At 44.2% G+C, this 68,365-nt stretch overlaps 2 protein-coding genes across 5 annotated transcripts in view; one reads left to right on the plus strand and one right to left on the minus strand.

Moving 5' to 3' along the window:
• Nucleotides 1–2,943: 2,943 nt before the first annotated feature.
• mttp (microsomal triglyceride transfer protein) lies at nt 2,944–50,922 on the minus strand. Its single transcript, XM_055641192.1, has 18 exons — nt 50,705–50,922; nt 43,725–43,912; nt 41,549–41,692; nt 27,812–27,919; nt 25,698–25,814; nt 22,824–22,963; nt 21,178–21,328; nt 20,852–21,009; nt 17,257–17,425; nt 14,882–14,989; nt 12,436–12,648; nt 10,019–10,230; nt 8,977–9,074; nt 8,108–8,229; nt 6,990–7,217; nt 6,076–6,200; nt 4,967–5,137; nt 2,944–3,123 (listed from the first exon to the last, which is right to left on the minus strand). The coding sequence occupies exons 1-18, from the start codon at nt 50,778–50,780 to the stop codon at nt 2,958–2,960; spliced, it is 2,694 nt and encodes an 897-aa protein (XP_055497167.1). The 5' UTR covers nt 50,781–50,922; the 3' UTR covers nt 2,944–2,957.
• Nucleotides 50,923–66,513: 15,591 nt separating this feature from the next.
• Nucleotides 66,514–68,365, plus strand: part of LOC129700581 (tRNA methyltransferase 10 homolog A-like) — a 17,740-nt gene continuing 15,888 nt past the window's right edge. For 3 of the 4 annotated variants that reach the window (XM_055641201.1, XM_055641215.1, XM_055641208.1), the window contains exon 1: nt 66,514–66,780. In XM_055641201.1, the coding sequence (XP_055497176.1) occupies nt 66,529–66,780 (252 nt within the window). In that variant the 5' untranslated portion in view covers nt 66,514–66,528. The remainder of the gene's footprint in view (nt 66,781–68,365) is intronic. The other variant, XM_055641220.1, reaches the window with a different exon arrangement.

The raw sequence follows: 68,365 nt of genomic DNA on the forward strand, positions 1-68,365 counted from the left end.
CTTTTTTTGAGCATTATCCACAATGTGGAGAGTTCTTCTAATATTATCCTGTGTTTTACGCCCCCGAATAAATCCAGTTTGGTCTTCATTAATCAGATCTGGTACAAATGTCTCGAGTCTTTTGCAAATGATTGAGGAAAAAAGTTTGTAGTCTAAAGATTTATTTACAGGCCTCCATTGAGACAGAAAACATACAGAGAACAGACAAACATTATTCTTATTTTCATTGATTTATTTTTATTATTCATTATAAAAATATTGATGATGGGCTGCATGATTGAGAATCACCCAAGAGAGCCTGCTGTTTCCCGTTTGGCTGTGGGTGGTGGGTCAGAGGTGAGAGCTTGGAGGTTATGTGAATATACCTGGCCAATATTAACCACATCAAACCAGATGCCCAAATGGCTGGTTGTGTCAGTTCTGTGTCTTCGTGAGGAAATGTTTGCAGGAACCGGCTCAGAAAGCACACACTCACAGCTGTGATCTTTTAAAAAAGGATATTCCACTAAATGTCACAGGACGATTGTAAACAACACTTGTCACATTGCTATGGTACAAGAGCCCAAATATTGCTGTCAAATTACCTCTCTGTACAAACCATGCTCTTTCCCCGACTTATTTTATTTTCAATTACATAATTGGCTATGTCTGAATTTACAACAGTTTTAACCCCTGAACTGGAAGCTGTTCAATTTCCACCTACATAAAATAAAACTTTAAATACACAATAAAAAAGTAAACATCACAAAGGTATTAAATTAACACAATACAGCCTTGAAGGGAAAGTGAAGTCATCCAAATTGAAAAATAATTCTAAACGTCAGCTTGGGGGTTATAAGAAGATTCTCCTCTGAAGAAGGGTCTCGACTTGAAACGTCATCTGTCCACTCACTCCCTGCATAGATGCTGCCTGGCCAGCTGAGTTTCTTCAGCACTTTGTGTCTTGCAGGGAGGTACGTATTTATGGTGAGTTAATTCTCTATTTAAATCTTTGTCTATGTTGGATCCTGATTACCATAGCTCAGAGACCCTTTCCATCCAAAGAGAAACCCAGTCATCATCCATAATGCTATGCTGCACGTGGCTGGAGAGTGTCTGGAAAAGTTCACCCCACTACCCGACTGGTGTTAGTTTTTAGATGTAGAGATACAGCGCGTACAGCCCACCGAGTCCATGCCACCCATCAATCACCATGTACACTAGTTCTACCCAACACATTAGGGACAATTTACAGAAGCAAATTAAACCTGCGTGTGTTTGGAATGTGGGAGGCAACCGGAGTACCCATGTGCGGACACAGGGAGAAAGGACAAACTCTACACAACCAGCACCCGTAGTCAGGATCGAACCCGAGTCTCTGGTGCCATAAGGCAGCAACTCTACCGCTGTGCCAATGTGTCGCCCTGTTGCTGCCCATCGTTCAGTAACACACTCCCTGGATCCCTGGGCATTTGTCCAGATGACTGGCCGTGGCCTCTGGCTGGACACATGTCGGTACTCAACTTCAGGTGGACAGGTGTGGGAGGAGACAGCAGGAACTGCAGGTGCTGGAATCTTGAGCAAAACTCAAAGTGCTGGAGGAACTCAACAGGTTTGTAGAAGGAATGGACACAACTAGTTTCTGTTCGAGACTCTTCTTCAGACTCTTTAGTAGAAGGGGAAGACCTTCCTTTCTTGGCAGTGTTCACCCTTTGCAATAGACTGGATCACGCTACACAGTTCCCAGAGTTGTGAAACCAGCCCTGAAGATGGAATGGAAGCCAGTTGCTCTGGAAGACACATCACTCATTCAGCATGTGTAAGCCGGTGTGTTCCTTCTGTACCATGTGTTCATGATTCCATGTCCAGAAAGGGTTCCACTGAAACTAATTAAACATAATTTCTGGCAAACAAAAGGTTCAGGAGGAACTCAGCAGGCCTGTAGAGGGAATGGACAGACGACATTTTGGGTCGGGATCCTTCCTCAGACGATTCAATCTGAAGTAGGGTCCAGAACAAAAATGGCATCTGAAAATCAGACTGAAGGGTCCCAACCTAAAACGTAGTCCTCCACAGATGCTGCCTGACTCGCTGAGTTCCTCCATCACTTTGTGTTATGCTCAAGGTTCCAGCATCTGCAGTTCTTTGTGTTTCCATGTCCAACATTCTCCTTGTTTCAGCAAGATTTGAACTGCATATTTCAGCTTTTGCCCTTCCCTCACTTGTTTCCTATCTCTCTAGCTGCCTGTAGTAACGTATTGCTGAATGGCTCTGTTCACACTAGGTCTATGTTATTCTATTTTCATCCACTTCTAGAGACAATTTTAGAGGCCAATTAACCTACAAACCCACCCGTCTTTGGGATGAGGGAGGAAACCCAGTCGGTCACAGGGAGAACATGCAATCTCAACACAGATAGCATCCAAGGTAACGATTGACCCGGGTCTTTGGCGCTGTGACCAGCTCTACCAGCTACACCTCGCCTTCAACATTACTAAAGCAGGCTATCATGGTGTTACCTCAGTGCTTGTTTGTGGGAACTTGCTATGGACAAATTGGCTGCTGTGTTACCTACATTACAAGGATTCATTTAGCTGCAAACCTCTTTGGGATTCTGTGAATGAGATACGAAATGCGCAATAAAAATGCAAATGTTTCTTTTTTTGACTTTCCTACCGTCAGCTTTGATTAAAATTATTCATTCATAAGGGCTTAAAAAATCGCAGCAACAGACAGGCAGACAGAGAGACCACTTTTCACATTTAGAATGACTCCCCTAGTTACTGGGCATCTGATGCCAGCTTCCTCTAATCTCTGGTTTAGTTTTATTTCTGCATCTTCCCTCTGCAGCATCTGTGTTGAGTGACAGATTGCTTCCTTTTATCTCCCCCCCCCACCCCCCCCCCCCCCCCCCCCCCCCCCCCCCCCCCCCCCCCCCCCCCCCCCCCCCATCCATCCCCCTTCTCATAAATCACATCTCAGAACCATTCTGACGAGTCCGCCTCCATTGCAAACACCCTTCTGCACATGTCTGAGTTGTCCTGGTGGAGAGGAAATTCTGATCCAGGTACCACCGATTTCCTGCCTTTCCGAGAGGTGTAGGATTTTCCTGATGATAAGCTTTCATACTTGGTCACCAATTGCCTGTAAAAGTCAAAAGTTCATTAGCAGAGTTCCCTGGCGTCCACATTGCAGAAGTCAATACCCGCTTGCTTCAAAACATTCAATCAAGATGTGTATTCTGGAATTCTAAAAGAGCCTTACAGCATTGAAACAGGCCCTTCGGCCCAACTCGTCCATGCCAACCAAGGTACTCCATCTAAGCTGGTCAAATATGCTCATGTTTGGCCCATATCTTCTAAACGTTTCCTAACCATGTACCTGTCCAAATGTCTTAAATATTATTATAATACCTGCCTCAACTACCTCCTCTGGCAACTTGTTCCATATACCCACCCCCCTCTGAATGAAAAATTAAATCTTGCTCATCTCACTTGCACCTATGCTCTCTAGTTCGTTATTCCCCTACTCTGGGGGGGGGGGGGGGGGGGGGGGGGGAGAAAAGAGCCTGTGCAATCACCCTCTCTATTCCCCTCATGATTTTATACACCACTATAAGAACACACCTTAGCCTGCATACCAAGGAATCATCATATCTGTCCAACTTCTCCCTGTAGCTCAAATCTTTGAGTCCTGGCAGCACCCCTATCACCCCTATAAATGTTCTCTGCACTTTTTTCCTGCTTATTTAAATCATTCCAATAGCAGGATGACCAAAACTCACCAAACTTACCATCTTGTACAACTGTAGCATAACCTCCCAACCTCAACCCTGTCAGCGTACCAACAGACCTCTTCACCACCTTATACACCAGACACAGATAATGAAAGATTACCAAACAGAAACTGTAACTCTTTCACCCAGATGCCATCTGACTTACTGACTGCTTTCAGTATTGTCTGTTTTACTCCAAATATCCTGGACTGTTGTATGGTCCTTGAATCGCATTACGATCGAGTTCTACCACTGGCAGTAAATGGCACACAAAGGAGGGCCTTCTCTACAGGTTTCATGGCGAAGTCAATGTAAGTGTGCGTCAACCACTTATAATCACCAAATTAACTCCCTGTCACAACACCATCACCAGCACAGAAGTATGTAATTGAGCCCTACTGCTCCATGCTTGTGTTTATAATCAACCAGGACCAGACTCGGGAACAGCTTCTTCCCCTGTTATCAGGCTTCAGAACCTTTCTGAAGCCTGATAACATAAGCTAGAGTACAGTCCAATTCACCTCTACCCCATTGTGAATATTAGACTTTGTCTATGGAACTGGTGCACTACAATGCTGAGAACTATATTCTGCACTCCATATCTTCCCCTTTGCCATACTTATTGTACTTTACTTTAGATTTGAGAGATATAGTGTGGAAACAGGCCCTTCGGCCCACCGAGTCAGCGCCGACCAACGATGACCCCATACACTTGCACTATCCTACACACTTTACAATTTACAGAAGCCAATTAACCTACAAACTTGTAAGTGTTTGGAGTGTGGGAGGAAACCAGAGCACCCGGAGAAAACCCACGCAGCCCCAGGGAGAACGGACAAACTCCATACAGACAGCACCCATAGCTAGGATCGAACACGGTACTGTACTTTCCTGTACTGTAAGGCAGCAAATCTACCGCCGCGCCACAGTGTCCTCTGAGTTTTTCGTGATTGTTTTTATATACAGTATTGTATTATCTGTTCTCATACAAAAACAAAGCTTTTCACTGCATCTCGGTACACATGACAGGAATAAACCTAAACTGCTGGAAAGGAATTTCTTATGCATTCGTTGTTGGATTTACTTGATTTTAAGTTCATAGCTCCAGTCCCATCAACAAGTTTAAAGACAGTTTTCCCTCAAGCTACCCAACTGAACCTCTTTGTAACTTTAAAACATTCATTGACAAAATGGAATTAACTTGCTTCTCACCTGAAAGGAAACTGATCTTTGACCATCTGCATACAGACAAGGAACGGGTACTCAGAGAACTTCACCGTGGAGACGAAATCGAGCAAAGCCTCCGTTTCGACACTCACTTCCAGCCCGCTCCGCACAAACAATGAGTCCACCGTGACGTTGCCAACTACAACCATTGCACCCCTTGAGAGAAAATAGAAAAATTAAAAGTTACTATGTGAACAATGGAACATTATGCTCATTAACATCTTATTCATTTATACTTTATGTTAAATTCATAATATCATTAGACATGGGTGCCGAATTAGGCCATTCGGCCCATCAATTCTGCTCTACTATTCGGTCATGGCTGATTTATCTTTCTCCCACAACCATGTTCTCCTGCTTTCTTCCCACAATCTTTGATGCCCTTACTAATCAAGAACCTGGCAATCTCCGTTTTAAATATTCCCAATGACAGATTCACAAACCCTCTAGCTAAGGAAATTCCTCCTCATCTCCATTCCAAAATGATGTCTTCTTGTTCTTTATTGTTAACATGGAAGCTTCTCATGTTTCTGATGTATAAAGAATAGCAGGATGGTAGGAAGAGGTAGAACCATGGAGGAGGTTGAAAATGAGCATGGGATGTTGTCCCACTCACCTGATGTCCTCTCATTTTTGATTCCCCTGCCCTGGGTAACAGACTCTGTACATTCATCCTATCTATTCCCCTCATGATTTTATATACCTCTATAAGATCACCCATCAGCCTTCTGTGCTCAAAGGAATAACGCCCAAGCTCTCCCTATAGCTCAGTCCCTCGAGTCCTGGCAACATCCTCGTAAATCTTCTCTGCATTCTTTCCTGCACAATGTCATGCATTTATAGATGACCAAAACTCAACAGCGTACTGCAAGTGTAGCCTTACCACTGTCATGTACAACTGTAACATAATACCCTGGTGGGCCAAAGGCCCTGTTTCCATGCTTTATCGCTAAAGTCTGAAGCTAGATGTGAACTGCTTAAAAGGTGGAACAGATTGTAGGGAGCCACTCAACTGCCTTCTGTTCCTGTACTACCCCAATAAGCACCACCTGATGTAAAGCAGGGCACAGGGAGGAGTGAAGCCTCATTCATACCTGTTACTGACGGTGGTTTTAGACTCTCGGTACCATAGGCTGAACTCCATTCCACCTGAGATATCAATGGCCAAACCCCCTTGGAAATCCACGGCTGCTCTCAGTCCTGACTGTAATGGAATGACCTGAAACAAAAATAAATTGAGACTTTACTTTAGACTTTAGAGATACAGCGTGAAGACAGGCCCTTCGGCCCATCGAGTCCACGCCGACCAGCGATCACCCCGTGCACTACCCTACAAAGTAGGGACAATTTATAATTTTACCAAAGCCAATTAATCTAGAAACCTGCACATCTTAGTACAAACCGGCGCATCCATAATTATATTAAAAAAAAGTAATATGGATATTTCTTGATAATTAAAACAAAACTTTAGTATAGTTTGGACATACAGAATGGAAGAATAAAGAATAAAGAACGAAGAAGATTAGACTTTATTGCCTTCCATCACAGTGAGGAATGTGGGAATCCGCTGTGGGGGATGTTTATGTTGACTTTTATGTGGTTGTGTGTCTTGGTGCTTTTTCTGGTGTGACTGTATGGTAAATTGAGTTGCACTGTACCTTAATTGGTACACGTGACAATAAAATACCTTTGAAGCAGGCCCTTCAGCCCACCAACGATCACCTGTTCACACTAGGTCTACGTTATCCAACTTTCATCCACTCCCTGCACACTTAGAGCAATTTACAGAGGACAATTGACTTCAAAACCCACATATCTTTGAGCTGTGGGAGGAAACTGGGACACCCAAACGAAACCCATGCATTCGCAGGGAGAACATGCAAACTCCACACAGTCAGTGCCTGAGGCGAGGATCGAACCTCAGACTCTGACGCTGCGAGGCAGCGGCTCGACCAGGCGCACCACTGTGTCGCCCTAAAATGAAAGACTTTGTGAGACAAACAGATACCTGGGAATGATCGATGAGCAGAATGAGCCCTTTGACCACATTCATTGGCTCGCTGGTCGTGGTGAACATCTTGGCCATTAAGTCGCTGTAGCCTCGAAAGAAGTTGACAGGCCTGAGCTGGACATCAAACAGCACAGCGGACATACCGGCCAGGGACTCGAGATTCTCCTCCCCTTCATCTGGTGCGGCAGCTATTAAACTCTCCAATCCCTGAGCTTCAATCACAACCTGGGGAAGAAAATCACAGGAAATCGGCACTGGATAACTCACGCCGTTTAAATGGAATGCAGACAAAGTTTATCATCATATAAACTGAGTCTAGCTTGGCATCATGTTCAGCACAGACACTATGGGCCGAAGGGCCTCTTTCCATGCTGTACTGTTCTACGTATAAACAAATAACGGCCGATGCTGCTTAATACACAAAAGGGCACAAAATGCTGGAGAATTCAGCGGCTCAGGCATCCTCCATTGCCAGAGTGAGGCCACACATATACTGAAGGAACAGCACCTCATATTCTGCTTGCGTAGTTGAATTCTCCAATTTTAGAGAACCTCTAACTAACCCTACACCCTCCCCCCCCCGGGCCCCCGTTCTCCCCCCAAACAGCCCCCCCCCCCCTCCTTTCCCTCCCATGTCCCACCTGGACTTCCACTTATTTCTCCCCTCCGCCTCCATCCCTGCCACTTTCCTCTCTGGCATTACAATCTGCAACTCTTCAATCCTGTCTCACACCTTTTCCTGCCCTTTGTTCCAACTTTCTGCTTATCACCCCCCCCGCCCCCCCCACCGTGTGTATATCCACCTATTACTTGACATTCTTTATCCTGCCTCTACACTTTTCCAGCTTTCCTCTCCTCCCCCCCCCCTACAATCAGTCTGCTGAAGGGTCTCAACCTGAAACGTCACCTATCCATGTTCTCCACAGATGCTGCCTGACCTGCTGAGGGACTCCACCGCTTGGTGTCCTGTGCTGTTCTAGGTTCTCTGTGAAGGCTGCCAGTTCCACGGTCACCCCGAGGGAGGGCTGCATTGTCCCTGGTCAACACAAGGGGTTCCAGCCATTGTGGGTGAACAACTCCACCCAGTGAGAATCAGAGCGTGCAGTTCCACGTACCTGGGTAGCGTGCAGTTGTGATTCCTGGCTGAGGACAAAAATGTTCATGTTGCTCTTTCTCAGGATGCCCGAGCCAGAGTACAAGATGTCTAGGCTGTAGGTGGATGTAGAGTCAGTGCCCTCTGAAACACAAGGAATCCCCAGTGAATCATCCCACTGCACAGACAATGTGCAAACTGGCATGGTACAGTTATGTGACATGCAACACAACACCAAACCATGCTCACAGGTACAGGTTCACTCGGTCTTTAGTTTTCTTGCGGTTGCTGACTTATGTTGCTCCAAGGGTGACAGCATAAGGGTCCCACCCTCTCGCCCTCACATCCCAACCTGCCAATACTCTTGTGTGGAATTTAATGCAGCACAGACAGGAGCTGTGATGTTGTCTAGTGCGAGTGAATCACCTCAATTTGCTGATGAATTCTTCTGACCATACATTAACTCGCCTCCAACCCGTGCCCGTCGACTTCTCTCTCCCTCTGCCTGGCCTGGCCAGAAGCCAATTAAAACATTCTCATCCTCCAAACTTGCCCCTCTGTGTCATCACAATATCCTTGATCCCATAACTCAACAAGATCTCCATTCCCCTCTGGCTCGGGCCTCTTTGTATCCTAAATTTAATTGATCCAACTACAATGGACAGGCCTTCAAGTGGCAAAGCCATTGTCTCTAAATTACCCTCTTAAACCCCACCATCTCCATTTATTACTGTCCTCCTATAAGGTGATCTTTGAACCCTTTGAGACAGGCTAAACTTGCATTAATTTCAGTACCAAATGGACAATAATCCCTTCAGGCATCAATGGATGTTTTATTACGTCAAAGATTTAGAAGTTGAAAAAAAGCCAGCAATAGATGGCTTAACATACGTTTCATGTATCCCGAGTAGGCCGATGAGGAACCAATCTTGGCGAAACGGTCGTAGTTGTGGACAGCGGTGTCTTGCAGAACCGTCCACACCATGTCACTGCAAACAATAAAGTAAGTAACAGGTTGTCTTTACATTTAGCCAAATGCAAGATCTCGACCATACTGACCATACTCAAAAATAAACTTTGAGCTAAAGAAACATAAAATTAAACTATGATAAGTTTTAAGGCAACCTGGGTACATGATCCTCATGACATTTTTTTTGTCTGAATGGACTCAAGGAAATGATCACAGCCTAAATCACATGAAGACTCCAGCTTAGCTTCCGCCTTAGATCCTATTTACCGTATAAGGAAGGATCCTGACGTCAACTCTGAGGAGAATTCCACCACTAATGAGAACGAAGGCAGTGGGGTGATACATGATGACGAGGTGTGCTTTAAAGTGTCAAAAGTACCGGCAACTTTAATAGCAGCCTCAGAAAACTGTTACTAAATTAATTTAAATAGGATATTCCTTTGTAGAATCGTTAATATACAAAAGTGTCCCAAGTTGTTCATGGAAATATAATAGTTATATAGGAATGGCACAGTGGCATAGCGGTGGAGTTGCTACCTTACAGCACCAGAGACCTGGGTTCAATCTTGAATGTGGGTGCTGTCGGTATTGAGTTTGCACGTTCTCCCTGTGACTGCGTGGGATTTCTCCGGATGCTGTGATTTCCTCCCACATTCCAATGACGTTCAAATTTGTAGGTTAACTGGCTTCTGTAAAATTGTAACTTGTCCCTGGTGTTTAGGATAGTGCTAGTGTACAGGGTGATCACTGGTCAGCACAGATGCAAAAGGCCTGTTTCCACACTATATCTCTAAAAGAACCAAACGTTGGTCAGTGTCATGTTCCTGTCCTTTGGAGAGTGTGTCAATTAATCCTTTCTACATGTCCCCCCCCGATCCTCTCTTTAAGTGTTGAATCTGTTTCTGGCAGGCTTTCAGATCACATAAACTCACTGCTATGCTAAAACACAAAATTCACATCTACCTGCCCGGAAGTTTAAAGCGGAGAATATCCTGAATCTTTGCGAGTAAATATTTGCTCATCTCAGGCACCAGTTCGCTGATGGAGAGGAGAATGTTTTTAACCTCCATGTATGAGGGGTTGTTGTTAATGATGACATCGGCAGCAGCCACACGCACTGTCTTCTCATGGATTCCCTGGCTTTGATGGTAGATCCTGTTCATCACCTTTTTCACCTGGTCAGAAACAAAACATGACAGAGAGTTCCTCTAACAACACCTCCTAAACACATCACTCCTGATACCAAAAGGTGTATAAAATCATGAGAGGATTTGCGAGGATTTTGCCATTGACCCGAGGGCCTGAGCTATAGGGAGATGCTGGGCAGGCTAGGACTTTATTCCTTGGAGCTCAGACAGCTTATAGTTGATCTTATAGAGATGTACAAAAACACGAGGGGAATAGTCAATGAGAATGCACAGAGTCTTTTATCCATCGCAGGGGAATCAAGAACTTGACGATATAGGTTTAAGGTTAATGGTGGAAAGATTTAACAGGAACCTTAGGGGCAACTTTTTCCACTCAGAAGCTGGTGGGTATGAGCTGCCAGCAGATAGTTGGGGCAGGTACTATAACAACATTTAAAAGACTTGGACAGGTACATGGATAGGAAAGGTTCAGAGGGGTATTCACCTGACATAGGCAAATGAGACTATCTGAGATGGGGCATCTTGGCCAGTATGGATGGGTCAGGCGGAGGGGCCTATTTCCTTGCTGTAGGACTCAGAAAAAGGACAAGAATAGCAACTGTACGGAAGTACCACAAAAGTGCCAATAAATCTTGACTTGGAAATGTATCACTATTCTTTCAATGTCAACAGATCAAAATTTGAGATTGATCTAATTGGCAGATCTTCACTGGAAAGATTCAAGTTGTTCAAGACAATGACAGGCCATCACCCTCCTATGGGTAATTTAGGAATGGCCAATAAATGCTGAGTTAGGATGCGCGCAACTGTATAGATACAAAGTGCTGAAATAACTCTGGAAAACATGGTTAGGTGATGTTTTGCATCAGAACCCTTCTTACACCAGGACTTTGTGTCTTTTTATTAAAAAAACAGCATCTGCAGTTCCTTAGAGTCATAGAGTCATTAGAATCAAACAGGCCCTTCGGCCCAACTCGCCCACACCGGCCAACAATGTCCCAGCTACCCTAGTCCCACTTGCCTTCGCTTGGTCTAGAACCCTCCAAACCTGTCCTATCCATGTACCTGTCCAACTGTTTCTTAAATGATGGGATAGTCCCAGCCTCAACTACATCCTCTGGCAGCTTGTTCCATACACTCACCACCCTCTGTGTGAAAAAGTTACCCATCGGATTCCTATTAAATCTTTTCCCCTTCACCTTGAACCTGTGTCCTCTGGTTCCCCTACTCTGGGTAAAATACTCTTTGCATCTATCCAATCTATTCCTCTCATGATTCTGTATACCCAATAAGATCTCCCCTCATCCTCCTACGCTCCATGGAATAGAGACCCAGCCTACTCAAACTCTCCCTATAGCTCACACCCTCTAGTCTTGACAACATCCTCGTAAATCTTTTCTGAACCCTTTCAAGCTTGACAATATCTTCTATAACATGGTGCCCAGAACTGAACACAATATTCTAAATGCGGTCTCACCGACGTCTTATACAACTGCAACATGACCTCCCAACTTCTATACTCAATACTCTGACTGATGAAGGCCAAAGTGCCAAAAGCCATTTTGACCACCTTATCTACCTCCAAGGAACCATGCACTTGTACTGCTTGATCCCACTGCTCTACAATACTAGCCAGAGGCCTGCCATTTACTGTCTAGATCCTGCCTTGTTCAACGTCCTAAAATGCAACACCTCACACTTCTCTGTATTAAATTCCATCAACCGTTCCTCCACCTACCTGGCCAATCAATTCAGATCCACGTACCTGCCCAAAATGCATGTTAAATGTTATGATAGTACCTGCCTGAACTATCTCCTCCGGCAGCGCATTCCATATAACCATCACCCTTTGTTGCCTTTCCGGTTCGTATTAAATCTTTCCCCCTTACCTTTGACCTATGTCCTCTGATTCTCGATTCTCCTACTCTAGGCATAAGACTGTGCATTTACCCCATCCTTTCCCCTCAAGATTTTATACTCCACATCTTTCAGCCCTCCAAGGAATAAAGTCCGAGTCTGCCCTCTCCCTACAGCTCAGGCCCTCGAGTCCTGGCAACATCCTCGTAAATCTTCTCTGCACCCTTTCCAGCTTAACATCTTTCCTATTACGTGGTGACCAAAACTGAACACAAGATTGTAAATGTGGCCTCACCAGCGTCTGTAACTAATGGTCCACCAATGGTCCTCTGGGTGTTAACATTCTATGAGTGTGATAATGATGTGGAATCTCACCTCCTCTGTGATGAATTGCTGCTCATATTTCTGGATAGCAGAGACTGCAATGTTGCTGTCAGGTCCAGAGCCAGCCTCTGCATGTTTCAGTAAAATGGGAACTGCGTCAGGAAGGAGGGCGTTCTTCAAAGCAAGAAGGTACATCAGAATCTCAGATTCCTTTGTCGCTGCTTTTGCCCCTTCCATTATCATTTCTTTTGCTTTAATCACTATCTGAAATGGAAAAAAAAAACCAACGTCAGAGACTGAAATTTAAAATACATTATTCAATATAAACTCCATCAGCTTAAGAAATGTCATAAGTGATAGGAGCATAATTAGGCCATTTGGCCCATCAAGTCTATTCCGTCATTCAATCATGGTTGAACTATCTCTCCCTCGAAACCCCATTCTCCTGCCTACTCCCCATTACCCTTGACACGTACTAATCAAGAATCTATCTATCTCTGCCTTCAGAGATAGATCCATTGACTTGGCCTTCACAGCCTTCTGTGAATTCCACAGATTCACCACCCTCTGACTAAATACATTTCTCCTCATCTCTTTCTTAAAGGAACTCGCTTAATTCTGAGGCTATTACCTCTGGTCCTAGACTCTCCCACTAGTGGAAACATCCACTCTATCCAATTGAATATTGAATTGAATATTTATTACATGTCATTTGAACCTCAGTGAGGCTCAAACAAAACTTAGTTTCAACAGCCATACAACCAGAGACAATTCTTACAAGACATACAAACAATTCAATTTACACAAACATCCATCACAGTGAATCTCCTCCTCACTGTGATGGAAGGCAAAGTCTTATCTCTCCCCTGCACCATTTTTCTCCCGATGTTGAAGCCCCAGGCGGGCGATGATAAGTCCCACGGCCATTTTAGGCCGCGCCGGGCGATGTACGGCCCTGCTCCAGGCCCAAAAGTCACAAAGTTGCAGCCCCCGTCGGGCGCTGGAATGTCCCACGGCCATTAAACCGCGCCGGGCGATGTACGGCCCCGCTCCGGGTCGTTCCAACCCCGCAACACGGGCTGGAGAAGTCGCGTTGCGGGTGCTCCAAAAAGCGGTCTCCACCCGGACCCGCGAGCTCCCGATGTCCCAGTCCACAGGTTTGCAGCTGGAGCTGGAGCTGGAGCTTCCAAACACCGCGGTCGAGCCGCAGCAACGAGCCACCACCGCTCCCCACGCTCCGAGGCCGGCCAGCCCCACGATGGTGAATAGTTCGCAGCTCCGCAGACTCCGCGACTGGAGCCCCCAGGTCGTTCCGGCTAGAGGCCGCTCCATGGTGCTAGGCCCCAACGACAACGGAGACCCGACAGGGAAAAGTCAAGTCTCCCGTACAGGGAAGAGAGTTTAAAAATGTTCCCCCTTTCCTCCCCCCACCGCCCCCCACATATACACAGTTAAAAACATTATAAAAAAACACAACTACATTTAACTAGACAAAAAAAGAAAAAAAGACAGACAGGCTGAAGGAGCCGCTGCAACACAGTCGCGCCGCCACACCCAAGCCTTTCACTATTCGAAAAATTTCAATTAGGTCCCCTCATCCTTCTAAACTCCAGCGAGTACAGGCCCATCAAACGCTCATCATATATTAACCCACTCATTTCTGGGATCATTCTTGTGAACCTCCTCTGGACCCTCTCCAGAGCCAACACATCCCTCCTCAGATATGGTGCCCAAAATTGCTCACAATACTCCAAATGCGGCCTGACCAGCGCCTTATAGAGCATCAGCATTACATCCCTGTTTTTATATTCTAGTATTCTAGCCCTCTTGAAATCATTGCTAGCATTGTATTTGCCTTCCTTACCACCAATTCGACTTGCAAATTAACTTTTTGAGAGAACTGGTTACCTCCGTAAACTCTCTACTCCTCCCTTCCTACAAGGTGCAACTTCAATCTTACCTCTTAGACAGTCATATTGATCATTTCCCAGTCAATAGTTTAGTTTTTTTGTGTACCGAGGTACAGTGAAAAGCTTCATTGTTGTGTGCTATCCAGTCAGCAGAAAGACCGTACATGATTGCAACAGGTTGACCACAGTGTACAGATACAGGATAAAGGGAATAACGTTTAGTGCAAGACAAAGTCCAGTAAAGTCTGATTCAAGATAGTCCGAGGGTCTCCAAGATGGTAGCCCTTTATGCTGTTCATAGTGCTTCTGTAGAACCACTTGCGATTTTCACTGCTTAAATGCCCTTTGTTGGGTTGTGCTCATCCAGAGAGTGCAGAGATTGTGAAAGGAACAAAGTAAGTAAACATGTGGAAGAAAAGAAAATATATTTTCTCAATGGCTTAAAATGGCTGGGAAAAGATTCACGGGGAACATATACATCAATATCGATTAGTTGATCACATAGATTGGCTTTCTGCTATAGACTTGATGTAATTCTCTCTCTGAAGAAAAACCACAGCCACACCAGAGTAATTCTCTGTACTCACCGGTAGTTCACACTGTCCTTTCTTGCAGAATTTTCTGACAAGGGCCCCGATGATAATAACAACAGTTTCTCGGATATCGTTACTCCCAATTTTTTCATTAAGTATTCCCTGCGATAAAAATAATTGACAGAAAACTCAAATATTAAAAGTGAACACAGTTACTATACATTAGTAGTAGGCCCCTCTCGGTCATGACTGACCATGGGTGATGCATCCTGGTCGGATGCAAGCCTGGGCGATGTCATATGGAGGACAGGCTGTTGCCCATGCAGCACGTCCCCCCTCTCCATGTCGCTGATCAATCCAAAGGAACAGCAGGGCCGTTACAGTTTGGCACCAGCACCGTCGCAGGAGCTGCCAGAGCGAGGTTGTAGACAACGACGAACTGCTTTAGGGGCTCCGACTCTGGATTTTCTTGAGGTTTACTCCAGGAGCCTTTTCCATGACTGGATATGGCCACAAGGCAGTGGAGGTTTTAAATCAGAGTTTTCCCTCATCTAGATGGACTGCCTTCCCAGGCTGACAAGCCCCATCTGCCCGAGACTCGTGGGGGTGGGAGCGTCTACCTTCCCGTGCAGGTCTATAGCACCTGCCCACTATACAATAGTAGAAACAAGGAATTGCAGATACTGGTTATACAAAATAAGACACAAAGTGCTGGGAATAACTCAGCTGGAGAACATGGATAGGTGACGACTCGGGCCTGCACCATCTGACGAAAGGTCGCAACCCAATATGCCACATATTCATGTTCCCCAGGGATGCTGTGTGACCCGCTGACTTATTCTAGCACTTTGTACCTTTATTTGTATATAATAGTGACTGGGTTAGAACAACAGCACATTGACAAGTGAAAGTACAACATTAGAACAATTATTTGACTGAAACAACTAACTTGGACATCAGGAGGGGGGTCCTATTGTTGATAACTTCAAGCTCAATTTGCTTAAATAGTACAATGAACCTCTGCCTCTCAGGTGGAAGTCCCGAGAGTTCACATTTAATCCTCAAATAAAACTTTCACAATGGTTTACCCGATCATTTTCTGGTCGGTGATCACACTACTGGCCGGTGACTCCAGAGCCGTCCTGAGCCCATACCTGCACTCTGACCTGATTGAACAAACCACTGGTGCTTGGGAATGCCTATAAATATCAGGCTTGTCTGCAGCGATCCACGTATCCCATGAACAGATGAAGATCTACATCTGATTTTCTTTTTAACAGTAAACCCTTAATATTTAAAAATCCTCATATTTCTACATTCAAGTGTAAGTAGCTTTAATACCTGATTACGCATAGTGTCATATAGTGCGGTAACAGACCCTTTGGCCCAACTTGCTCATGTTGACCAACATGTCCCATCTACACTAGATACTAGCATTTGGCCTGTATCACACTAAACCTATCCAATCCATGTACCTGTCTAATTGTTTCTGCCACAACTGCCGTCTCTGGCAACTTGTTCCATGTACCTAGCAACATTTGTGTAAAAAAGTTGCCCCTCACGTCCCTACTAAATTTTTATCCCCCCTCACTGTAAAATATGTTGTTTTAAGGTAAAATTGTGAAAAGATTGTTCTTTGGTAACATCAATCATTCAGTTAATAAGAAGAATCAACATTTTATTGTCATATGTCCCAAAAAAAACGATATTTTTTTAACTTGCAGCAGCACAACATAGTACTAACCATGATACTCAGAATGTGCGTTTAGTTTAGTTTAGTTTCTTATTGTCGGGTGTACCAAGGTACAGTGAAAAGTATTTTAGGTGCGACCCAGTCAACGAAAAGACTAAATATGATTACAATCAAGTCCACAGTGTACAGATAAACGATAACGGGTACACCATTTTGCGCTAGATAAAGTCCGATTACAGATAATTTAAAGGTCTCCAATGAGGTAAATGGGAGGTCAGGACCCCTTTCTAGTTGTAGATAGGATGGTTCAGTTGCCTGAACAGCTGGGAAGAAACTGTCCCTGAATCTGGAGGTCTGCGTTTTCAAACTTTTGTACCTCTTGTCTGAAGTGAGAGGGGAGAAGAGGGTGTGCTGAGTGTTCACTGAGGGGAGAGTATGCAATTATGTTGGTGCTTTGTGTTGGTGGGAACGAGATTAGGAGGATCACTTTCTGAGCCTGCAATATCTAATGTACAATCAAAAAAATCAAACTAATCGATGCCAAGATCCTAAACTTTGGTTAGCCTTACTGTTCAGAGGCAGAATGTCCAATTAGACAAAGGACATGACTCAAAGCACCCACATGCCATAAATCTTTGGTTCCAAGCGGAAGGCGATAAGTAAATTTAAAAGACGGTTAGTGCTGATACGTTGACAAATCTGACTGTGAACCAATTGTAGAACTGAAAATACTAACCATTAAGGCTTTGAGCGATTCTTCTGTGGGATGAGGGGCAAAACCAGAGGCATACAGGAACCTCTCCTGCAGGATGAAGCTGCTGTCATTTCGAAAATCCAGGAACTCCAGCATCGCTGCCAAAGAAGCAGCAGTGTGAGCAGAGGTTACAGCATCGACTAATTGGGGGCTGTAAGTGAGAGAAAGCAGGTGAGTGGAAATGTTTATAGACCTTTGCAAGAAGAGGCAAGTACAGTAAGTCTTCCTCGCAAATTATCTTTCTGACAGATTTTAATAAATACTATAATAGGCACCAATTAATTTTTTTAAATACATCATGGAAACAAGCCTTTCGGCTCACCAAGTCCACGCCGACCAGCGATCACCCATACACTACTTCTACCCTACACACTAGGAACAATTTACCGAAGCCAATTAACCTACACGGCTTTGGAATGTAGAAGGAAACCAGAGCTCCTGGGGTAAACCCACATGGTCAAAAGAAGAACATACAAAGTCTGTACAGACAGCACCCGTAATCAGGATCAAACCCGGGTTTCTGGTGGTGTGAGGCAGCAACTCTACCGCTGCGCCACCCTTAAAGGTTCTGAAAGAAAGATAATGCGTTTTCTCCCAAGTGCATGGTAATTAGTACATTGTGGAAACCAAACACAGACTCGGTGACTACTTAATGGAACATCTCCACTCAGTCTGTGAGAGTGACCCTGAGCTCTCAGTTGCCTGTCACTTCAATTCACCAACCTTCATTCACACTTACCCCTGTTTATAATGTCCCAACAAAGTCCAGTGTACACATAAGGAACAGCTCCTCATTCCTTGATGGGGCCTTATGTGGTCAAGAGTGACTTTAACAGTTTCAAATAATCAGCCATTCTAGCCATTTCCAATATTGAAGGGTCTCGACCTGAAGCATCACCTGTCCATTCCCCTCCACAGATGCTGTCTGACCCACTGATTTCCTCCAGCACTTTGTGTTTTGCTCAAGATATCAGTGCCTACCTTTTCTTGTATAGTTTAGAGTTTAGTTTATAAAGATACAGCATGAGATACAAAGATACAGGCCCTTCGACCCACCGAGTCCATGCCCACCATCAATCACCTGTTCACAGTATCCTTTGCTATCCCAGTTTCCCACTCCGTACACACTGGGGACAATTTACAGAAACCAATTAACCTACAAATCCGCACATCTTTTGGAGGTGGGAGGAAATCAGAGCACTCAGAGGAAATCCACAAGGTCAAAGGAAGAATGTGCAAACTCGGCGCAGACAGCAGCTGAGGCCAGGATCGAATCCGGGGTTCTGACACTGAGGCAGCAGCTCTACCAGCTGTACCACACTCATTTAGTTTATTTTTCTCTTTTCTGGTAATTTCAGGTATTATTCATCTCTTCCCATTTATACTTCCCCCAAATGTAACTTTTATTGTTCACTGCTCTGCACGATTCAAACAATTAGAGACAGACTATTAGATAGACACAAAATGCTGGAGTAACTCAGCGGAACAGGCAGCATCTCTGGAGAGAAGGAATGGGTGACATTTCAGGTCGAGACCCTCTTCATGCTCAGTCAGGGGAGAAAAAAATTGAGATATGGAAGGATAAGGGGTGAAAATGACAGATCAACGCAGAAGATTAAATCTCCCCTGGTCTCCACCTATCACAGACCTTCCCTCGTCCTCCCTGCCCTCTGCAATCTCACTTTCGCCACAAGTTTAACCTTTTAATTTCTAACTCCCCCAATCCTGACGATGGTCATGGAACTGAACGGAACCAATTGCTCCACAGATGTTACATAGTCTGCTGGGTATTTCTACACTCTTCTGTTTTTCTATGTGTGGATCCCTCTTTGACTACCAATATCACTCTGTTCCCAGAGATGACCCCCAACTCCATGTTTCATCTTGGCTTCAACTCATTCTTTTACCAAGATAGCAGGCCACTCCCTGCAATAGGGAGAATGGCCAAAATGTATGTTTCAGCAGTGGGGAGCTGGGTTTTGACTGGATTTGGAGGGACGGAAAGATACTGTAAAACATTACTCTGACCTGTCTTTGATAATAGCTTTAAATAACAGTATTGACAAAAAAAATACAATTACATATATCATTGATATGGTAAATTGCTCTGCGGTAGTTTTCAAACAAAATCTGATACAGAATAAGGAGGCACAGTGACAGATGTCTAATAGCTCAGTTGAAAAGAATGAGTGGTGGTAAGGTTTAGGAAACACCAAAGTCTAGAATGTAGAACACAGAACATTTCAGTGTGGGAACAGGCCCTTCCACTCAACAGTATTAGCGCTGAATATGATGCCAAGACCAACTCTTATCCGCCTACACATGATTTAGCACCTACTGAAGTCACAGCAGTAATGGTGCGGTGAGGTAAGTCACTGACTAGTTGGGCAAGTGCGCTGAGGAATGGTTAATGGAGTTTAATGCAGAAAAGTTACATTTTTGGGAAATCAAACCAGGCCAGGTTTGCATTTTGGGAAATCAGACTAGACCACCATTCACAGTGAATGTCAGGACATTGGGGTGTGTTGAAGAGTGGACGGATCTAGGAAAGCAGGTGCGTAGTTCCTTGAAAGTGGAGTCACAGGTAGATAGGGTGGTCAAGAAGGTTTTTGGCTCGTTAGCATTCATCAGTCAGGGTATTAAGTATAGAAGTTGACATGTTATGTTACAGTTGGACAATACAGAATAGAAATTAATAGAATGCCTTTTATTGTCATTCAAACAGACAAAGTTTGAATGAAATTTCATTCCTGCAGTCATGACATTACTAAGAAATACGTTGATGAAGTCACATTTAGAGAATTATGTTCAATTTTGGTCACCCTGCTTTAACAAGGATTTTGTTAAGCTGGAAAGAGTGCAGAGACAATTATAAAGATGTTCCCAGGACTTAAGGGCCTGAGCTCTAGGGAGAGGTTGTGCAGGTTAGGACTTTATTCCTTGGAGCGCAGGGATTGAGGGGTGATCTTATAGAGGCGTATAAAATCATGAGGGGAATAGATGGGATAAGTGTACACAGTATTTTGCCCAGAGTAAGGGAATCAAGCAACTGGGGATATAGGTTTAAGGTGACAGGGGAAAGACTTAATAGGAACCTGAGGGACAACTATTCACAGAGAGGGTGATGGATATATGAAACAAGCTGCCAAAGGAGGTAGTTGAGGTAGGTACTATAATAACATTTAAAATACATTTGGACAAGTACATGGATATCAAAGGTTTTGAGGGATATGGGCAAAACACTGGCAGATGAGACTAGTGGAGATGGGTCATCTTGGTCAGCATGGGCAAGGTTGAGATGAAGGGCCTGTTTCTGTGCTACAGTATATGACTAAATATGTTTCAGTGGTCAAAGGGGAGGTGTGAGGCCTGGAAGGGGTTTGTAAAAAACAATTGCAAACAAACATCTAGGGGTGTCTGCACAATATTCACATTGACCTGTATGCTAAGGATTTATCATCTGAAACGGCATCATTCTGCAAATGAAGCACATGTTCCTCACAAATGTGCTTTGTTCTCATAAGAAGAGTTACACATGCACGTGCATGAATGAGAAGCAGAAATATGTGCAACTCACAGTATGCTATCACTCTCATTTCTCAGGATTTGCAGGATCTCTTCCTTCTTAGCTTTTCTCAGAGCCTGAATCAAAGTTAAGAAGTTCCTTGAGGCAGGTGCTTTGGCGAGTTTCTCAGGCTCCAGCTGAATGCGAATAGACTGCCAGTATTCAGCAAGCTGTAAAGGCAAAGAGAAATTGATTGAACCTTTTCAAGGGATTACTACATGAATTTGACCGGCTGAAAAAGATCGAGAAAATATATCTTTGACAAACTCCATTCCAAACATAACATACTGGTGAAAGCATGAGGAATTTTTAAATATAATAACAGTTTGAGTACTTACTGAAGGACATCCTTTGCATCCTGCTTTGACGACTCCAGAAATCAGAGAGATGGGGACATACTTGGGATTCACCGAATTAATAAGACTGCTAATCAGATCTCCGTGGATTTCTTTCCGTCCGGGTGCTAGCATTAGAAACTCCAACTTCTGTCTAAAAGAAGAAATAAATGGTTTCACTGCAAGTATGACTGCAGTCCATGCTGACTGCAATACATGAATGGAATTCAAAAGAATACTAGAAATACTCATCAGGCCAGATAGTACCTGTGAAGAAAGAAGCTGAAAAATCTTATACTCTTTCTACTTCCACAGATGCTGCCTGACCTGATGACTACCTCCGGCTCTCTGTTTTTATTTCAGATTTCTATCCGCTGCAGGTTTCTGTTTTCGAGATACAGCACGGAAACAGGCCCTTCGGCCCACCGAGTCCATGCTGACCAGCAATCACCCTGTACACCAGCGCTATCCTACATACTAGGGACAATTTACAAATTACAGAAGCCAATTAACCTCCAAACCTGCACGTCTTTGGGATATTGGAGGAAACCAAAGCGATCACAGTCCGTGCAGACAGCACCCGTAGTCAGGATCGATCCTGGGTCTCTGGCACTGTAAAGCAGTAACTCTACAGCTGTGCCATTGTGTTGTAATATCCAATGTTTCACTCTTTCAAGGTATAAAGATGTTTTAGAAATGACTATTTATTTACCATGTGAGAATGTCTACTAATCTGAACCTCATTTTGTAACCATTTTTTACTAAGTTTTGTAAAGTTTCTATGGTGCACGAACCTCTGATCTGTCATTTTGTGAACAACGCAGGAACAACTCTACAGAAGCCATGGCATTGATTGTAGAGCACTTTGCAACATCCCCCCATCATCATAGAAGCTACAGAAATGCAACTCTTTGTTTTTTGCATTACCTATTTTTAGTCTCAGTTCCCTTGATATGGCTGAATTATGTTAAAAATATAAGAAAAGCTTACAGCATATATTTAGTCTCAAATCAGGCTTTTCTCCAGTAGATGAATAGAGAAAGTCTAGGCTTGCCTCAGGTTGCTGTGTATTGAGATAATGAATGACTAACATTTGTCTACCAAGTGACGAGAGAGGAAGCAGAGAAGAAGCTAAATTGTTCTCACTAAGAGGCAATGACAAATGGCTGATGTCTTTGATGTGTAAAATGCCTTGCACCAAATGTCCGATGTTTGTGAGGGAGGAAGTGACGAGAGAGGAAACTAGATTCATCTAAGGGGTATTAACAAATGGCCAATGTCTTTAATATGTAAAATATCTTGTACCATATGACAAAATGTCTTTGATGTGATGCATTCTGTAGAAACTTTGATTTTCCTGTACCTCTGACCATGACTAATGTTTGTGGAATGTGCTAAGGTGACAAAAAAACACTATATAATACGATGTAATTCTGTTATTCGGAGAAGTGGATGAGGACAGTGAAGTGTCTGTATTGCTCACTTGACTAGACTTCTCCCTCCCTTCCATCGGCCGATAATAAATAAAGTTTTGAACTAGTCTACTAAAAGTTTGTGAGTTGTCTATGTATTAAGAAGCGAACCTGTTTAGTTGTTATAAAAGTAACTTTTTCACCCTGTGTTCCCAAATATTAATATTGAGTGCTTACATTGATACAATTTTAACCGCAAGTTCTTGCCGAAGATTGAGAGATATCAGATAATGCTCCTCCGATAATACTGAATGGATTAAATTCTTCTCCATTACGTAAATGCTCGCTGATAGTGACGTGGTATTAACTCCTAAAACCTGAAAAATAAAATCAGTGCAGCATTACACTACATGCAGTAAAAACTTGAAAACTCTTCAGATTAGTGTCAAAGGTTTTCATTTTAAAATAACTGTATAAAAATTCCTCAGCAAGGCTACATAAAACATTTATTTTCCTCCATGGTTTAACAATGTGCTTAAATCTACACACTGTCAAGAATCAAGTCAAGAATCTTCTGGAATTTTTTGAAGATGTAACTCGGAAAATAGACAAGGGAGAGCCAGTGGATGTAGTGTACCTGGACTTTCAGAAAGCATTTGATAAGGTCCCACATAGGAGATTAGTGGGCAAAATTAGGGCACATGGTATTGGGCGTAGAGTGCTGACATGGATGGAGAAGTGGTTGGCAGACAGGAAACAAAGAGTAGGGATTAACGGGTCCTTTTCAGAATGGCAGGCAGTGACTAGTGGGGTACCGCAAGGCTTGGTGCTGGGACCGCAGCTATTTACAATATACATCAATGATTTGGATAAAGTGATTCAAAGTAACATTAGCAAATTTGCAGATGATCCAAAGCTGGGTGGCAGTGTGAACTGTGAGGAGGATGCTATGAGAATGCAGGGTGACTTGGACAGGTTGGTGGAGTGGGCAGATGCATGGCAGATGAAGTTTAATGCAGATAAATGTGAGGTTATCCACTTTGGTAGCAAAAACAGGAAGGCAGATTACTATCTAAATGGCGTCAAGTTGGGAAAAGGAGAAGTACAACGGGATCTGGGGGTCCTTGCTCATCAGTCTATGAAAGTAAGCATGCAGGTACAGCAGGCAGTGAAGAAAGCGAATGGCATGTTGGCCTATATAACAAGAGGAATCGAATATAGGAGCAAAGAGTTCCTTCTGTCGTTGTACAGAACCCTAGTGAGACCACACCTATTGTGCGCAGTTTTGGTCCCCTAATTTGAGGAAGAACATTCCTGCTATTGAGGGAGTGCAGCGTAGGTTTACAAGGTTAATTCCTGGGATGGCGGAACTGTCATATGCTGAGAGATTAGAGCAGCTGGGCTTGTACACTCTGGAGTTTAGAAGGATGAGAGGGTATCTCACTGAAACATATAAGATTGTTAAGGGCTTGGACACACCAGAGGCAGGAAACATGTTCCCGATGTTGGGGGAGTCCAGAACCAGGGGCCACAGTTTAAGAATAAGGAGTAAGCCATTTAGAACGGAGACAAGGGAACACTTTTTCTCACAGAGTGGTGAGTCTGTGGAATTCTCTGCTTCAGAGGGCGGTGGAGGCAGGTTCTCTGGATGCTTTCAAGAGAGAGCTAGATAGAGCTGTTATAAATAGTGGAGTCAGGGGATATGGAGAGAAGGCAGGAACGGGGTACTGATTGGGGATGATCAGCCATGATCACGTTGAATGGCGGTGCTGGCTCGAAGGGCCAAATGGCCTGCTCCTGCACCTATTGTCTATTGTCTAAGAGTGTTTAATTGTCACAAAATGCTGGAATAAAGTTGTAAAGGAGTAAATGCTGGAGTTTGCGTCTATCTTCAGTCTAATAAAAAAAATTACTCCAGCATTTTGTGTCTATCTTTGGTATAAACCAGCATCTGCAGTTCTTTGCCACACGCGTTTAATTGTCATATGTACAGACAACGGAACAATTACATTCTTAGTTGCAGCAGCATAAAAGGCCTGCAAACACAATACACACCAGTTAATATATGTTTTAGAAATACAATCAAGTAATACCATTATTTTAGGCAACCAAGGGTTAAGGGTTGAGCAGCTAGTTAGTGACCAACTCAACTGGACACAGTGCTTCTTGTTTACAATATAAAAACCTCTCACAGCCTTGAATCCCTCGATTTAATCTCGCCTTTTCTTTCTTTGATCCAAGGACTATCATTCAGCTTATTGCTTTTAGTCTTGTACGACATGTTTAGGTTTATTGTTGTCACGTTCACTGAGGTACAGGGAAAAGCTTTGTTGTTAATACCATCCACACAATCAGATGAGGATTTGTTTTGATTGTCAGATGCGTGGATAAAGGCTTGAGGCGAAAAGAGCCAAAAGGGTGACAAAAGAGACAAAAATAATGAACTGAGGGAGGGGTACTGATGGGAGGGGATGGGGATGGGGGGAGGGGGTTGACAATGGAGAGGAGGTGAAATATTGGGAGAAATGGTTGTGCACCAGGGGCAGTAAGGGATAGGAGGGGAGAGGAAATGGGTGAAGTTGTCTAAAATTGGAGAATTTAATGTTCATCATCAATAAAGAGAGGGGTCAGGAAAGAATAAGAATGAATTTGTCTAAACAATGAACGTGCTGAATGTTCCTGCTCTAAATTGGACATAAGTCTCTGTAAATCATCCCAGCCTCCTGAATGTTTACATACACATGTGTATTATATTACATAGACATAGAAACATAGAAAATAGGTGCAGGAGTAGGTCATTCGGCCCTTCGAGCCTGCACCGCCATTCAATATGATCATGGCTGATCATCCAACTCAGTATCCTGTACCTGCCTTCTCTCCATACCCCCTGATCCCTTTAGCCACAAGGGCCACATCTGACTCCCTCTTAAATATAGCCAATGAACTGGCCTCAACTACCCTCTGTGGCAGAGAATTCCAGAGATTCACCACTCTCTGTGTGAAAAGACATCAAATGACATTTAGACATCAAATGACTGTGAAAAGACACCAAAAGACATTTAGACATCAAATGCCAGAAAGCCAGCAGAAAGATGTCCTTTAGACACTGACCTTGGTATGACTGGTGAACCCTCTCCTTGCCACCTTGCAGCTGTCCAGCTTCTTCACTTTGGTGAGCTGCTGATGGTGTTCCTGGTAGTTAACCTTGCATTTCCCAGAGACGTCAACCTACAGGTCATGAGAGGAAGAGTGAGCAGAGTGAGAACAACTGAAATGTGGATGAGAGAAAAAACAACAAGGAGAACGTAAGGGAAAATGAGTAGAAGCTGAACATTTTTTTTTTAAATGAGCAAGAAATTTAGAGACGAAACAAAGAGGGAGCAAACTTGCTTCCTCGCAAGAGTTGCCAACTCCAGTTGTAAATATTTCTCGCGGTTTCATCGTGACCTCTTGTCTCTCAACGACCCAACCAGGCTGTCATTGGTCAGCCAGCATATATTGCCAGTATCCTGCCTACCTACAGCCACTAGAAAGTGAACACATTTCATCAGGTCAATGGAATTGAGGTGTGGAAACAGATTGCAGTTGGTAAATGCTATCATTAAACCTCCACCCTCAACTCCATGGACCCTGACAGTCCTCTCAGTTTAAACAGAGGTTCATGTGTACCTCCTCTAACCTAATCTACTGCATCCAATGTTCCCTATGTGGCTCCTGTTCATCGGCGAGACCAAACGTTTACTCAACGACCGTTTCGTTGAACACCTACGGTTAATCCGCCTTGGCCTACAGGATCTCAAACATCTGTTGTTAATCATTTGAACTCCCCATCTCATTCCCATACTGACCTTACTGATCATACTGACCTGGTCCTCCTCCACAGTCAGAGTGAAGTCACACGCTATGTGGAGAAATAGCACCTCATATTTTGCTTGGGTAGCTTACAACCCAGAGGTATGTATATTGAATTCTCTCATTTTAAGTAAGTTCATCTCATACTCCCCTCCCCCCTCCCTCCTCCCTTGTCCGTTCCATGTTCTCTTGAGATTACACCTTCCCAAGCCAACAATGGACCTACCAGGCAAAGCCCTGCCTGAGATTATTTGGTGGCTGGTCCTGATTGTTCCTGGCCTTTGCTCGCCTCCAGCTCTTCACCTCCTCCCCAACCCCCCTCTACTTTAATTCTGAAGAAGGGTCCCGACCCAAAATGTCACACATCCTGTAGAATGTGACGTTTCGGATCGGGACCCTTCTTCAGACTGATTGTACACTCTCCAACAGATGCTGCCTACTCTGCTGAATTACTGCAGCACTTTGTCTTTTGATCAAGATTCCAGCACCTGCAGTTCATAGAAACATAGAAATTAGGTGCAGGAGTAGGCCATTCGGCCCTTCGAGCCTGCACCGCCATTCAATATGATCATGGCTGATCATCCAACTCAGTATCCCGTACCTGCCTTCTCTCCATACCCCCTGATCCCCTTAGCCACAAGGGCCACATCTAACTCCCTCTTAAATATAGCCAATGAACTGGCCTCAACTACCCTCTGTGGCAGAGAGTTCCAGAGATTCACCACTCTCTGTGTGAAAAAAGTTCTTCTCATCTCAGTTTTAAAGGATTTCCCCCTTATCCTTAAGCTGTGACGCCTTGTCCTGGACCTCCCCAACATCGGGAACAATCTTCCTGCATCTAACCTGTCCAACCCCTTAAGAATTTTGTAAGTTTCTATAAGATCCCCTCTCAATCTTCTAAATTCTAGAGAGTATAAACCAAGTCTATCCAGTCTTTCTTCATAAGACAGTCCTGACATCCCAGGAATCAGTCTGGTGAACCGTCTCTTCACTCCCTCTATGGCAATAATGTCCTTCCTCAGATTTGGAGACCAAAACTGTATGCAATACTCCAGGTGTGGTCTCACCAAGACCCTGTACAACTGCAGTAGAACCTCCCTGCTCCTATACTCAAATCCTTTTGCAATGAAAGCTAACATACCATTTGCTTTCTTTACTGCCTGCTGCACCTGCATGCCTGCCTTCAATGACTGGTGTACAATGACACCAGTTCCTTGTGTCTCCCTGTGTAGCTGCCCATTCAGATGGATTATGAACTAGATTAGTTAATTCCAGGGACACAAACATATTCAGTGGTAAATTCAAATTTCGTTTATCTCGTTTATCCCTATTCACAACTTTGAGGTACACAGAGCATTTCATCAACTATTTACCTCAGTGGCAGTTGTGGATCTGAGTTGTACTTGGAACAAGCTGGCCAGGCCTCTCTTGATGTTCTGAAGCACCACTGGCTCATTTGAAAATGAGTAAAAGGTATTCACCTGGAGAATGACAAAATTAAGAAGCAGAAACAATGAAGAACCATCCAATAAAAGACAATTTATATGGTAATAACATCTAACATTGTTTCACCCAAGATGGTGCCTAAGCAGGTTACTCCGTGTGCCAATCATAGAAGTAGATCTGCCATCACGTATTACAATCGCTCCACGCTTTTAAACCTCTACTCCAATGGTAGCATTTCTTACTTTTTGTCATGTTTCTGCACACTATGGATGGCTCCATTTTAATCATGTATCGTCTTTCCGCTGACTGGATAACACGCAACAAACGCTTTTCACTGTACCTCGGTATATGTGACAATGAACAAAACTAAACTGAAGTTAACAACACAAAAATTGACACAGAGCAAATATAAGGACATATTCCAGCAGGTAAATCAGTTTTAAACTTGATTTAAAAAAGGTTTTAAACAAGGAAAAAATATATATGATAATTCGAGAACATCAGGCCAGGCAGTTGAAACCATGACTGCTGTTGATTAATTCAAGTCAAGTCAAGTTTATTCGTCACATACACATACGAGATGTGCAGTGAAATGAAAAGTGGCAATGCTCGTGGAGTTTGTGCAAGTTCGCGAGCGCAACAAACAAACAAACAACCAAACAAACTTAAAAACTGAAGCTGCTCAAAATGCTACGTTTGGAAAACAGGAGAAATCTTAGTATTTTTGGCTGAAGAAGATTTAAAAAACGAAGAGAACCAAAATTACGCAATTATTTGAAAATAACAAAAAGTATTTTAAAACCGGTGCTCTGGACTGAAAGTTTAGGTCGTCAAGCAAAGCGTGTGATGGGTGAACAGGTCTTAATGCAAGTTAGGCAATGTACCAAAGAATTTTGGATCACATCATTTTATGAATGGGGGATGTTTGCCAAAACTCTGATGGAATAAAGGCATGAATCCTGGCCTCTGGCTTATAAAGAACATCCTATATGCAGCAATTCTATCCTGACCAGCCATAGGGAAGAACAGGGTGAAGCTTGTCCCAATTAATAGTGAGATTAAACGAGTACTTACCAGTACGAAGTTTGATCTGTATTTTATGAGGAGTTACGATGAGGGATTACGTGAAGAACCCACCCAGTGCGCAGGCGCGGCATACTTCCAAGCAGTGGTGTGGAATCACAGGTAGACACAATATTGAAGTAAAGATAGTAAAGATTAATGAGACATCAGCTCGAGTTTGATCTATACAACGAGGGTGGGAGCGGAGGGCACGTAATCCCTCATCGTAACTCCTCATAAAATACAGATCAAACTTCGTACTGGTAAGTACTCGTTTAATCTCACTATTTTACTTCGGAGTCACGTGAGTGACTACGTGAAGACTTCAAAGGTCTGTGATTTCAAACCGTGTAACAGCTATATCACTCACTGCCGAAAGTTCATCGAGGGAGGAAGTGGTATCTAAAGACCAACGAATTTGTTAGTTTTTTGAAACAAAATTGTTTATTTAACAATAACAAAAATAGCTCCCCTGGGCTTTAAATTATAAATTTGCAGATTCTAAAATTTTGTCCGCAAACACGTCCTTCTCCATCAGCGGTTTGTGGTAGAATTTTCGGAACGTTGATTCCCTTGACCATCCCGCTGTACTAAGGATGTGGTCTATGGGAACCTGCATCCGTTCCGCCGCTGACGTGGACGCTGCCCTGGTAGAATGGGATTTAAAAACATCCGCGTTAATCCCCGCGGCTTTTAAGACCTGTTTCAACCACCTAGATATTGTCTGGCTGGTAACCCGTCCAAAAGGCTTTTTGTGGCTGACCCATAAGGCTTTTTCACTCCCTCTAAGCGTTTGGGTTGTGTCTACGTAGTTGCATAGATGGGTCACTACACACAGCCTAGGTTCTGGAGGATAGGCCCGGAAGATTAACGGAGAGTTGGGCATACCTGGCCTGCTTTGTTTTACCAACCCCGGCATGGTAAATGTAATGGAATCTGGGGTGGTTACCATGTTGTCCAGTCTTAGTTAATGCAGCGACTGAACCCTTTGTGCAGAGACGAGCGCCATGAGCATGAGGGTCTTGATAGTGGACTGCTCCAGACTCAAGGATCCCACCGGAGGCCAACCTCTAAGGTGTGACAAAACTACACTTACATCCCATACATGGGTGTATCTGGGTGTAGGGGGTTTAGTATTATAAATCCCTTTGAGGAGTTTTATAACCAGAGGGTGGGATCCAATGCTGTGATATCCTGTAGGCATAAGGTAAGCGGACAGGGCGCTCCGTGCTGCATTGATGGCACTGTAGCTCATCTTTTGGTCATGGTGCAAGTGGGCCAGGAATTCCAGCATGTCCGTGATCGAGGCTGTCTTGTATGATGTCCCTGCATCCAAGCAGTACTGCTCCCATTTCTTGATGTAGGTCAAGTACTGTTTCTTGGTAGAGACTCGCAGGGACGCCGACATGGTGGTGATTGTTCGTTCTGATAACCCCAATCCCTGGTAAGGCCTGTTCAGAACCTACAAACCAGGAGTTTCAATTTTTGATGGCATGGATGGCTTATGCCGGTTACCGGATGAGTCAATAGTTGTGGGTGGCTGTGAAAAACCATAGGTGACTCTACCACCATGTCGTGGAAAACTGGGAACCATGGTTGGGTAGGCCAGTCGGGTACAACCAGAATACCTGAAGCCGAGTCTGCTTGTATTTCCTGGAGTACCCGGCTGATGAGGCAGAAGGGAGGGAAAGCATAGAAGAAGAAATTTCCCCAACCCAGCGTGAAGGCATCTACCGCTGCTGCCTCTGGGTCTGGTTCCCAAGCCACATACATGGGTAGCTGGTGATTTAATCTAGACGCAAACAAATCTATATCTGGCGTACCATATTGCTTAACAATTCTAGCAAATATTTTTGGGTCTAACATCCATTCGATGTTGTCATTGAATTTTCGTGACCTGGTGTCCGCCACTGTGTTTAGCTTGCCTGGTAAATAGGCAGCTGATAGCCAAATATGTCTCTCGACACACCATTGCCAGATTATATTAGTCAATTTGTCGCATGATACTGATTTTATGCCACCCATGTGCCGAATGTAAGACACCGCCGTCGTGTTATCAATCATTAACCTGACATGCACGTGCCTCATATCGGATGCATATGCTTTTAGCCCATAAAAGGCGGCTAGCATCTCCAAATAATTTATGCCAAGTGATTGTAGTAGCGATGCCTCTGAATTAGTCCATCTGCCACCTGTGCTGGATATAGAGTTAGTAGCTCCCCAGCCTAAAGCACTGGCATCCGTTGTAATGGTTATGTTAGGATTGGTGACGGCGATAGGACTGTAACTGTGCCAAATGTTATCCACCCACCACTGAAGTTCTGTTTTGGCTTCAGCGGGTAAGTCCATAGGTCGGTCATAATGCCCCCTACTTAGACGTAGTGCATGTGTCCTTGCTCTTTGTAAATTCTGATAATGCAAGGGACCATATTGTGCAGCTGGAAAAGCTGCTACCATACTACCAATGACTCTGGCTACATGCCGGATCCTTGGTTGTGTTTTTGCGATTAAGTTGTTACAGGCTTCTGCTAATGCAGCCTTTTTGTCTCTTGGCAGAGTGACAGTCATACGGATAGTGTCGATAGTGAAGCCTAGATAGTCCATGTTAGTTGTTGGCTTCAATATTGATTTATCTGGGTGTAGAACAAATCCCAATGTTTCAAGGAGTTGTTTAGTAGCTAAAACTCCTGCGACAGCTAGTTCCCTTGTTTTCCCCAATATGAGAACATCATCCAGATAGGCCATGACTAAATGTTTTTGTTCTCTTAATTTTTTCATGGCCACTTTGAGAATTTTAGTAAATAATCTGGGAGCTGTCGTTAAACCATTGGGTAATGCTCTATACTGCCATAGTTGCCCCATCCAGATAAATTTCAGATATCTGAAATGATCCTTATGAATGGGTACTAAATAGTAAGCATCCTTAATATCTATGCTTGCCATGAAGTATCCCTTGGAGATCAGTTGTCTGGCAGTAACAAATGTCTCCATTTTGAAATGTTGATACTCAACAGACTGATTTAGTGATGTCAAATCAATAATAATGCGACATCCACCATCTTTTTTGGTTTTGATGAATATATTCGATACAAATTCCAATGGCTCGTGTCTGGCCCTCTCAATGATGCCTTTGGACACGAGCCTATCTAGTTCAGCTTGTCCTTCTACCTTCTCTGATTGTGTGGGAAGGAATACCCTTTGGGGTATGTGCTGAACCGGCGGTTCTATGCCTGGTTTAAATTCAATTTTGTATCCACTGATACTGTTGAGTATGAACTTGTTGTTAGTAAAGGAGCACCAAACATGTTTGAAGAACCTTAAACGCCCTCCTGTTAATACAACACCCTTTGTCTGCGTATGTTGACAGGAACCAGACCCACCTACCTCCATGTTCATTTCTGGGAGCGTTTGCGATGGGTTTGGCCCGAGGGTGTCCTTGTTGGTGCTGTGGTGGGGCGGCGTATCTTCCCACGGCTCCGCTCTGGGCCCCGCTCTAAAAAAGAGCTCTGGGGGTAGTGGGAAGCGGTCACCAGGCTTTCACCAGCTCGGTACCTGCTGGTGGATGCCGAGGCGTGCTGCCAACTGGGTGTCTTCACCCTGCTCGGTCCTGGTCCTGCCCTCATGAGGCCTACAGGTTTGGCCGCCTCTTCAAGCTCCTTGAGCCTTTTCCCCAAGTCGGCCCCGAATAGTAGCGCCTCCTTTTCTGGCGCCGGAGCTTTGCAAAGGCCCGCGTATTTGGGGTTGAGGGCAGGCCTGATGTTTTCACGCCTTAGATTGTTGAGCTCATACTGTGTGTTACACATTAGGGCGAGCACGTCCTGCTGTGGTGTAGAGAGCTCCTCGTTCCCCGTGGACCGAGCAAAGGCGGTAATGGCTGCGGTGTGGAGCTTCAGGATACGCTGCATCTTCAGCTCTTGTGTCCTGATATGCTGCCCCAGCTGGCTCCATATCTGGCCGTTTACGGTCTTTACTCGGAGCGCTTCACAGTTTTCCGGCGCTGTGTAAGTGTTGAGGGCCTCTTGTAAGATTTTCTCTTGCAATGGCTTATTAGAGAGCCTGTTGATACTGGCCACCATTCTTGGTGCTAGCATCATTCCGGTCCTCGGGGGCGCCGCATACCTGCTGACTACACCCAGTAGCTCTTCTTCCTCCAGCTCGCCTGGCATGCTTGCGCTGTCGTCCGCCTGCCCTTGTGATAGGCCAGCCCAGTCCTGGCCTCCCTTACTGACCTCAAACAAGGAGGGAACAGAAGGGTGTGGTGATGGTTTGGAGGAGGCCAAAGCCCGTCCTCCTTGGAGATGCCTTGCCTGCATCTCCTCCTCGAGCATCTGCTCGAGCAGCTGCCTTATGCAGCTTAAGCGGCCGTCTCCCCGTTTCGCCGGTGGAGAGTGTTCCCGTTCCTCCGACGAGTCGGAGGCCACCGGCCGGTCTGTTTTTCGTGTTGATTTTCTCCCTGTGCGGGGCGTCGCAATCGGCGGCACAGGGAGCGGCTCGGCGTCGGGTGTGCGGGAGCGTTCAAACAGCTCCTCAGCCGCTGGTGGCTGCCGCCCAGATATTGACCCCTCCTCGGGTGGAGTTGGGCAGGCAGTCCTCTTTGTTGGTCGCTTGCGGGTAGCCATAGCTTTCTCCGTTAGCGACTCTCTGTAATACAAAAGACTCACTTACCTGAGGTCTTGTCTTTATCCTGCCGCTGGAGAGCCTGGCTCCAGCTGCTGCCGCTGTTGCGCTGCTGACGTAATGCCGCGCCTGCGCACTGGGTGGGTTCTTCACGTAGTCACTCACGTGACTCCGAAGTAAAATCTCTATTGGAATTAAGGTGGGAGTTTGCTTGAGGTAAAGAGAATAGATAAACCACAGATCCATTTTATTTTATAATTGGTGCTACAGGTAGAAGTATATTCTAATTGAAGTATATAACATTATGAGAGGCATAGATAGGGTAGACAGTCACGGTGTGTCCCAGGATGGGAAAAATCAATTACTGGAGGGCATGGCTTTAAGGTGAGAGAGGGCAAAGTATAACCAAGATGTGCGGGACAAGTTTTGTTACACAGGTGGTACTGAGTGCCAGGAATGTGCTGTGCTGCCAGGACTACTGGTTGAGGCAGATAAGATAGCGCCTTTAAGAAATGTTTGGATAGGCACATGGATATGGAGGCAATGGAGGGATATGGATTATGTGCAGGCAGAACACATTTGGTCTAGGCACCATGTTCAGCACAGATATTGTGGGGCAAAGGGCCTATTCCTATGCTGTATTGTTCTATGTTTAATGTTCTGTAAAACATTGGGGTGGCATAGTGATGCAGGTAGTAGAGCTTCTGCCACACAGCTCCAACAATCTGGGTCCAATCCTAACCTCTGATACTGTCTTTAGAGTGTGTGAAAGGATAGTGTTAATATGCGGGGATCGCAGGTTGGCGCGGACCCGGTGGGCCGAAGGTCCTGCTTCCGCGCTGTATATCTAAACTAAACTAAACTAAACTACAGTCCACGTAGAGTTCGCATGTTCTCTCTGTAACTGTATGCATTTCCTCCAAGTGCTCTGGTTTCCTCTTGCATCATAAGTTAACTGGCCACAATATATTGTCCCTAGTATAGTAGTATCTGTGGGCGATTGACAGGATTGTGGGGAGAATAGGTCCCAGTGAAAACATGTGAGAGAACATGATCGTTCTGTGGGCTAGTGAGGATGTAATGGGCTGAATGACCTCCTTCTATGTTTTATGGCAATATGACAGCAGGGCATCTGTCTTTTGAACTTCCACGTTAGTTATATGATATTAGAATGTTCTGGGAGCCAAGACATTGAACTTTTAACCAATAATTCAGCTGAACTTTGCTCAGCGTGCAATTAACACCTTATCATGCATTGCGCCACGGAGCTAGAGTACACCCTTCATGTGCTGAGACAGCAACCCAGCAAAGCAACAAAGTTTGCCAAACTCAGTTTTTCATTTACAACACAGTCGGAGCTCTACAACACAGAAACAGGCCCTTCAGCCCAAATCGTCCATGCTGACCAAGATGCCTAATTAGCTAGCTCTACTTGCCTGCGCCTGGCCCAATTGGCACAATTATTGCAGAATCATTTACAATTCCGAACATAGAACTGTACAAGACAGGAATTGGTCAGCCCACAATGTTTGTGATAAATTTAAAAGAGAGTTAGATAGAGCTCTTGGGGATAGTGGAATCAAGGGATGTGGGCACTGGTTACTGAGTGTGGATGATCAGCCATAATCAAAATGAATGGTGGTGCAGGCTCGAAGGGCTAAATGGCCTCCTCCTGCACCTATTTTCTATGTTTCTATGAACATGATGCCAAGTTAAATTGATCTCATCTGTCTCTACAGGATCCATATCCATTTATTCCCTGCACTTCTGTCCCTATCTAAAAGCATCTTAAACGCCACTATCGTATCTGCCTCCACCACCACCCCTAGCAGTGCGTTTCAGGCCCTCACCACTTTTGTGTAACAAAACGTACCCCGCACATCTCCATTAAACTTTCCCCCTCTCACCTTACAACTATGCCCTCTCATCTTGGACATTTCCACCCTGGGAAAAAGGTTCTGTCTGTCTACCCTATCTATGCTAGGGACACAAGAAATTCAAAGTGGAAAAGGTAACACAGGCCCTATAATTTGCTCCAGACAAGTGATACTGTATCTGCCAAGTCCCCTAGGATCATGTTGCCAGGTAAAAAGTAATGACACTATACTTAGCATCAGCATCAAGCAGTTACACCTTGTTGCGGTTGATGCAATAAGTCAAGGTGATTTTGGAGTCTGCATTTGTCCGGGGACTGGAGTAAGAGTCCTTGGATGTTGTAAGCTGCGGATGGTCAGACCCACTCTTGATACCTTCTCCATGTGATTGATGCAATGGCAAACTGAACATTTTGTGCCAGTTTTAATCAGGTTTGCAACTCTGGTTGGTCATATTCCTGATGCTTTCATTATTAATAAATAAATAACTGCCCAGCATTCAAAGGCCTTGATCCTTGGTTGGAAAACAACTGGGGAATTTAATTCCAACTGGGCGGCACAATGGGGCAGCGGGTAGCGCCGCTCACTCACAGCACCAGGGAGCCGGGTTCGATCCTGACCTCGGATGCTGACTGCATGCAGTTTGCACATTCTCCCTGTGACTGCGTGGGTTTTCTCCGGGTACTCCGGTTTCCTCCCATATCCCAAAGACGTGAGGGTGTGTTGGTTAATTGTCCCCTGTAAATTATCCTTGGTGTGTAGGAAGTGGATGAGAAACTGGGATAACAGAGAACTAGTGTGAGCGGGTGATCGATGGTCGGCGTGGACTCGGTGGGCTGAAGGACCTGCTTCCATGCTGTATCTTTCAATCAATCAATTTATTAAATAAAGCTGGAATAAAAGGCAAAAATTAATAATGATGACTGCAAAACTGCCAGATTACCAGAAAAAAACCTGATTTACTGTATCCTTCAGGGAAGAATATGTGTCATTCCGACCCACTCAGGGCCATAGGTGAATCCACATGCATTCATGTGGTTGACACTTAACTGTTTCTTCAGTTCAGTAGCAACCAGGGACAATAAATGTGTATATTATCAGCAGACAGGGGCCACATGAGTGCACGGGTGGGGGACAGTTTTGGTGGAATTTGAAAAAAATGAAAAAAATTGTATTGAACAATTTGTGTAGTCTCCGAAAATGTCGGATGAATCTATCGCACGGTTCATGAATTGTATATATTTATCAATTGAATAAAGTCTATTTTGAAATAAAAAAATATTATCAGCCAATGCCACCCTCCAACGAGTCATACAGCACAGAAACAGGACTATAGCCCATCTTGCTATTGCCGACCAAGATATCTACACATCCCACCTCACTGCATTTGGCACATATGCCTCTAAACCTTTCCTATCCACGTATCTTGTCCTTTGAATATAGTTGTAGTATCTGCCTCAACCACTTCCTCTGGCAGCTCGTTTCATTTACCCACCACCCTCTGTGTAAAAAAGTTTCCCTTCAGGTTCTTATTAAATCTTTCCCCTCTCACCTTAAACCTAGGCTCTCCCATTCTTGATTTCCCTACTCTGGGGAAAGACTCTCTGTAACATCTTGCAAATCTGCATTAAACACCATTAACCATTCTTCAGATCATTTGCCCAACTGATGAAAATCCCGCTGTTATTTTTGGTAATTGTCTTTGCTATTTACGATACCACCCACTTTACTGGCATTTGCAAACTAACATCATGCCTTCTACATTCTCAATCAGAATAAATTCTAAAAAATGTCCCATGGCCCCACCACACCAGTGGTCATCTGACATATTTATCAGCTCAAAGCTCCTATTCCCATGCCAGCAGAGAAGTGAACAAAATCCTCACTACCTGATTTGTCCGCTCCAATGGCCCTTTTTACATCTTCACTGTTAATATTAGACCAGTCTCACCCCTGTCACTCTCACTTCTCCCCTCACCCATCAGGCAAGAGGTGCAGAAGTGTGAAAACACACAACTCCAGATTCAGAGACAGTTTCTTCCCAGCTGTTATCAGGCAATGAACAATCCTCTCACCAACTAGGGTGCGGTCCTGACCTCCCATCTACCTCGTTGGAGACCTTCAAACTATCTTGAATCGGACTTTATCTTGCCCTAAACATTATACCCTTTATCCTGTATCTGTGCACTGTGGAAGGTTTGCTTGTAATCATCTGTAGCCTTTTCACTAACTGGATAGCACACAATAAATAGCTTTTCACTGTACCTCTGTACACATGACAATAATAAACTAAACTGAAAATTAAACTTATAGAACTGAGTCTAGAGATACAACGCAGAAACAAGCCCTTCGGCCGACCGGCAATCACACCTAGCACTATCCTACACCCCAGGGAAAATTTACAGTTTTTACTGAAGCCAATTTATCTACAAACGTCTCTTTGGAGACGTACATCACCTTATTCAGGATCGAACCCGGGTCCCCAACGTTGTAAGGCAGCAACTCTACCGCTGCGCCACAGTGCTGCTCCCACATTTTGTACATTATACAGAAATGCACACGTTTTTTTAACCAATCAGAACAGTACACACGGGGGTAAACTTTGTACACCAGTAAATCTAGGACACTCCTGAAGATTTAGCATCAGTAAATACTGAAAAACTGGGGCTGATGTACAGAAAATAACCTTTAACACCAGTAATTGTATAGCTCCTCCTTCACTGGTCATTAACGGTAAATCCTAAAGTGAACTTTGAATACGTGTCTGCCAAATCCCTGCAAACCTGCAGCTTTTCTCTGCTTATTGAGCTTATGTGTCACAGTCTCATTGGTTTATTCCAAAACGAGACATTACAGGATCAACTCCCTGATCAGATTGGTGATGTAATGACTAGGAGATCAAGGTACTTCTGGTTACCTAACAACAGTTAACTCTTGACAGACTTCTTTTGAAACTAGTGGAAAAATTGATTCAACATATGCACTAGATCATGGCGTAGGAGTGGAGGCAGATCCGATCCTCTGCTGCCCTTTTGCACAGACAAGCAGCCAGCTTCCTCTCCTGTGGCATGAGCCAATTAATCCTTCTCCCCATCAGTGCTTCGTGTGCTTACTCTCCTATGGAAGCCATTATATGTCGTCATCACTCCAGATAACCTAACAGTCTGAAGAGGGTCTTGACCACAAATGTCATGTGTCCAGTTCCCTCCACAGATGCTGACTTCCTTCAGCAGTTCACTTTTCTGCTCAAGTTCCAGCATCTGAAGTTTCTTGAATCTCCATCATGACGTGCATCCTGTTACTGATTAAACTCTCCCTTTTACTATTCTAAATCAGATTCTCTTTTTTAAATTTTATTTTAATTTGTTTATTTTATTAGAAGCAATGTACATACATCTTAATCATAATATGCAACATGTTACATTTCTTGTACAACTTCTTTTTTTTTTTTTAACTTTAACCTATAATAGAAAAAGAGAAAAGAAAAAAGAAAAAGAAGAAAAGAGTGAGGATAGTAGTGGAGTGTAGTCCGCAGTAGTTGGCGTTACGTGAATGATAATGGTTAAGTATTAAGTAAATCAGATTCTCTTGTGGTACGTTCTCTTGTGGTATGTAGATGTTTTCCATATTCCAAAGAATAGCATAAAACACATTAACCACATTGTTTTTTTTAATTCTGCATAATTCTGCAAGCTTTCCCTGGCTCCTTCTTAGATTATGATTAAACAATCTCAATACATGCTCTACATTTAGTTATCTCACCATACTAAATTCAAAACTTTTAACAATGATTCAACACTTGGAATAAAATTTAAAGGAAGAAGGCACATTTCACCACCACAATTAATTCCCATGGAATAGTTCAGAAGACAGCAGAGGGACCCGGCAAATAGTGATAGGTTTGATCCTGACCTCCCGCGCTGTCTGTATGGAGTTTGCAATTCTCCCTGTGACTATGTCGGTGCTTCGGTTTCTTCCCACCACCATTTAATGGGCACGTGTGAAAGAGTAGGTTGAAGGCAGGTAAGGAAAGGAATGGGATTTATAATGGAAAGAATGCAGAGAAGATTTACGAGGATGTTGCCAGGATTCAAGGACCTGAGCTATAAGGAGAGAATGAGCATGCTAAGACCTTATTCCTTGGAGCACCGGAGGCTGAGGGGTGATTTTATAAAGATGTACAAAATCATAAGTGGAATAGATAGGGCAAATGTACAGTTTCTTACCCAGAAGGAACCCGAAAGGCAACCTTTTTACACAAAGGGTGGTAGGGAGAAAGGAACTGCAGATGCTGGTTTATACCAAAGGTAGAGGCAAAGTGTTGGAGTAACTCAGCAGGTGCAAAAAAGATCCAGAGATGCCTGCCCTGCAGAGTTACTCCAGCACTTTGTGCCTATCAAGGGTGGTAAGTATATGGATCGAGCTGCTGGAGGAGGTAGTTGAGGCAGGTACGATCATGACATTTAAAAAACATGTGGACAAATAGGATAGGTTTAGAGGATATGGGCCAAACGCTGGCAGGTGGGACTAGTGCAGATGGGGCATGTTGGTCGGCATGGTCAAGTTGGGTCGAAGTGCGTGCTTCCACACTATGACTCTATGAGACAGGAAAGATTTAATAGGAACCTAAGGGGAACCTGTTTTTGAGTAAAAAGGCTAGAGGGTACCCAAAAGTACTGGAGAAACTCAGCGGGTGCAGAGGCATCTATGGAGCGAAGGAAATAGGCAAAGTTTTGGGGAAGAAGGGTTTTGGCCCGAAACGTTGCCTATTCACTTCGCTCCATAGATGCTACTGCACCCACTGAGTTTCTCCAGCATTTTTGTGTATCTTCGATTTTCCAGCATCTGCAGTTCCTTCTTAAAGACTAGAGGGTATATGGAACAATGTCCCACAGGAATTAGTTGAAACAGATACTGTAACATTCGAAAGGCACTTAGACTGGAACATGGATAAGAGAGGTTTGAAGGATAAAAGTCCCCTCAGATCCCCTCTAAAAAGCTCTTCCCTCTGCATCCTGCAGCGTTCATTTTTATATACATCAATCACATTCCCTCTTAACCACCTCAGCTCCAGCGAAAAAAGAACTAACTTCTCCAGTCTCTCAAAGAGTACACCTGCCACCCTGAAATGTGCTCTCAATGCAGTAAATTAGGTTTGATTGATAAAAATGAGTTATAATAATTACAGATTGGCAGGAAGCCTGAAATAAAGTCATAGAGCACAACTTGTCCATGTCAACCAAGATGCCCCATCTAAGCTAGTCCCATTTGCCTGCATTTGGCCTATATCCCTCCAAACATTTCCTATCCATGCACCTGTCCAAGTGTGTTTTAAATGTTGTTATTGTACCTGCCTCAGCTACCTCCTCTGGTCGCTCATTCCAAATACCCACCCCCCGTGTCTGTGTGAAATTGTTACTTCCAGGCTCCCATTAAATCTTTCCCTTCTCACTTAAACCTTTGTCCTCTAGTTCTTGATTCCCCTACCTTGGATAAAAGAATTTGCATTCACCCCATTTATTCCCCTTGTGATTTTACACACCTCTATAAGATCATCCTCAGCCTCCTGTGTTCCAAGGAATAACATTCGAGCCTGTCCAACCTCTCCCTATAGCTCAGGTCCTCGAGTCCTGGCAATATCTTTGTAAATCTTCTCTGCACTCTTTTCAGCTTAAAGACATCCTTCATATAGCAGGGTGACCAAGACGGAACACGATACTCCAAATGCAGCATCACCAATGTCTTGTACACTGTAACATAACGTCCCAACCTCTATACTCAATATCCTGACTGGTGTAGGCCAATGCACCAGAAGCACCTTATCTACTTGTGATGAACTGTGTACCTGAACTCATAGATCCCTCTGCTCTAATGGCACTCCCCAAGTCCCTATTATGTACCGTGAAGGTCCTGATTGAGTGATAAAAATAAAAGTTGCCAAAATACTCAATTGATCTTAATATAATGAAATAAAGTAAGTAATGCATGTAAAGCCCTGCTAATTCAGACCCCAGTGTGGACAATTAGATTGTCGCCTACACTTGCAGAGCTGTCTGCCTGAGTATTCTATCATCCCAGGAGGATTGCAGAAGAGTGTGATAGTGATGGTACCTTCCCATTGATCCAGTGAAGGAGGACTGGATTCTTCAAGGTTGCCAGATCCCGTTTCCCCAGGATTCCTTCTCCGTTGGCATCTTTAAAGATGTTTTTGTCATCTGTTCGTTCACTCACATTTTCAAGTTTGACATCAGTTATCTGGGAAAGGAGGCTTTATATCAATGAAATAGAAAAGGACAAAGGGAAAAAAAAACACTCCCTCAGCCCCTGCAGGAGCTCCAACAACCTAAAACAGGTCTCCACCAATTTCCCAGCAGCTGGTGGTCCAGCATCTCCTTTAGTCCAGACAAAACTATGAGCGCGCACATGAAATCCCCCCAGAAGTGCCCCAGAAGGTGTGGCACCTAGGCCGGGTGAGGTGGCTGAATTTGACCCCTGCGGCTGAGGCTCTGGAACTCCGGCCCAGCCGGAGTTGGTCGGTCTGTTACCATAGCCAACGTTGCAGCTGGTATCTTGGTATCTTGACCCCCAGACCATTCTAGTACAGTAGGGCTCCTCTTGGAGGCCCTGACCTCTGTTGGTCCAAAACGGATAATCCAGAAAAGCTCTGGAACCAAGGGTGCTGGAAAATTGGTGGTGGGCCTGTATTAATATGGATATTGGTTTGTTATTGTCATGTGTGCCGAGATACTGTGAAATACTTTAGTTTGCGTGCCTATCAGGCGTCATACGATACATGGGACATCACGCAAAGAGAAAATAAACAAATTGAAGAATATAGTGTGTTACAGCTGCAAAGAAAGTGCAGATAAAATAGTGCAAGGGCCGCAATGAAGCAGATTAGAATTTACCACACAGTTGGTCCACTGTCTTCAAAGTTGATACACCCGCACGCATCATAAGAAACAAAGGGCAATAATCTCTTCAAAACAGAGCAATGTAAATCCAAATTTAAATAATCCACCAAAGCTTTGTGTTCCTACAAATGTGAGCATCGATGGAGATAAGCCCGTTGCAAAGGAAATTGGGTTTGCCTTGATGGGGAAACATGTATTATGAAAGTGAGGATAGAGTAGCAAGTGCAACAGAATTGGTAGAGCTGGCACTAGGTGGAGACTGCAAACAATATACTGCATACCCTTGATTTGCTACCCTTTTTGAGAAGTGAATTGTGTCCTCTTTTATGAAGGCAGAAGCAAAGTATTTGTTTGATGCTCTGCCATTTATCTGTTCCCAATTATAAATTCTCCCGTGTCTGATTGTGACAGACCTACATTAGTCTTCACTTATCGTTTTTCTTTTTACATCCTTTGAAGCTTTTAACTTACAATGAAAAAGAGTAATAAGGCCACTGAAAGCCAATAAATCCTTCGGGCCTAATAATACAAGTCCCAGAGGACTAAATAGTTGATGCATTGATAGTCATCTTCAGAATGGAATAGTTCCTGCAGATTGGAAAGTGGAAAATGGTGCCCCTGCTATTAAAAAATGGAAGAGAATAAATAGAGAACTACAAACCTATGGAAGATGTTGGTGTCATTACCAAGGCAACATTCATTGTCTGTTCCTGAGAGCCCATGAACTGAATGATTGACTGAGCCAATTGTAGGGCAGTTATGAGTTAAACATATTGGTGGATCTGAATCATGTTACAAATCTCAAGAACATTAACAAACCCAATTTGGTTGTGTCATGGCCGCCATTATAACAACTTTCAAACTCCAAGTTCATTTATACAACTGAATTTGAGTTCCCTTTTGAACTTATGGCTCCAGATCATTCTTCTAGGCCCATGGATTAATGCACTAATCACTGAATCGTCCAATGAAAAGGGAAATATAGGGGTCAATCTAACTAATATGGAAGCTATGTCAAAATTAGAACTATGGTCAAATAAACAAATAAAGGGTATTTTCCCTCAGTTACATAAATTGGCATCATCAGATCATCTGGTTAAGAAAATAAGAGAACATCAGCATAGCTGAGTGAATGATGATGCCCTAGAAAATGTCTGTAAATGGAATATTTACATTATTCATGATAGGGATAAATTGTTCCAACAAGTAGTTAGAAAGGAAAAGTGAAAGGTGTACAGATTACAATATTCTTTGCTCTCTCTCACAGTTCCCACCTCTCCGATCCACAGACAATTTTTAAAAATGGCAAGTTGGACTGAATGGACTATTTCAGATCACCTTGATTAAAATATTTGCTAGTAAATGAAACATACCGCTATTTGAATAAGTTGGTCATCTTCATTGCTTGAGTTTCTCCACAACAAGTCAACATTGACGTTGGACACAATTTTAAATCCGGCACTCTCATCAACAGACGTTTCTCCTTTGTCTAACTGGAGTTCCACGGTGTAACTGTATTTGTACGTCTTCCCAGCGTTAAACCTTGGTCCACCTCGCCGCGCTGATTAAAAAAGAAAGATAAATAAATGATACTAGATGACGGGATTCTTCACAGCAATGAAAGGCCAGTGGAAGCAGATTCAATAGTAAGGGCAGCAGCATTGCAGTTTCATCATCAATGACTTGCTGATTCCAGCATCTACAAGGCCACCAGCATAATCACAGAGGAGTCTCAGCCCGGTCATTCACTCTTCAAAGTATCAAAGTATCAAAGGTATTTTATTGGTCACATTCACATACACCTAGGTGTAGTGAAGTGAAATGCTTCTTGCCATTTTGCAGCACATAAAGAAGGAATACAGACATAACATTAATAAGAGTTTTAAACATAAAGAACATCCCCCCACAATGGTTCCCATTATGAGGGAAGGCACAAAGTCCAGTCCCCAACCCCAGTTCACCCATAGTCGGGCCCATTGAGGCCTCCACAGTTGCCTCTACGGAGGCCCGATGTTCCAGGCCGTTCTCGCCGGGTGATGTTGCTCCGGCGTCGGGAGAGTCCTCTCAGCGGCCTGGGAACCCTGGAATGGCCGCTTCCGTACTGGAGGCCGCGGCTTCCAAAGCCAACAAGGCCGCGCCGGTTGGAGCTCCACAACTGGCGATCTCATCTAGAGATCCCAGGCTCCCGGTGTAAAGTTCAGCGCCGCCGCCCGCAGCTGGTCGCTCCACAGTCCCGCAGCTCCGCGATGTTTTCCTCAGCGATCTTCAGCTCACCGGAGCTCCAGCGCGGCGACCCGGGCAAGGCATCGCCCGCTCCGCGATAGCGCTCCAGCGCTGTGCCGCCGCCGAAGCGGAGGTTCTGGGCGGTCCCCGACAGGAAACGCCGCTCCAGGCCCGCTGGTAGGCCGCGAGGACAGTTCGAAGCTGCAGCCCGGAGAAAAGCTGCCTCTCCGACCAGGTAGGGACCCTGAAAGATAGTTTCCCCCTTCCCCCACATAAAAAAGTCTAGACCTCCAAACAAAACACTTTAACTAACTAAAATAAAAATAAAAAGATGAAGAGACAGACAGCTGCTGGCTGGGCAGTCATGCACAGGACAACCCTCCCCTCTCTCATCAGGCAAGAGTTACAGAAGTGTGAAAATGCACACCTCCAGATTCAGGGACAGTTTCTTCCCAGCTGTTATCAGGTAACTGGAACATTCTACAACTAGAGTGCGGTCCTGAGCTACTATCTCCCTTATTGGAGACCCTCAGACTATCTGTAATCAGACGTTATCTTGCACTAAACATTATTCCCTTTATCATGTATCTATACACTTTACACATTGATTATAATCATGTGTTGTCTTTCCGCTGACTGGTTAGCATGCAACAAAAGCTTTTCACTGTATTTTGGTACACGTGACAATAAAATAAACTAATCTACAGTTTCTTTGAATCTTCTATCTGACCCAGAATTTATCCCTCACAATCTCTGCAGATTACACCACCCCTTCAGCCCTGTGAGGCTATTGTGAAGTTGTCTTCTTGCACATCTGGTGTTCTTACCCTCTTGCTCCACCATTGGTAGCCTGGTTCCTAACTGCTGGAATTTGCTTCTTTAAAATATTTGGATCATTCTTTCTCTCCTTAAGTCGCTACCTCTTTGACCAAGCTTTTGATCCACTGGTCCATTTCCCATACTCAAACGTAGTGAATTTGCATATATATATATATATTGGGTCCCATGTTCACACGAGAGGGCTAGTCCCCCAACGCAATATTACACCTCTCCACCAATTCCAATATTGGTGGCCAGTGGGGGGGGGGGGGCTTTCTGGAGTGCTAGTATGGGTGTTGTGGGCTGAAGGGACTGGTTTTCAGAGGGCTAGTATGGACATTGTGTGCCGAATGGATTCTTGGGGTGGCAGCTCAGTCACTCAAGCCTGATGTGCTGGCAGCTCTCACTCACGGCTGGTGGGCTGGCAGTTGACACACGGCTATTCCTTGAAATTCCATTTCAAGCAGGGTGCAAGGCCACCACATTCAAGTGCAGTTTCATACCACTTCATGCAGGGTGCAAAGCCACCAAATTCAAGTGCAGTTTCATGCCACTTCAAGCAGGGTGCAAGGCCACCACATTCAAATGCAGTTTCATACCATTTCATGCAGAGTGCAAGGCCACCACATTCAAATGCAGTTTCATACCATTTCAATCAGGGTTAAACCACACAAAACACCACATAAACACCACACTCACAGTTCAGTAGACATTCAGTGTGTTCAGTTGATTCACAGCTCAGACAGAGTTATGACCTCTCCCTCCCCCATCTTGCAGAGACTGAGCTACACCCACACTTCCAGGTTTTATAATCCCTCCCTCCTACCACCGGAAGGAGCGTGGCCACCATGGCATGATTGACAGGAGATAGATTCTCAACATTTTTAAAACACTAATAACACTTTTATTTTTCATTGATGGGAAGAATCCTCTGCACCTGATGAGCGGAGGGGGACTGAGTAAATGGTCAAAAATCACAGCCGTAAGCGGTAGCGTTTTATCTAAAATCAATATACAGTGCAAACAGGAAGTTGTCAAGTGTAGACATTTAATGATGCTTTATTTGCAGTGCTTTATTTCAAACCAACCACCACCAACAACCATTTACTGTGCTTTATTTCAAACCAACCCCATTTTCATTTGCAAACCACATTAAGGGCACTCAAGGTCAGTAAAAACCACACTCACAGTTTAGTAGACATATGTTCAGTGTTATTCACAGCTCAGACTGAGTGACGTGACCCTCTCACTCCCCCATCTTGCAGAGACCGAATGAGGCACTCAACACTTCCGGGTTTTATAGGAGTGGCCTTCAGGAGAGAGAATCTCAACATTTTTTAAACACTAATAACTCTTTTATTTTTCATCGATGGGAAAATTCCTCTTGTCCTGCACAGCGGAGGGGGACTGAGTAAGATGGCCAAAAATCACAGCCATAAGTGGCAGCATTTTTTCTAAAATCAATATACAGAACAACAGGTAGTGGTCAAGATCAGACTTTTAGTAATATAGAAATTTTATGTGCCATATAATGTGAATTTCTCCAAATTTGAGGTCACCTCCAGTAACTCTTGCACAAATTCCATTGCAGAATCCATGCCTGAGAGCCACATCGATCACGTTATAGTACACAGCACATTGGGAAGATGTTTGATTTCCATTCCTGCCTAGGCAATCCACAACAAAATCTCACAAGCACTCTACATACTGGTGACTGCAAATCTGTTTCATGTGGAGCACCATGACTGTGATACTGTGAAGTACCTATTCATTCAAATAAAACTGATTACATTTAAAGCTAAAGTCTTCAGAGTGAACAATTGCCCCAATCAGTTGCTTATCAAAATGTCTTGTTGTCGCATGCCATAAAAACTAGGTGCAAAGGTCAAACGTTTATACAAGATTAAAATCTTGGGGTGAAATTTAACAGCAAAGAGTTACATTTACGAATCTACGTTTCAATGGACAAACTGAAGACCTTACTGTTCTGATTGGGGATTATGTACTGCTTTAATTTTCTGCATCAGGTATCACAGAAAGGTTCAAAACTACTTTGAACTGAAAAAAATATTCAAAAACAATCAGCGAACCACAGATTTATTCAGACAAAATGACCTATTTGTTTACATTAAATAATTTTTCCAGTCCATGACTAAAATAAAACTAAAATTAATGTTCTGATGAAAGTCGTAAGTTTTGACGTTGATTTACAAAAATGATAGAACGTGGGTCAGCGTTATTTCAGTCCCACTGTTTACCATGAAGCCACAATCACTACCATGCACAACAAAGAAAACAATGAGAGAAGGCTGAGGGTCAAGCAGCATTTGTGGAGGCAAGAGGTGTATCTCGACAGTTTGGGAGAAAATCCTGGATCAGGTTACAGAGAGAAGAGGAAGAGTCACCGGTATGTAGCAGCAGAAGGGAGAGGGGTGGGACAAGCACTGGTTAGTGATTGATGGAACCAGATGGGGAGAGGATAAGGGGCAGAAGGAACCAGATGAGAAGGAAAGGCAATGGGAAAACTGAACTGATAGAAAGAAGAAAACTAATTGGACAGATGAGTGGTACACCAAGAACATTTAAAATGCATTTGGACAGGTGGCTCAGATGGGCATCTTGGTCAGCATGGACAAATTGGGCTGAAGGGCCTGTTTCTGTGCTGTATGACTATGACTGTGAGTGCTTGTGAGAAATAGCACTGAGGGAAAGGGCAATGGGAGATTGGAAAATGCAATGTTCATATCATTAGGTTATAAACTACCACATACACACATTGGGGGTTTGTAATCTCAGCCTTGATGACTGTGTTGAGGGGTCAACGGTTAAGTGTGTTTGAATGTCATACCACTGACAATGGAACAATGAAATACTTGCTGCAACTTAACGGGCAGTAAATAGAATAATGCACAGATAATATATAATAATCAAAAATGCAATAAAATAATAACTGCATTAACATGTAGCCATAATAATGCAAAAAATGAAGTCTGTAGTGCATCCAAAGACACAGTCTGAAGAAGATCACAGTTGCTGAGGTCAGTTTTGTGTAGTGTTCAAGAGCCTGATGGTAGCAGGGATAAAGCAGTTCTTGAAGCTGATGGGGTGAGGGTGGAGGTTGGATGGTTAGAGCAACACTGACTGGAAGCCAACCATGTTCGGTAGAGGGAGAGGGAGAATAGAGGAGAACGGCTAATAGTCCCAACAAGACACCTAAAGTGGCTGCATTGGCATCAGCATTAGTATATGTCTAATTGAATGTTCTGTGTGAGAGTGAAGAAAATCATTTCTTCATTCAAGATTAAAAGTTACATCGCCAAGACACCCAGCATTTTTTCTGACTGTAAAACCAGGAACACCCAGATGTGGCAATATGGAATGCAGCCCCTGAAAGAACGGTGATTCAGGGAAATTGACAATGTGAGAATTAGAAATTTCAAAAATCGATGGAATATAAGGATTGAGCAGAGGAACGGGACTAAACTTTATTATTATTATTTATTATTTCCTTTATTGTCATTCAGACCTTTCGGTCTGAACGAAATTATGTTGCCTGCAGTCATACACAGAACCAATAAAAACAAAACATACAATAAACACAAATTAAATATTTACCGCAGTGAGTTCACCAAGCACATCCTCACTGTGATGGAGGCAAAGTGATGGAGACATGCTCTTTCAAAGAAAAATGACGGGCATGACGAACTGTGTCCTTATTTTATGCTATGGGATGTAATGATTCTAAGTTCTTTGGAATCCAGCAAGGAGTACAAAGCACGCCTGACTCAAAGTGAAGGGGTATTTACCATACAGAAATTTAAACATTGCACCAGTCTTAAAAGAAGGAAAACTCATCAATTACATGAAGGTTTTTAAACAACATTTCTGATATGTGTTTTACAATGCATGTGAGCATAGGAAAGGATATGACCAGGACATTGTCAATACACTTCAACTGGCCACTCCAATAAAGGTTCTCCGTAAATATTTCCACAAGCTGTTCATTCCTAAATTCATTATCTTCTGTGTAATGCATCTAAATGCATGACGTGCATCTACCCCTCTCTAAATTCAAGTTTATTCCTATACTCTAGACACTATGGAGATTGTTAGCAAATTTGTTATTTATTTTCAAGGATCTTTTCCATTTAAGTAATTGAACGTTCTCTTAACCAGAACCAACCCAACCTAACATACTTCAACCTTTTCTGCAGATCAGTCTTGTGCTATGTATTAAATTAGTGACACTCATAGTAACATCTTCGAAAACCTGAATAACCTAAATGACATATAAATAATGTGCCCAGTTTTAACACTGCAATCTGATGTTAATTAAAATTTGATAGTAGAGTTCGCTTTGCCTTTAACTATAACTGAGTTTAGTCTTAATTTAGGAATAGAAATTAAAAACATAATAAAGACCATTTATCCCACATGGGACTTTCACAGATATTATGTAAAAAGACAACGTGGAACATAGAACACCAAAAGTACACACAGGAACAGGCATAAAGCCCACAACGTCTATGCTGAACCGGATGCCAAATTAAACTAATCTCATCTGTCTGCATATCATCCATACCCCTCCATTCCCTATCTAAAACCCTCTTAAATGCCAATATTGTATCTAACTCCACCACCACCCCAGGCAGTGCATTCTAGGCACTCACCACCCGCTGCGTAAAAAGAAAATAACTTGCCCCACATATCTCCTTTAAACTTTGCCCCCCCTCACCATAAAGTTATGCCCTCTAATATTTGACATTTCCACCCAGGGGAAAACAATTCCAAATGGAAATCCAATCTATGCCTCTGATAATTTTATATCTTTCTATCTGGTCTTAATTTAGTCTAAAACTGTCAATTTAGGTCCAATTTGTTCCTTCTGGCAAGGACTCTCCCACCTTCAAACCCCCACAATTACCATATTATTTAATTTTCTCTCCTCTACCGTGTGTTTATCCAACTTTACCTTAAATACATCTCGGGCGTTTGCCTCAACCATGTGGGCCTGAGTCCACATTCCTAACTATCTCTAGACAAAGACGTCTCTGAAATTTCCTTGTCGATTCATTGACCATTTCTGGTTCAAAGCCAAATTATCTTTAATTATTCCAAACTACTGATGGGCACAGAACGAGCAAATTGTTTAACAGAGCCAGAAAATTGCTTAATTTAAATGAATAAATTATTATTTGAGAAAATTGTCCCTTTAATCATTGAAGACCATTAATGAATACACTATACATTCAATATGAGTGCTGAAGAAATGCACAGAGCCTCGTTATCGGCGTGGCAGGCACATACTTACTTTTTGCAGAGCTTGAAGAGGAAGAGACAATTAGGGTCAACAGCACCCAAAGTATTGGCATCTTTCGACACAGCATATCCTGGTCAACAGGAATAATTAGAATTTTCAACTTTAAATAACCACAAATATATAAAAAGGAGAGAAGGAGAGGTGGATCCGAAGGACAGGGTTGCCAGATGTAAAGTGTGTGAAGACAGGTTTAACATTTATCTAGATAGAAGGGAGGTCAGATTCCAAACTCCACGCTGTGGTTCTGAATGCCTGAGTTAAATATTAAACAGCCGTGATTTACAATAACCCTGTCAGAGGAATCAGCTGAGACCAAAAATTCCCAGATAAAAGGAACATGATGCCTCACAATCACTCCCGGAGAGCTTTTCATTCTCAAATCAATTTAGTCTAGAGTATTATTTTGTCTAGTTTTAAATAATGAGGAAATTATTGACCTCAATTCCCATCACAAACTCTGGCATCTCACAATCCCTCTCCCTGAAATCTTTGTGAATTAGCAAGTTTATAAACAGGCTTAGGTGCATATGTGACCTCAAGACATAGTTTTAATCACATAGCTGCACCATCACTTGGACTCCTATTTCCACTTTCATACCATCCAACACCACTCCTTCATTTCTTTTTAATGACAGAGTGTTGGAGTAAAACCTCTGTCCCACTTTCCCCAGTTACTCACGAATTCTCCTGAGTTTTCCTCTTGATTCAATCTCATGGAATGTCCGTAGCGAGTCCGTAGATATTTCATAGCGGCTTGTAATGCAAGACGTAGGTACTCTGGGCATCAGGTAAGTCGGGATGTTTTTTCAGCATGTTGAAAAATGTCCACGAGTAAAAAAAAGCCCCGAGCACGGCTGGCATCTCCGAGTTTGAATCAAGGGGAAAACTCGGGAGAATTCGTGAGTAACTTGGGAAAGTGGGACAGGCCCTTAACTCAACGGATCAGGCAGCATCTCTGGAGGACATGGATTGGTGATGTCCTTTATTAATCCATTTTCACCGATCATTTTCTTACCTTTAGCCATGACTATTTTTACCTCTGCAAATAATAATAAAATAATAAAATAATAAAAAATATAAAAATAAATACTTTATTGATCCCCTCAGGGAAATTCAGATGTCCAGAAGCCCCCAACCAACAAACCCACAGATTCAAAACGAACGCAGACAGAAAATACATAGAATACACTGTGGACACTACCTGAGAGCAATAAATACTTAAAAAGACCAATAATTAACAATTAAAAATTAAAAATTGCAAGAATGCATCCCCCTACAGACTAGCGGTCCGAATTATAAAATCTAATGGCTGCAGGGGTAAGGTTGACATGGTTTGCTGCTCAATTCCTAACTTGTAGCATGCCCTGTTCACCAATCATTCCTGACTTTGGTGATCTACATTATTTGACTCAACTACATAAGAAGGGTAGGCGTCTAAAAGCTTGGTCAAATAAGTGGGCTTCAAGGAGCATCTTAAAGGAGGAAACCAAGGCAAAGAAATTCAGGAAAAGATCAGCCTTCAATAACTGAATGGCCACAAATGATAGTGTAACACTGGAATTTTTAAGAGGCCATAGTTGAAAGATAGAGTGGCATTCCTCCGTCACAAGAATATGTTTCCTGATGTAGGGAGATATGTCCACGGTATTCCAAAGGCAGTATTATGGCCCTAATTCCAATAGGAAGACTTTACTCTTGACCTTACAAAAAAGGCCAACAAACTATGCCTTCTGAATTTCCTGATGTATCTATCTTTTAACTTTTAGTCAAACCTAGCCAACGTGCCTGAGAACACCAAATCCTTTCAATCTTTCACTTTCATATTCATCCACATTGTATATCCATTCATAATTTCTTTGCCCATTCATTTAGCCGGGGAATTTAAGGGATTGTAGTGACATGTTATAAAATGGCAGTGAGATAGAAGATCAACCTTGATCTTAATGATTGAATGAAAAAATGCATGAATGAATGAATGCATAAATGAATGAATGAATAAGTTTATTGGCCAAGTATTCACATACAAGGAATTTGCCTTGGTGCTCCACTCGCAAGCGACAACATGACATACAGTGACAGTTAGGAATGACACATAAAACATAAAACATTAATAATAAAACATTATCGATTAAACATGTGAATTAAATAAAATACCAGAGCAAAAGGAGGCCACAGATTTTTGGTTATTGATAGAGCTACTACTAATGGAAAAAACTGTTTTCATGTCTGGCTGTGGCGGCTTTGACAGTCCAGAGTCGCCATCCAGAAGGAAGTGATTCAAAGAGTTTGTGGCCAGGGTGAGAGGGTCAGAGATGATCTTACCCGCTCGCTTCCTGGCTCTTGCAGTGTACAGTTCGTCAATGGAGGGAAAGTTGCAGCCAATAACCTTCTCAGCTGATCGGACGATTGGCTGCAGCCTCCGGATGTTCTGCTTGGTAGCTGAGCCAAACCAGGCCATGATGGAGAAGGTGAGGACAGACTCTACGATAGCCGTGTAGAATTGGACCATCATTGCCTTTGGCAGATTGTCCTTCCTCAGCTGCCGCAGGAAATACATCCTCTGTTGTGCTTTTTTGACTGTGGAGTCGATGGTGGCCCCCCCATTTAAGGTCCTTGAAGATGATAGTTCCCAGGAACATAAAAGACAGATGTGACTGTGGTATTGGTGATGGTGAGTGGAGTGAGGGGAGGGGGTCTCTCCTAAAGTCCTTGGAGAAGGATTAATCACATCTTTCCTGTAGTATGGTGATCAGAACTGCACACGGGTACAGTCTCACCAACGTCCTATACAGCTGTCCCAACCTATACAGTCGTCCCAACCTATGTATTAAAACTGCACCACAGGTACAGTCACCTCACCAATAGAGAGCGTCCACCTTGGTTGAGCACAGCTGTCCCTGGACAGGTGACAACTATACAGTCAAGGAGAAGCAATTTGAACCACACCTGTGTATTAAACTGCCAACATCTAACGAAATGTCCATGCAAGCACGACCTACAAACTTCCCCACCTTGGAGACACAAGAGACTTAGGTGGTGCAATCTAGAGCAAAATATAAATGTTTTGGAGGAATGGGAAAAAAAGACTCAGTGGGTCAGAGGAGCATCTGTAGAGGATAGAACAAAGGGCTGAAACAAACACATTTTAAAAGGGGGGAACACTCGAGGCCTTTCTTCAACTTCCCAAAGTGTAATGTTATAAACCTCACACATCCAGATTAAAAACTCCATCTCCTTATAACTCAAGACCCATCCCAGCAACAACTAATCTATATCGCTCTTCCCTATCCTTTGACAACTGCACACCTTCTTCACAGCTATCCACATACACTGCCATTTTTTAAAACCAACATCAACGGCAAACTTTCACTGGATCAGCGTATTTACAGAGCAAAATATACATTGAAATGGGTCATATAGTCATAAACAACATAAAATATCAGAAACTGTACATATCCTTTGACAACCTTCTTCACTATCCACAACACTGCCATTGGGGCAGATCAGAAATAATAAATCAAAAAGCACATTTTATAAACAAAAAGCCGTAAGCGATTGCAGGGTTCTGAGCTTGGGTTAGATTAGAGATGCAGCATGGAAACAGGCCCTTCGGCCCATCGGGTCCACGCCGACCATTGATCTCCCGTTCACACAATCGATATTATCTTGCTTTCACATCCACTCCCTACACACTTGGGGGCTATTTACAGAAGCCAATTAACGCACAAACTCGCACATCTTTGGAATGTGGGAGGAAATTGGAGCACCTGGAGGAAACCCACATGGTCAAGGGAGAATGTGCAAACTCCACACTGAGGTCAGGATCAAACCTGAGTCTCTGGCGCAGTGAAGCAGCAGCTCTATCAGCTCCTTCGGTGCCACTTTAGAAGGATGTGGATGACCCAGTTTAGGATGCATTAAAGTCTAGTATGTAGGTATTGCAAGCAGTTAGGGAAAGCAAACTGTTTGTTACAAAGAAAATTGAATATAAGACCAGATTATGTTTCAGTTATATAAGATATTAGTGAGACCACTTCTGTAGTCCCTTCATGTCTGATGAAGGTTCCTACCTGACCTGCTTAGTTTCTCCAACATGTTCCACTTTTTGTACTTTGTTAATCCTACACATGAAAGTCTAGCCAGTCATGCAAGCCTCAGTGCCTCACCATTAACATTTCATCACACAGGTTTAATAGCTTACTGCGCCAATAACTGTCCCCAATAAACCACGTTGACTAATCCCATCAAAGTCACTCCCTTTGTTGCAAAGACACAAGAGACTGCAGATGCTAGAATCTGGAGCAAAAAGACAGACTGTTGGAGGAACTCAGCATGACAGGCAGCATCTGTGGAAGGCGAGGAATTTGTTGTGTGCATCCCTTCCCTCCGGATGAAATCCTGACAGCATCTTACTTTTTCCAAATTCTGATTAAGGATTGCAGATCCAAATGTTGACTGTTTCTTTTCCCACAGACTTACTGAGTTTTGTCAATAGACAATAGACAATAAGTGCAGGAGTAGGTCATTCAGCTCTTCGAACCAGCACTACCATTCAATGTGATCATGGCTAATCATCCACAATCAGTACCCCGTTCCTGCCTTCTCCCCATATGCCTTGACTCCACTATCTTTAAGAGCTATATCTATCTCTCTCTTGAAAGCATCCAGAGAATTGGTTTCCACTGCCTTCTGAGACTTAGAATTCACAGTCATGCAAGATTCAAGAGTTGTGAATTCACAGATTCACAACTCTCTGGGTGAAAAAGTTTTTCCTCATCTCCGTTCTAAATGACCCCCTATTCTTAAACTGTGGCCCCTGGTTCTGGATTCCCCCAACATCGGGAGCATGTTTCCTGTCTCTAGTGTGTCCAATCCCTTAATAATCATATGTTTCAATAAGATCTCCTCTTGTCCTTCTAAATTGTATACGCCCAGTCGTTCCATTCTAACAACATGACAGTTCCGTCATCCCGAGAATTAACCTCATGAACCTATGCTCCCTCAATAGCAAGAATGTCCTTCCTCAAATTTGGAGACCAAAACTGCACACTCCAAGTCTCCAAGACTCCAAGTCTGGTCTCACCAGGACCCTGTACAACTGCAGAATGACCTATTTGCTCCTATACTCAACTCCTCTTGTTATGAAGGCCAACATGCCATTCGCTTTCTTCACTGCCTGTTGTACCTGCATGCTTACTTTCAGTGTTTAAGAAGGAACTGCAGATGCTGGAAAATCAAAGGTACACAAAAAAGCTGGAGAAACTCAGCGGGTGCAGCAGCATCTGTGGAGCGAAGGAAAAAGGCAACGTTTCGGGCCGAAACCCTTCTTCAGTCTTCAATCTGACAGTTTTCAATCTGAAGAAGGGTTTCGGCCTGAAACGTTGCCATTTTCCTTCGCTCCATAGATGCTGCTGCACCCGCTGAGTTTCTCCAGCTTTTTTTATGTACCTGCTTACTTTCAGTGACTGATGAACAAGGACTCCCAGATCTCGTTGTACTTCCCCTTTTCCTAACTTGACACCATTTAGATGATAATCTGCCTTCATGTTCTTGCAAATAATAATCTGCCTTCAATTTTTGTATGGGTGTTTCTATAATAACGCGAGAGATGCATTCCTGAGAAAGCTCTCATTTCCTGTATACAAAATCATGTTATAAGAACAGTTCTGTCAATGGAGAAAAGGGAGAGTTTCAAATGCACAATAACAAAGTTTGCCCCTCCATCCCACAGCATTTTCAAAAATAAAAATTTTAATTGGTGTATTTTTGTTACTGCTAACTAAAAATACTAAAGGCACGACGTTGCCATTGCATGTGTCAGTAGAAGCAATTGCTTGTCAATTTCTATGAACACCCGCGGTGACAGACCGGCGGGATGTGTTCTTTACTTAGACTGTTTTTATATCGACTGCTTTTTTTTTCTGTTTGTTGATATCCAAAATAACTTTTTAGTGCTTCACTGATTCCCAATCAAAATTGCAACATAACCAATTCAGCCCACACCATACCTAGCATTGTTTAATTCATCATAGCATTATATCCTATTCCCCGTATGGAAACATGCATATGTAGCAGAACTACATGTACCAAGTACAATATGACCTCTTTATTTCAGGAAGCATATTTAAGCATTGGAAGTAATTTAGAGAACATTTATTCAGCTACTTCCTTGAATTGGGGGGGGGGGGGGGGGGTTTATTTTACAAGGAAAGATTGTAAAAGCTAGGCATGCACAAGAGTTTAGAAGAGAATGACTTGATTGAAAGCAGCATCTGACAGGGTGGATGTGGACAATAAGCTTTCTCATGGTGGAATCTGGGACGAGGTCATTGCTATTTAAAAATAATGAGTCACCATGGACAGATGTCAAAATTCTCTCTCCCAGGAGGGTCATGAATCTTGGGCTACATTATGGGATGGTGGAATTACAGACTGCATATTTTTAAGCAAAAAAAAAATGTTGGAAGAACTCAGCAGGTCAGGTGGGGAGAAGTGGTCAGACATTTCAGGACCTTCAGTAGTTTATTTTTGGCTATATCTTCCTCCAGCATTTGCAGTCTCTTGTAGCTCCATTGCATATATTTAAGGCCAATATAGACAGATTCTAGATCAGGGCTTTGAAGGTTACTGCAGGAATACAAAGATGAGGTTACAATCAGATTAAAGATAATATTGTTAATTGCAACAGCAGGCTTGAAATGGCCAAATGGCTTACAAAAGGAGCTAGTGAAATCTGCAAAAGAGCTAGTGAAAGGAAGATGTTAGGTTAAGGAGGTAAAATAAAGTGACCTCTCTTGGGCCTAGTGCTATGCTGCAAAATATATTTTCGATGTGAAATTCCTGGGAATAGATTTTTGAGGATTGAAAGTAACGATCGTGCAAGAAGCGGAATGAGGGGTGTTCCCTGTCGCTTACATGTTATGTGGTTACAAGGACAGTCACTGGCTTGACTGGAGGCGCCCGGCGTGCGGCGATAGGTCCCCGGAAGGTGGCTGTGCGATCATTACCCTGGGGCAATGACATGCACAGAGCCGTGCCCCGTGGAGTGGAGGAGGAGGGCAAACCTCACCCCCCACCCCACCGCCCGCACCCTGATGAAGGCGAGCACAGCCCATGGACCCGCTCCCACCGGCATAACCGCCGCTCTCCACGCTGGCCGTTTAACCGCCACTCGCGAGGCAGACGGGGCCGGGACGTTGCTGTGGGCACGAGCTGGTGGAATGGGCGGGGCATTTACTTGGTAGCCGCAACCAACGAGTCCATGCCGACCATCGATAACCCGCACACACCAGCTCTAAGTTTATCCCACTTTCTCATCCACTCCCTACGCACTGGGGGGCAATACACAGAAGGGCAATTAACCTACAAACCCGCATGTCTTCAGGATGAGAGGAATAGATCGGGTAGATGCACAGAGTCTCTTGCCCAGAGTAGAGGAAACTAGGACCAGAGGACATAGGTTCAAGGTGAAGGGGGAAAGATTTAATAGGAATCTGAGGAGTATCTTTTTCACACAAAGGTTGGTAGGTGTATGGAACAAGCTGCTGCCAGATGAGGTAGTTGAGGCTGGGACTATCCCACTGTTTAAGAAACAGCCAGGTACATGGATAGGACTGGTTTGGAGGGATATGGACCAAGCGCAGGCAAATGGAACAAGTGGAGCTGGGACATATTGGCCGGTGTGGGCAAGTTGGGCCGAAGGGCCTGTTTCCACACTGTCTCACTCTATGACTATGCGCGGAAATGCACGCGGTCAAGGCAAAAGTACAAACTCCACACCGACAGCACCCGAGGTCAAGATCGAACCCGGGTCTCTGGCGGCACCCTCTTGCTTCCTTCTTCGTTTAATACTCAAGTTCAAGTTCAAGTGAGTTTATTGTCATGTGTCCCTGATAGGACAATGACATTCTTGCTTTGCTTCAGCACACAGAACATAGTATGCAGTTACTACAAAACAGATCAGTGTGTCCATATACCATAATATAAATATATATACACATGAATAAATAAACTGATAAGGTGTAAATAACAGATAATGGGTTATTAATAGTCAGAGTTTTGTCCGAGCCAGGTTTAATAGCCTGATGGCTGTGGGGAAGTAGCTATTCCTGAACCTGGACGTTGCAGTCTTCAGGCTCCTGTACCTTCTACCTGAAGATAGCAGGGAGATGAGTGTGTGGCCAGGATGGTGTGGGTCTTTGATGATACTGCCAGCCTTTTTGAGGCAGCGACTGCGATAAATCCCCTCGATGGAAGGAAGGTCAGAGCCGATGATGGACTGGGCAGTGTTTACTACTTTTTGTAGTCTTTTCCTCTCCAGGGCGCTCAAGTTGCCGAACCAAGCCACGATGCAACCGGTCAGCATGCTCTCTACTGTGCACCTGTAGAAGTTAGAGAGAGTCCTCCTTGACAAACCGACTCTCCGTAATCTTCTCAGGAAGTAGAGGCGCTGATGAGCTTTCTTGATAATTGCATCAGTATTCTTAATAATACTTTATTGCTCCACATTATTGGTTCAAGGCATCAATGGTTACAGACCAAGTACAGGTAAATTGGTACTTGATATTGGTTTTGTTAATGTCAGATGTACTGAGATACATTGTAAAACATTGTGTGGTCTCGTCAAATCACACTGAACACGAGCACTTCAGGTAGTTTAAAGAGAAAAATACCAGTTGCTGAATATAGTCATGGAACTATAGAGTGTGGAAATGAGCCCTTGAGCCATACTTGCCCATGACGACCAAGATGTCCAATCTACAATAGTTCCACCTACCCATATCCCTCCCATCTACCTATTCTATCCATGTATCTGTCTAAATGTTTCTTAAAAGTTGTGATTGTACCTGCCTCAACAACCTCAGCCAGTTCATTCCACATACCCATCACCCTTTGTGTAAAAAGGTCACCCCTCAGGTTCCTATTAAATCTTCTCAATTCTCGATTCCCTTACTCAGGGCAAAGACTCTGTGCACTTACTCTGTGCACGTATTCCTGATTTTATGTACCTCTATTAGATCACCCCTCATCCTCCTGCACTCCGACGAATATTGTCCTAGTGTTCCAGCATTGCAAAGTTACAGTTACAGAGAGAGTGCACGTTGAAAAAGCGCAAAGCTTCTTAATGAGGTAGGTTGGAAGATTGAGACTATACTTAGCTTATGGAAGGTTTGGTGATAGTCAGTGTGACAGTGGTGGGACAAAGGGCCTGTTAGTATGCTGGCATTACTGGAGTTATACAGCATGGAAACAGGCCCTTTGGCCCAACTTGTCCATGTCTACCAAGTTGAGCTAGACTTATTTGCCTGTGTTTGGCCCATATCCCTCTCCAGCTTTCCTATCTATATACTTGTCCAAGTGTATTTTATACTCTGTAATTGTACCTGTTTCTACCACCTCCTCTGGCAGTCGACATACCCACTACCCTTTGTGTGCCAAATGTGCCAGTCAGGTTCCCCCTTTAATCTTTCTCCTCTCACCTTAAGCCGATGCCGTCTAAGTTTGGACTCCTGTACCCTGGAAAAATGACACCTGAATGGTAATAATATGGAGTGAAAAGTAAACCTTTATGGCACTTAAGTTCACAGGAGAATGGAAGATCTGCAGATCTTTGGATAAATATCAAATCATTAGCAGCCTTTGTGAAAGGTGCAAGAGCTTGAAAGTTGAAAATTGCATTTTAGCGTTTCAGCATGGAAACAGGTCCTTAAGCCCACATGCAAACTATCAATCACCTTAGTTCAATATTACCCCACTTTCTCATCCACTCTCTGCACATTAGGGGCAATTTTACAGAGGTGAATTAACCAACAAGCCCTCACATCTTTGGAAAGTGGGAGGGAACCCAGCAGAGGCCCACGCAGTCACAGGAGAACGTGCAAACTCCATGCAGACATGTTTGAATCAAAACTAGGTCTGTGAGGCACTGTGAGGCAGCAGTTCTACCAGCTGCAGTATTTAAATAATAAATTACAATGAACTGACAAGAATCTGCTGGCATTAAATGCAGCCCAGTTAATGCCAGTTTGAAAGAGAGAAGCAAGAAATGTTTGATAGAGTAGTGACTGCAGTTCCATTTGCTATTGAAAATGGGATTACAGAACTGTGCTATAGCTAGTGCTTTTGCATGGTGCCAGCCCTGTACGACATGGAATGCAGTGGGTTTTTTAAAATTCCAGTTAAAACCTAAAGAGAAAATCAAACACACAACAAAGTGTGACGCAGTGGTGCAGCTGGTAGAGCTGTTGATTCACAATGCCAGACCACCGGGTTTGATCCTGATCTCGAGTGCTGTCTGTGTGGAGTTTGCATGTTCTTCCTGTGACCACGTGGGTTACCTCCGGGTGCTCTGGTTTCTTTCATCTCACATCCAGAAGAAGTATGGGTCTCTAGGTTAATTGGCCTCTGCAAATTGCCTCTAATATTTAGGTGGTTGATGCAAAAGTGGGATAACATAGAACTAGTGTGAATGGGTGATTGATGGTTGGTGTGGATTCGATGGGCCAATGGGCTTGTTTCCATGCTGAAGCTCAAAACTAATCAAAACAATGGGCTGCATAGTTTGCACGGTATACTTTGCACTGTATACTTTGCACTGTTGCCATCTGATTTATTATTGTCATGTGTTCCATGTATAGCAAAAAGCTTTGTTTCGCATGGTATGCATTCAGATCAGATAATACTACACATAAATCCAATCAAGTCAAACTCAAGTACAATAGGTAGAGCAAAGGGGAAGATACAGAACGCAGAATATAGTTTGCAGGATTGCAACATATCAGTTCCATAGATCTAGTTCCATATCCAATGTCCGCAATGGGGTAGAGATGAATTGGACAGTACCCTTGCTTATGGAAGGACCATTCAGAAACCTGATAACATAAAGGAATGAGCTGTTCCTGAGTCTGGTGGTGCGCGCTTTCAAGTTCCTGTATATTCTGGCTGACGGGAGCGGGGAGAAGAAGTAATGACTGGGATGAGACAAGTCTTTGATTATATTGGCTGTTTTTCTAAGGCAGTGTGAGGCGCCTCCTGGCAGGCCGCGGAGAAGCCCCAGCCGGAACTTCGCGGGTTGAAGTCCACGGCTGATGTACACGAGCCCGCGCCGACGGGGAGCCCATGGGTCGGAGCCCGCACTCAGCCCACGGAGCCTGAGAACAAAAGAGGACCTGCTGCAGGAATACTTTGTAAGCACCCTCTTTGTGGCGACTATTTGCATACCTTGGGTATGCAAGCAAAGAATTGTTTTGTATGTTTGTCTGCGTCTATGTGCGTGTGATGCTGCTGTAATTACAAATGTTCACTGTACCTGTACACTCATGTATATGACAATAAATTGAACTTGACTTGAATATATTTCCAATGTACATCAAATATCCTTTCTGGCGATAGAGATCAGAGGCCCTGTTAGAATAGTCACACGATTAACTATGGAACTTTTTGTAGATAGTGTGATGGCAGTGAGGGAAGGAATAAATGTTTAGTTGGTGGATGGGGGTACGAATCAAGCAGATTGCTATGTCCTAGTTTGTGTTGAGCTTCTTGAGTGTTGTAGCTGCAGTAGTCCAGTAAAGCTGAGAGTATTTCTGACTTGTATCTCATAGATGGTGCAAGGGGATTATTTGCATCAAGGAGTACATTAATCAATACAGGAAAATAGGGAATCCTAAGTAGGGAATGGGTGGAAAGAGGAGGGAAAGGGAACAGGTTGATGGGCTAGTGAAAGAAAGGTGTGTGTACACAGTGATGCAGTGGTAGAGCTGCTGCCTTACAGCACCAGAGACCCGGGATCGATCCTGAGTACAGGTGCTGTCTGTATAGAGTTCTCCCTGTGTCCACATGGGTTTTCTCCGGGAGCTCCGTTTTCCTCCCACACTCCAAAGACGTACAGGTTTGTAGGTTAATTGGCTTTGGTAAAATTGTAAATTATCACTAGTGTGTTTAGGATAGTGCTAGTGTGCACGGATTGCTGGTCGGTGCAGACTTGATGGGCCAAAGTGTCTGTTTTCGCGCTGTATCTCTATACTAAACTAAACAATGGGGGGTGGTGGGGGTTGAAGGTAAGGGGGGTGAGTGCAGGGGAAGGAGAAGGGAGGCTGGTAAGTGTACTTGAAAGTAGAAAATTCAATGTTCATGCCATTGGGTTGCAGGCTACCCACGTGGGATACAAGCACCTTGTGCCTTGATTCAATACATTTTTCTTACTTGATCTATCATCTTGAGTGATTCGAATTTTTTTTGCCAATGCTGCTGAGAGTTTCCTTGGGAATTTTTTTTAGTCTTAAATGCAAAATGTTATAAGCCCAGAAACCCTTTCCATTTAACACCAGCTTCACTGTCTGACCTGAATAATAAGCCTGCAAATTGTAGATCTCTGACTCCCTCATGTGGTCTGGACACAAGAAATCAGGCAGCTCCCTGACCCACTGAATTACTCAAGCATACTCAGGAATCCAGCATCTGCAGTTCCTTGTTTCTGTGTAAGTAATTCAAAGTGCTGAAGGAACACAGTAGGTCAGGCAGCAACTGTGGCGGGAAATGGACAGAAAAGGTTATTTCAAAGGTTCAAAGGTTATTTTATTGGTCACATACACCTAGGTGTAGTGAAATGCTTCTTGCCATGCAGCACATAAAAAAAGAATACAGACATAACAGTAATAAAGAAATTTAAACATAAAAACATCCCCCCACAATGGTTCCCATTATGAGGGAAGGCACAAAGTCCAGTCCCCATCCCATGTCCACCCATAGTCGGGCCTATTGAGGCCTCCACAGTTGCCTTTAAGGAGGCCCGATGTTTCAGGCCGTTCTCGCCGGGTGATGGTGCTCCGGCGTCGGGAGAATCCTCACGGCGGCATGGGATGCCTGGAACGGCCGCTTCCCTTACCGGAGACCGCGGCTTCTGAAGCCAACAAGGCCGCGCCGGATGGCGATCTCATCGAGAAATCCCAGGCTCCCGATGTTAAGGTCAGCGCCGCCGCCTGCAGCTGGCCGCTCCACAGTCCTGCAGCTCCGCGAGGTTTTTATCGGCGGTCTCAGCTCACCGGAGCTCCAGCGCGGCGACCCGGGCAAGGCATCGCCCGCTCCGCTCCGCGATAGCGCTCCAGCGCTGTGCTGCCGCCGAAGCCGAGGTACTGGGCGGACCCCTCAAGAAACGCCGCTCCAGGCCCGCTGGTAGGCCGCGAGGACGGGTCGACGGTGCAGCCTGGAGAAAAGCTGCCTCTCCGACCAGGTAGGGACCCTGAAAAGTAGTTTCCCCCTTCCTCCCCCCCCAACCCCCACATAAAAAAGACTAGAACTCCAAAAACAAAACACTAAAACTCACCAAAAATTAAAAAAAAGAGAAGACATTTCGGGTTTGGTACCTACCATCAAACAGTGCTATAAGAGTCAGTGGTCGAGCACACGTATGTCCCATCATGGTCAAGAGGTGGGTATGAGGGGGTGTCCAAGAGCTGACTCCTGGCCTGGATTAGAGGGTTTCAGCTAGTGTGAGGTTGGACAGATTCAGATTGTTTTCTAAGGGACGTTGGAGGTTGCGAGGAGACGTGAAACATTATGAGAAGCATAGATAGGATAGACAGTCACGACCTTTTTCCTAGGGTGGAAATGTCCAACTCTAAAGAATATATGGAGGTTGCGTGACAGTCGAGGTCACGACTCGTGACCCATACTGTTGCCATGCAACGCCAAGCCGTGTGGAGTACAAGCGGTAAATGTCAGGTAAGCACATACTATGACTGTCAGTAGCCAACCCTTCTTCTGCCCCAGCATCTGGACTCCGCACTCTTGCTCCACACTCACGAACCCCAGGCCACCTTTCCCCGTAGTCGGGGGGGGGGGGGGTAGGTTTACGGGGGAGTTGGGTCGGGTGGGGTAGGATCGGGGGAGGGGGGGTAGGGGTCGGGGGGGGGGGGGGGGTGGGGGTGCCAGTGGGGGGGGGAGCGGTGGTGGTGCAGCACTGTCAGTGACTCTGGATGGGCAGAGAGACCAGACTGTCCCCAACTCTGCTGCCGGACGTTGCCGGGTTTTCGTCCCCGTGTGTCCGCAGCTCCGCTCCACCCGGCCCCGTGTGTGGGCGCTGCCGACCCACAGCAAGTGACACTACGGCTGCACAGAGGGAAACGGGACGGAAGGTGGCCGTGGCTGGACAGCGCTCACCCCCGGGGCCGCTAACACCTTGCTCTGGTTCAGAGCAAAGATTCGAGAGCGCTCAGTCACCCTCCACAATTATTTACAGCGCAAAAATTGATCATTTCGGTAGTTTTTAAACAGGTAAGAGAGTGCACATTTCGTGTATTTACAGTGTAGGCCGGAAGCTGCCACGTCCTCCAGACGGATTGAGCTGCTCCGTGCATACGCCCTTTGACCCGATGACCTTACGTGCAACCCCTTTATAGTTACAAGGTGACGGGGAAAGTTTAAAGGAGATGTGCGGGCAAGTTTATTACACAGAGTTTGATGGGGGCCTAGAATGCACTGCCAAGGGTGACGTTGGAGGCAGATAGATAGTGGCATTTGAGGCTTTTAGATAAACGCATGGATCATGAAACGTCGCCTATTTTAACGCTGGCCATAATGTCCGGCTGAAACCCTCTGAGCCAATGGACTTGTTTGTGTAGCTTGTATACTGTTCTATGTTTTTCTTTATACTATTCTTACAACAAATGCCAAGCACTTTGTCCAACCAGCCTGCAACTGGTCCAAAACGCTATATAAATAGACTGGCTAACTTGCACCCAAAAAAGGGACAGCAAGATAGAGGTGATCTACAAGGCCTCTCTCCAGGTATGCTTACCCTATGCTACCTGAATCGCCATTGGGAATCTGCCCACAGCCAGGTCTGCGAAAGCCGCTCAATGGGGGCTTTAAAACGCGATTTTTTACTAGGCTGTACTAATCTCAGATGTTCAGCCTAGTCCATTAACGAAAAATCGCTGCAAGACCCGGTCAGATCGGTATTAGACTTTATAGGCTGCGATAATATAGCGGTAATAGTTTAAAATTAGGGGTCTCATTCCGCAACCTTTCGCAGTTGCAGGGTTTTAGAAAGTGGAATTAAAGGTATCCCCCTTATTTTTACATTAAATGCCCCCTCCATATACACCTTTATATCAAGTTACTATAAGTAGTTCATTTTGGGCTATACTATCCCAAGCCTTTTTCCTGACGGCCACTGAACGAGGGCACTATGTATGACCCGATGACCTTACGTTCAAACCCCGCGCGTTACAAGGTGACGGGGAAAGCCGATTTAAAGATGTGCATTTACGTTTACAGCAATTGAACACAGAATTCCTTCCATGGGGGCTATAAATTAATGCCAATTAGATGACGTTGTTATATTGTGAATATTTGTGAATATCTTTGGAGGCTTAGGCTAGAAGAAGGGTTAATCTTTCCTTAAAATGGGCTATTTCCTTCGCTCCAGCTTTTTTGTAATGTCCCTCTGAAAATCAATAGGGAACAGCATGCTAATTTACCGAGTATGAAAATGTAGTAACTTTTTTAATACTTGTTCTTATAAAAAATTTGGTGCAAATTGGCTTCTTGTTATGTTGTTTTTTCTGATGTGCTATAAAATGCAGACTTGACTTTGTTCTGGCTCAGCAATTTAGAGGTGAGTCTACAAGACGCAATGGCGTTGCCCTTGACAGCAGTTTTGATGACAATGTTGAGGTTAGAATGGAGTGTTGCAGGGCCACGTGTTGGAGGATGGAGGATGGAGTGGGTGGGAGCTGTGGAGAAGTGTTGGAAGGAGCTGCTGCTTTACACCGGGCGGTGGTGGATATAGATCAGCTCCTCTAGTATCTTTGATGATCTTTGGCGGTGGAGGAGGAGGTTTGCGGGACGGTCGCCGCTGTTGTGCGCGGGGTGATGACGCTGCTGGTGGGCCGGGCTGGGCCGGGCTGGGCCGGGCTATAGGAGCTCTAGGCCCAACCAAACATCCTATAGCAGAGCGGGCTGCGGGCGGATCAACACTCACTCGCTCGCCGGCTGTCCGTCCGCCCGCTTACTCGGGGTGGGTGATCGTCTCCATCGCTACTCCCGCCGCCTCGTTGTTCAAGGTAATCGCGGGGACGCGCGCTGCTGCTGGGCGGAGACGGAGACGGAGACGGCGGCGGCTCAACGTGGAGGGACCCGCCCTTCGGCCCATCACGTCTGTCCTGGCCCCGATGCCAGGCTGAGCTAGTGCCACCTGCCAACCCCCCACCCATGCCCCTACCTCTTCATGCCCCTCAGGGTGGCACAACAGTTGCTGTCTCTACCTCCAGCAATCCCTTCCATTGTAGAACAGAACCAGCTGTTACGTTAAAACAAATTATTCCTTCAACTTCAGCGCAGCGGTAGAGTTGCTGCCTTATAGCCGCAGAGACCCAGGTTCGATCCTGACTACGGGTGCTGTCTGTTACGGAGTTACTATGATCCTGTGACCGAGTGGGTTTTCCCCGGGTCCCCTCACACTCCAAAGACGTCCTGGTTTGCAGGTTCATTGGCTCGCTGTAAATTGCCCCCAGTGTGTAGCAAAGAATATAGAGCAGAGCTCTGCTCTATAATCTTTGGTGTGTAGGGAGGGGATAGGAAATTGGGATAACATAGAACTAGTCAGAACAGGTTATTGATGGTTGGCATGGACCTGTTGGGCCGAAGGGCCTATTTACATGCTGGATCTGTATACTAAACTAAATTGCTGTCACATCTGCTTCCACCACCACCCCTGGTCAGTGCTATAATGCCCTGTTTCCATAATACTAATTGGATTGAACCACACTGCCCAACCGTACCACTGCAACGATCACCGGGGGCAGCACAGTGGGGAAGCTGGCAGAGCTGCTATCAGGGTTTGATCCAGACCTCGATCGGTATCCTCCAGGTTCTCCTCTCTCATCCAAAAGATGTGTGGGTTTGCTGATCAATTGCCCCCAGTGGGCAGGGAGGCGTACCTGCTTAACGTGGGCAAATGGAGTGAGCATATATTGGTATCTCGGTTGGCACAGATGTGCTGAAAGGGCCCATTTCTTAGCTGTATGTTTCTGAGGCAGGCGGCATGTGGGTCTTTATTGCAAAGAGCTTGGCATTTAAGAATAGGAATGTTTTATTGCAGCTGGAGAGGGTTAAGTCACACTTGGTATACTGTGTATAGTTTTGATCCCCTATCCCACCACAAAGGGTAAAGTGGATCAGTGGTGATGGGAAACTGGCACAGAAGAATTGAAGCCAGCATAGATCAAACATGTTCATATTGAATGGAGTCACGAGAGACTTTAGATGCTCTAGAATCATAAACAAAACATAGTGCTAGTCAGGCAGCCTGTAGAGGGAAATGGACAGACCATGGTTCGGATCAGGAACTTTCAGTCTATTTCCTTCCTCAGATGCTGCCTGACCCCCTGAGATTCTCCAGCACTTTGTTTTTGATTATATTGATCATACAATAGAGGGTTGTGGCGACCACATTTGTCGGAAATGTTTCTCGGAAAACGGGTTTCTCGGAAATGTACTAGTAATTTTTTTCCATCATAGCGTCCTACAGTAGGGAAATAGGCCCTTTGGCCCAACAAGCCCATGTCGACCAAGTTGCCCCATCTACACTAGTCCCAGCTGCCCGCATTAAGCCCATATTCCTCTAAACCTTTCCTATCCATGTACCTG

The sequence above is a fragment of the Leucoraja erinacea genome, chromosome 1, assembly GCF_028641065.1.
Source record: "Leucoraja erinacea ecotype New England chromosome 1, Leri_hhj_1, whole genome shotgun sequence".
NCBI classification, from domain to species: domain Eukaryota; kingdom Metazoa; phylum Chordata; class Chondrichthyes; order Rajiformes; family Rajidae; genus Leucoraja; species Leucoraja erinaceus.

Coding starts and splice junctions, on each gene's coding strand:
- mttp (XM_055641192.1), bottom strand. CDS start 50,780: ATGCTGTGTCGAAAGATGCCAATACTTTGGGTGCTGTTGACCCTAATT. Junction 10,231..12,435: donor AGCAATTCATCACAGAGGAG/GTGAGATTCCAC, acceptor GTTTCTGACCAG/GTGAAAAAGGTGATGAACAG. Junction 9,075..10,018: donor CGCTTTAAACTTCCGGGCAG/GTAGATGTGAAT, acceptor TATTGTTTGCAG/TGACATGGTGTGGACGGTTC.